This window comes from Olea europaea, chromosome 20 (assembly GCF_002742605.1).
Source record: "Olea europaea var. sylvestris chromosome 20, O_europaea_v1, whole genome shotgun sequence".
Classification (NCBI taxonomy): Eukaryota; Viridiplantae; Streptophyta; class Magnoliopsida; order Lamiales; family Oleaceae; genus Olea; species Olea europaea.
In genome coordinates, this window is record NC_036256.1 from 18,020,429 (window position 1) to 18,092,517 (window position 72,089).

Below are 72,089 nucleotides of genomic sequence, written 5' to 3' on the forward strand. Positions count from 1 at the left end.
GGTGATCCTCCCAGAATACCTTATACAAGCTATAGTGATAAAGAAAAAATATATATAGCTAGAGGAAAAGTTAGACCTTTAGAACCTAAAATAGAATTTCAGACACCGCATAAACCACAATTATTAAATATTACAGCACATGATCCCCAGACTTGGAATAATACAATAGAAGTTTGGAAGAATACAATATTAGGTCATTATATTAGATTAGCAGATAACATGGAATCATTAGAAATGTACAGATACTTAGAAACTTTTTTAGGAGAAAGTACTAAAGCTACATGGGAAGCTTATAAAAGAGATAAACAATCAGAATTTGAAGCATTAGTATTATTAGGAAATAATCCTTATAACTTTTTTAGTAAAATACATGAATTATTAACAGGAGCAGACCCTAATACAGGACAATTAATAATTCAAAATAAAGCTATTAGAAATTTAGAACAACTTAGCTTAAATAGATGGACTAATGGTAAAGAAGTTAAACAATTCTTAAATGAATATTATTATTTAGTTTCTATTTCAGGAAATACTTTTAATCAAGAATTAGGGAAAAAATTATTTCATAAATTACCAGGCCCTTTAGGATTAGAAATAACAAAGAAATGGAATGAAAACAAAAGTGTTAAAGAAAGACCAGATTAATTATGGAGTATAGGAATCAGAACACAATTTATAATGCAACGTTTAGAAGAAAAATGTATTGAATTACAAATACAGAACCAACTTAAAAAGACAGATTATAAATTCTGTAAAGATATTTATACACCTCAGACTTATGAAAATAAGTTTAAAGAAAAGAATAAAAGAAAATATGATAATAAGAAAAATTACCAACCTTATAAGAAAAGATATTACCTTAGAAAATCTAATAGAAGAAAACCTTACTTAGATGAAAATAGACATGTTAGGAAATTTAAACCAGAAAGAAATTATCCTAATAAATTAAATTGCTATGTTTGTGGAGAAACAGATCATTTAGCTAAGATATGTCCAAAAAAGATAAATAATAATGATAAAAGAAGTACTTTAGTAGAATGTACTAATGAAGATCTGTTAGAAATAGATGAATATATTTCAGATAAAGAGTCAGTATATAGTATAATATCAATAGAAGACTATAATAATAATTGTAATTTAGAAGAACAATCAGATTATGAAAATTTTATACAAGAATTTTCAAATATTAAAAACTTATCAGATTCAGATGAAGAATTAGAATTTATGGATATAGAATTAGATTGTAAACATAAATGGGTAAAAGAAACAGGTTCAGATAGTATACCATGTTTCATATGTAGATGGTACCCCAGTAAAAAATTAAGAGTTAAATGTAAAAATTGTTTTTTAGAAGCTTGTAAAAAATGTTTAATGCAGAAAGAGTTAATAGAATCTGAAGAAGAGCAGAATGATATAATTCAAATAGAATTATCAGAAATAAAAATATTAAGAAAAAGGATAGAAAATTTAGAAGATATGCAAAGATATATTTTACAGAAATTAGAACTTTTTGAAATAAGTAAAAAAGGAAAAAACCCAGAAATAATTCCTGAACAATCAGAATTAGTTCGAGGTTTTTGTAATTCAGAAAAATTAAAAAGTATTAAAGTAAAATGTTATGTTAGAATAGAAAATTTTGAAATAATTTGTTTAGGATTAATAGATTCAGGATGTAGTCATTGTGTAATTAATAAAAGAATAATACCAGAAAAATATATAATAAAATCAAAGGAACCTATAGAAGCCAAACAAATGGATGGAAATTTTTATAGTTATCAAGATATTCTTAAACCAGCAAGAATCAGTTTTGAGACTAATTGTGGAAGAAGTACAGAATATAGTTTACCCAAAGACTCAGTATGGGTAAGAGAATTATCTTTAAATACAGACTTAATTTTAGGATTAAGTTTCTTGTTAAAAGATAATGGTAGTATAATAATTAGTAAAGATTATATGCAATTACAAAAATTTACACTTTGTGCACCTACTTATACTAAGCTTATTCCATCAGAGTTTGCTGAGAAGCGTGGTGGGATAATAGAAAAAGAAAAAGAATGTGAGTGTAGTAAAGAAAGAGAGTGTCAATTAATTGAAAAAGAAGAATTTGAGGATTTAATAAAAGAATATCAAGAATATGATGAATATAATGAAGAATTAGGATTAGAAGTTGTAGAAATTGAAAAAATTTATAATTTGTTAGTAACAGAACAAGATATTGAAAATATGATTAGTAAACTTGAAAAATTAGAAATATTAGGAGAAAATATTCTTAAATATTGGGATAAAGATAAAGTATTTTGTGAAATAAAAATAAAGAATCCAGAATATATTATTAAAACTAAAATATTGAAGCAACAAATCAAGATCAGGAAGATTTTAGAATGCATATAAATGATTTATTAAAATTAGGAGTTATTAGAAAATCAGAAAGTCCTCATAGATCAGCAGCCTTTATAGTTAGAAAACATTCAGAAATTATTAAAGGTAAAAGTAGAATGGTAATTAATTATAAAAGATTAAATGATAATACAATAGATGATGCTTATAATATCCCAGATAAAACAGTATTAATCAATAAGATTCAAAACTGTAATATATTTAGTAAATTTGATTTAAAATCAGGTTTTTGGCAAGTTAAGATGCATCCAGATTCAATAGAATTGACAGCCTTTACTAGTCCAGAAGGACATTTTGAATGGCTTGTAATGCCATTTGGTTTAAAAAATGCCCCTAGCATATTTCAGAGAAAGATGGATAGTATTTTTAGTAAACATAATAAATTCATTATAGTTTATATAGATGATATCTTAGTATTTAGTAAAAATAGGCGAGAACATAGAGGTCATTTACAAATCCTTTTTTCAGAATTTATTAGACATGGTTTAATTATAAATAAAAAGAAAATGTTCTTATTTAAAGAATATATAGAATTTTTAGGAGTAAATATAGGAAGAGGAAAAATAGAATTACAACCTCATATAGCTCAGAAAGCTTTAGAATTCCCAGATAAACTTGAAGATATTAAACAATTACAAAAGTTTTTAGGATTAGTTAATTATGCTAGACTTTTTATTAAGAATTTAGGAAAAATTGCAGGACCTTTATATGGGAAAACCTCACCAAAAGGTCAAAGATACTTTAATATAGAAGATGTTAAATTAGTCCAAAAAATAAAAGAAAAATTAAAAGATTTACCTAAATTATCTATGCCATTAGAAACAGATTATTTAATTATTGAGACAGATGGTAGTATAATAGGATGGGGAGCAATACTTATTGCAAAACCCAACAAATATTCAGAAAAAAATACTGAAAAAATTGTAAGATATAATAATGGAAATTATAAAGAAAAAGGTAATATAAGTAGCATAGATTTAGAATTACTTGCAGTAAATTATGCATTAGATTCATTTGAATTGTTTATTATTTCTAAAAAAGAAATTACTTTAAGAACAGATTGTGAAGCAATTGTTAGTTTTGTTAATAAAATGAAATTAGAAAATAAAAGAAGTAATAGAAGAAGATGGTTAAATTTTATTGATAGAATTACTAATACTGGAATAGTAATTAATTTTGAGCATATTAAAGGAAGTGATAATCAGATTGCAGATATTTTAAGTAGAATAATTAAAAATAAAGATTATGATTAACTACTTATTGCAGATGCAAAGACCAAGAGGTCCCAGACCAGGATTGCCAATTGTTGGTAGTTCAAGTTCTCAGATAAATATACTACAGACTCATGATAAGTTAAGATTTGGTAATATAGAATTACTTTGTTTTCCTAATAGCAATATTAGCTTCAAGACACTTTCTCATATTTCAGTTACAAAGGCAGAAAAATGTATTTTAGATAATTTATGGATTTCTTACAATAAGAATCCAAAAGATCAAAAATATTTTTTAGCATGTTTAAATGCTCTTTCAGAACATTTTAGTCAAGATCATAAACAATTTAAATGCTATGTTGTTTTAAATAGAAGACTCCCAGGAATATACCATACCTGGTTAGAAGTTTCAGATTGTATTAAGAATTTTCCAAATCCTCTTTACAAAGGATTTTATTCAATTTCAGAAGCATTAGAAGAATTTAGAAAATTTATAGGTGCAAATTATTTTATTGCTCCTTCTTTAAAAAATGTTTCAGATCAACCTTTAGACTATTCTTCAAGATTTTGTGATCATTGTGAATGTATGACAAAGAATTTTAAGATTTTAAATGAATCAAATCAGACTTTACAACAAGAAAAATTAGTTTTACAAAAGAAAATCTCTGATTTAGAGCAAGAGATTATCAATTTAAAAATTTCAAATCTTATTTCTCAGACAGAAGCAGGTACTATAGAGCCCAAGAATTCTATAGCTAGTCCAGCTCAAACGAAAGCTGGTAAAGACTTATCAAATCCGTTTATGGTTCTGGGCTTATCAAAAGCTCAACAGACTCAGAGGACTGTTGATTCCTCTACTTCTCAGACTCAACAGGCTGAAAATCCTGTTACAATTAATTCAGAAGAACAGACACAGCAGACTGATAATTCTGCTACTAGACTTATTAGTCCAATAGATCTTAAACAGAAAAACCCAATTAATTTTCAAAGCTCATTCCAATCAGCTCAGGATCCAGAACAGATTTCTCAGTCAGACATTAGAAAGATCAAAGAAATGCTTGATAAGATTGAGGAGATTCAGCAACAAGTTAAACAAAGTATTACGAAGAAAAAGAAATTACAAATTAAAAAGAAAAATAAAGGTAAAAAGAAGATTGAACAAGAAAGAGATTTGGATGATTCCAAAGACAATAATTCAGAAGATAATCCAGAAGATTTTACTGATGGAGGAGACTCATTAGACAGTATTGGCAGACATAATTATGCAACAAGATAAAGACTCTTCAGACAGGTGTAAAGAATTGATACAGACATCTCAGACAGCTGGAGAAAAAACAAGAGTTTCTAGAAAAAGAATCAAAGATTTTTTAGAAATCAAGAATTATTGTACGAAAAGATCGAATCTTTACTGTTTTCTTTTAGAAAAATTTGATAAAGTAAGATTTGATAGTATAGCTTTTACTTTTTTCTTTTTGACGTTTTGAAAAAAGTAAGGATTCCTTGCTTTTGAAAAACGCTTTCTTTATCTTTCTTCTCCTATATAAGGAGACCATTATTTCATTTGTAAACACACAAGAAAATTTATATAATACAAGTTTTGAATTCTCTTAGGCCCCGTTTGATTGCACGAAATTTTCCATGGAACTTGGAATTCGAATTCCAACTTCCACTTTTGGCCTGTTTGATTGACAAAATTTTCCAGGGAATTGATTTTCCATGAATTTCTAGGTACAACACCTTAAAGCGTGATTTTCCACCTTTTTTTTTCATAGGGGATAAGTGGTTTTTGGTTTTCCACCTTTTTTTTTTATTTTTTTTTTTGCTTTTTTTATTTTTTTTTAATTGTTGGCAATGGGAACAAATTTTAGGAATAATTGTAAAAGAGGATATCCCTGAAATTGACAATTTCCACGTAAAACAAAGTCAAACGAACATCAAAAAATACTTTTACTTCAACATTTTTCACGTGAAAAATTTATACAATCAAACACAATAATTTACAATTTCCATGAAAACAATTTCTAGGTAATTCAATTCCTTGGAATTCATTTTCTTTCCATGTAATTTTCCTACTTGTAATCAAACGCACCCTTAAATATGTTCTAATTTTCTTTCTCTCCCGAAAGGGAAATTCTTAATTTTTCTTATTCTTAGATAAAATAATATCCCACAAAAATATTTTATTTTATAAACTACCGATGGATCATTCCGGTAGGTATGTTTTATAGTTCTAAGATATGGTGCTAATAGTTAATATTAGTTCCAGATCTTGTAAGAACAATTACTGTTCATAAAATTTTTATGATTTTATAAAGATTTTTATGCTTCATGCTGAGTATATGATAAGAGCATGTCTTAACTCCAAGTTTAAAGTTTAAAACTGTTTTTAAAATAAGTCCTGAGTGACCTCTCAAAGCGTAAAGGCCCAGTGGAGAGGCTAGTAGACGCATAGAAGAGGGAAAGGGATCACTGTTTTAAGAATTCTTGTTAAGGGAGTGCCAGTGGTGTCCTTGCAAGAATGGAGTTAGGCTCAAGTTCATATATCTCAGATGGCATTTTTTCTTTAAAAAAAAAAAAAAAAGGGATATTATTATAATCAAAAGAATAAGAAAACTTCAATTAAGAAGAGTACTGAGTAGGATTTTTAATTTGATTTTAACAACTTCCCTCAACAGCCTTCCAATCTCTGAAATAACCCTATATATATATACACACACACACACACACACACACACACACACATACATACATACATAATCGTTGGAGGTAAATTGTCTATATCAACAACGATATGTAATGGAAAATAAAACGATCAAATATTTTTATTTCACTGATGTTTCGGAATGAGCCTTCCTTAGGCTTATTTATACTATTCTCAAACAACATAAAATAAGGGAAAAAGAGATTTGGGAGTACAGTCCACGGTCATGGACAGTAAACAAATGTAGGTCGAACTGGAAAATTCTTTCTCAATCATCATTTTTTGACATGCAAATCACTTGAGTTTAGAATTTTTCCTTTACAATTGATTCTTATTTAGACTAACAAAAAGTTTTCTTTGGTTGCAATTGGAAATAACTATAAAATATCTTTTCGTAGACTTGTAAAATGGATCATTAGTGAGTAATAAATTTATGAAAAGGATAATGATTTTTAAAAGTGGGAGATTAACTAGGTATTCAACTTTATTTGGAATAGTCAATTTAGCCTTAGAATACAACTTCTCTTTCTTAATTGTTTTACAATTCATTTTTCCCCTTTCCCATGGAACAGCCATTGGCGGGTTCTATCTATCTCTAGATATATAAGAAGGGTTGAACTGTCTGGACAAGGCACGCCTGCAACATTTGACACTGGACATGATTTTTAAATTCTCTAATTTAATTTTTTAAAACATCAAAATGTTAGAAAGATCCCGAGCGGACAGCATGACTGTTGAGCACGGCCTGGCCAAGTCGCTCGGACTTGAGCAGCCCTATATCGTGCACCTTTTCAACTCTAGTTTTATAGAACTAACCAATCCAAAGAAAAGTGTTTAATCCTCATAGAGAATTGAGAACAAGATGGAAATTATGAAACATTTTTATGTCACAAGATTCAACCAAGATCAAATTACTCGGCAGAAATATTTAAATAAATAAAATAATTTGTTAAATCCAGATTGATAAATAATATAATTTTGTAGAAATTGAGACTTCCCCAATTCTTAAGAAAAATATTACATATAGGAATCCTCTTGTTTCCTGGTCCTTCACAAAACAAGTAAAGGATGAAACTCAAAATAACTTGGTTATATTGAGAAAATTGTTACAACACATTAGACTTTTGGTCATGTTTGTTACCCACATATGAGTGTTCCACATAATTGACATCTGGGGGTTTGTGGTTGATCCACATTTCTACAACAAAAGTGGTTTCTGCCACCAGAACTTCTTCCTCTCTGATTAGGAGAAGGTTGTGTCAAAGTGAACCTATTTTGATTCCAATCTTATGTTTCTCTTTGATTGACCACTTTGAAACAATAGTTGAGCAGGCAATACATGATAAAAAGACCAAGAGAAGCCAAACGAATTATCTATGTGCAGAGCATATGAGAAAATTAGATTATAATTTTTATTAAAAAGATCTTCATAAAGAAAAACGGTACACTATTGAAAATATAATTCAATTTGGAGATCGCAATTCAGAGTTGTGGATTAAAAGTTATTTGCGTTTGAAGTGAGACCACTGAATCCGGGTAAATCTCAAGATTAGTCGTTTGCAAACCACGATCTAGACTGGTTCCGACTCAGTTCACGACTTTGGTTATTTGAGTTAAAAGTACAAACGAATTTGGTACTTTCAAGGCATGACTTCCAAGGCCAATAGAAGAGTATAGATAGAGGTAACCTAGGTCAAACAAATGCGGATTTTATACTGTTGTACATCAATTTTTGGGGGAAAAATTACAAGAAATTCATTGTCTTGGGTAATTTTTAGAGGAAGAAGGGGTCGTCTACGATTATTGAATAAAATTCAAGATTAAGGGTTATACACATATTCTCTTCCAAATTATCGAGGTTAAATATTCATTATTTATCTTGTATTTTTTGTGATCAAAACATGATATGATATTTTTTTTTGTTATTAACGTTTTGATGAAACCTTGTTAATTCTTTAATTCAATAATTGCTCCTTTTTAATTAATTTAGGGAGTTGCTATATATATTCAGTGTTTATATATATATAACTAAGTAAAAATTGTCAAGCCAAAAAAAAATTTAAAAAAATAAATGAAAACAAACAACAAAAAAATGGAAAGGCAGGCGACAGAGTTGCCAACTCATATCAATTTACTTATCATACTTATATAACCAGATCTATTTTACCCAAGTCGTAACATATACGTACAAACACAGAGAAAGCCTATAGCAGAGAGAAGGGAAGGAAAGGAAGAAGAGAAGGAGAAAAAAAAAAAAAAAAAAAAAGGAAAAAAAAAAAAAAAAAAAAAAAAAAAAAAAAAAAAAAAAAAAAAAGGGAGAAGAAGAAGAAGAAGAAAAGAAAAAGAAAAAAAAATAGGAAACTTCGATGACACAGTGGAAAAATAAGTAGTTTATGTTATTAAGCTCGAATTCCTCAATTTCGAAAAGTAAGTAAAATGTTAATTATTGAAAAGTTATGTTTAATTTTAGAGTTGTTAGATTTTTAGTTTAAATTCAATTTTATTGAAGAGGAACTATTGAATTAAGTGTAATAAGTTATAAAATTAAGTTAAATAAAAGAAAAATTAGCTTAAATGATTAACGGAACTTGAGAAATTGCTTAATTATGAAAAAAAAATTAAGTTTTGGTATCACCTATCTAATTATTAAAATTACTTAAGATAGTTAATTATTAATCTAATTATTATATCATATTTCAGGAGACGATACAAATACCAAGACAGCCTACCAACTGAGTTAATTTTACGTACATAGTTTTGTGAGTGAAAAAACTTAAATATTTTTAGATATTGATAGATTAATTATCCTATTACATTATGTGCATTTATATGAATTAAAAATTTTCAATTACATGATTATTATGAAATGTTCGTTCATTGTGATATATGTAGAGTTCAAAGGTTGTATGTGTGTTACTTATGAAATGGGAATGCGAGACATGTGATGTAACACTGTTGTCAATTTTATTTTCGCAAGTGTACGGATCGTAATAAGTAGTAAAGTGAACCTAAGAGTCTGGATATCGTTCACATAAGGACTACTATTTAATAACTGTTTCAATTATTCCTAACTTTAATTTGATCGAAAATAAACAAAGAATTCGATGTTATGATTTTTATACTACTATTTGAAAATATGGGGATACACACAAAGAGTGATTTAGAACTTAAATAAGACGTTCACCTATTGATCATCTTTACATTTTAAATTATCATTCACATCTTATATAGTGTTAGGTCGAATTCTCCTATTGTATTTAGTTTACCTCTCTCGAGTTCTCATTGAGCCTATTTAACTATTTAAACTCCATATCTCTATGCAAATCTAACATAGTTAAACGAATTCTTTATCCTAAGAATTCAATTATGACTGCAATAATTAGTATAAGTATATCTACTCGTTATACCAATTTATCAGATTTTACTATATGGCTTAAATCCTAATCTTATATCTATATTCGTAAAGGATTCACAAAATCATGAAATTAGTGATCAAGTAATTTAATGCATTAAATTCATAGTAAAATCAAGACATGGATCAATAAAGACCAAGAATCTTAAATAAAATATGTAAAGGGTCCCAAATTAGTTACATATTCGCCCTAACAAGAATTTCAGCTATTCATAATCGAGGAAGAAAAAAAAAATATAGTGGAGTCCATCATTGGGTTTTGAATGTAGATATGGGGGAGTGGATGAATCTTGCACCAAGTTCTTCTTCTCGTTTCAAATCTTGATTTCCAACCCCTGAATTGTTGTTTTTCTCCTCTTGAGCTTGTTCTCTAATTCTCAAATTGTGTTTTTGCCTCTCAATGACACTACCCGTCCCGAATTACCCTAGTGGACTCGAAACGTAACGTACGCCGATGATAGATGGTGACTAGATGTCAAATCTATCACTAAGGTTGACTATGAATTACTTCAAAAAATAAATCAAAATCAAATGCTTTTGTAAAACATTATGCGATGGGCCCAAATTAATTACTTCATGCTTCATCAAAACGAGTTATAATATTCAACATGTCATGTGGCTCTTAATTCTAAATCATTAGGCTCTTCTAGCTAAAAAGAATCAATTGCTACCTGTAAGAAAAAATTACAAAAAAATATATGATTTGATAGTTTAGTGAGTGGAGAAATTCAAAATGATTATACTTTTTCAATTTTACATCTTTATCGAAAATCGAGTTCATAGCATTGAATAACTCGCAAGATAACATCATATAATTATAGCCAAAACGTGAGACATTCACAAAACGTGGTAAAATATAATCTCAAGTCATGACAAAAACATAAGCTAGTAATCATGCTCTAATCTCATCACATCAAATCTACTGGAAAATCCACCGAAAATGTGCTGTCTGACTAAAATTTATAATCCACCTCTCGGGTTAAGAACTTTCGCCACGGGCCTTTGGCTCCCTCGGTGAACGAAAGTCGATCTCAAGACCTCTGGTAATCAATTCTAGAACGCGGTCAAAGCCACTCTGTGAACTATATGTACACGGTCAAGACCAATATCCGGTCAAGACCCCTCCCCGTAGGATAGAACACGACCAATGCTCATATAATCATGTGGACTTTTTTGGTCGATCTCAACATCACATATATCTCACATATCAAGTCATAAATGTACCATAAGAAATCTTTGAAATTCCACATGAATCATAATGAAATAGATTTCTGTAGTAATAATAAAATCTAACACATAATTGCACATACTTTGATAATATACTTAATTTATAAATACCTTAAAAATATTTATATTTTTCAACTCACATAATTACGCAAAATCAACTCGGTTGGTAAGCTGTTCCGATATCTGTATCGCCGCTTGAAATATGATATAATTTTTAAATCAATTATTAATTATTTTAAGTAATTTCAATTATTAAATAGGTGATACCCAAACTTAATCAATTCACATTTAAGCGATTTCTACAGTCTCTTTAATCACTAAAACTAGTTTTTCTTTCACTTTACTCAATTTCATAGTTTATTATACTTAACACCTTCAATAAAATTGAATTTAATCTAACAATTGTAAAATTAAACATAACTTGCCAATAAGTAACTTTTTACTTATCTTTTAAAATTGAGGAATTCAAGCCTAATAGTATAACTTACTTATTCCTAACACGTTGGCGAATTTTCCTCTCTTTTTTTTTCCCTTCTTATTATTTTTTTCTTTTTTCATTTTCTCTCTCTTTGCTCTCGACTTCCTTGATATGTGTTAGTGTGTGTTTTTGTTTAGGTTGTATATATTTATATATATAATAATATAAATGGATTTGGATGGCTTTATCCATCGCCTGCCTTTTTGTTTTTCTTATTATTATTATTATTATTTTCATTCTTGGCATTTTGACCAATCTTTGGTTGACTTGTTTTAATTACTTACTAAGGTATTACAAGCTCACCCCCTTAAAAGAACTTCATCCTTGAAATTCAATTGACTAAGTGCAAAAAATCTGGGGATATTAAGAACGCATCTGCTCTTCACATTCCCATGTCGCTTATTCTATAACATGATTCATCCATAAGATTTTAACCGAAGAAATAGTCTTACTTCGCAAGACCTGTTTCTTTTTGTCCAATATCTGAACTGGTTCTTCCTCATATGTGAGATATCTTGCTCTTTCAGCTCCATTGATAATCTTATAGCATAAGTTAAATATAACGTCTATTTACTAAGCCTCGAACATATGGAATATAGGTTAAACCGATACCTTAAATATCATCCAAATGATCAATATGTGATATTCTCATCTTTTCTTTTCCTTTTTTTTTCCCTCAAACCTTAGGAAAACTCAATTATTATTCCAATTTGAAGTTTAAGATACTACTTTTCATGTTCTCCAAATCTTCACCTTACGCCATAATTTAAACTATTCTCTAATCATATTCTTCTTCTATAACAATGGTTACATATTAAGATCTAACAACATTCTTTCGCACATTTCGTCATAAGTCCTTGGAATATTTCAATATTATATATAACCTCAATTATCGTCACTTGTGTCTGGGTTTTATATGTCAATTCCATGAAAATAAATAATTATCCAAGTCTCCTTTAATTAAACAATCACAGTTGATAGCATCTCTTTTGAACTTGTCTTCATAGTGTCTGCCATTCAATCAAAAGAAGATGCACAATGTAATTTAATTATATAACTTCTTACAACTAACCAAAGATAAATACTCAAATTTCACCATGTAATTAACAATATTGTCCATATATAATTTTATAAATTTATCCTATGAAATGACTATATCTTTTAAAAAGAATCTTGTAACGTTTATCAATCTATCCACAATGATTTAAATACTATTTTGTCTCCATTCCATGTATTCGGAATCCCCAAACAAAAAATATTTGAGGGTAACTACCTCCATTCTAAATTGACAATATCTCCAAAAATTCAATAGTTCATGATTTTCTAAAATTCTAGTTATCCCCATCAAAACAATTGAGATAGCTCAATATGATGTTCTTTTCCTTTAATTATATATCACCCACTAAAAATATATACACAATTTCCATTTCCAACATTTCGAATAGAATCTTCCTTGAAGTCTGATAATTTATAACTATTGATATTTCTGGCAATGTGATGACAAAATCCCAATATAACCAACTCCAAATCATGTTTTAATCATGCCTCTTCAACAATCTACATCATATCCATAATTTATAAGTTTACTTTAGAATACTTTCTAAACCTTAACATAAATCATCATCGTGAATCAATCACTTATCATCTTTAGATATAAGAGCAAATATTTTCTTAGAATTTCCTGATAGCAAAACTTTTGACATTTCTATACCCATATAAATTTTGTTATTTCTTTCTATGAAGAGACAAATAATAACATTTAATCATGAAAATTTATAGTCTCATTACATAAATGGGTAGTTGATCTATCATCAATGCATAATTCCTCTTGTATATTGCATAAAGTCTTTTAATTGGGATAATGTAACCTAAAGATACTGTTCCACAATTGAATAAAATTACATTTAATGATCACCCTAAACTTCGAACTATTCGACATATCATCCATATATTCCATCGCAAACAGATCTCAATAAACATAGAATACTTTATACGTGAAATCCAAAAATATAATCGAAAATCACCCAAAAATTGCATCACTAAAAATTCATTAAATTCATTTTAACTTCAAAATTTAACTCAACACTTTCAAATTGTATGGAATATAACACAATAATCCAACGAATGGCCTTAACAAAATTAATTAACTTAATAACCCAAATCTATCATCACATTATTTTGCTATATGACAACCATTATATTCATTTACATGTTATTCATCATATCATGTTATGATCATGTAATGTTGGCATTTATTGTCATATCGTATGACCTAAAACATTTAATTATATCAATTTTCCTTAATACCGCAAGATAATAACCTTCATATTTATCACATGAACATTTCACACATCAAAATACCACATGTTAATTTCTCAATCTCAATAAATTTCGATTATACCATTCTCTAATTTTTTTTCTCACATAAACATACCTAAATGCACATATTCATTTAATTCCATTTCTAAAGCAACAAATCACCCCCTAATAGGTAATTATTATGAAGTTCATCCCTATTATTCTAAAATTCCTTGTAATCAAACCACTCATAAATAATCAAAATAATTGGAATTACCGTTAATTTCCTCGATGCCTAAAGTACACAATAACACATTGTTATCTATCAATCAACAAATCAACATTTTGTGTTCCACAATTTCTTATCATATAGCATAAATGTACACCATCATGATTTCTATTATCATCACATAAAAGTGGCCATAGATCATCATAAAAGTTTAATAATACTAATAACCATTTGGCTCCCAAAATAATTAAAATTCCTTACTGATTGTCACCAATCACACATTATATCACTTCCCTGTATTTGTTGTATGAGCTATAACTACAGATTTTCCTACATATATATAAAACAAATCATGCAATTCAACATGTAAAGTGATACTTAAGTCATTGTAACATCTATAACTTTGAATGTCTATGCATAAACAACCTGCAAAATCATTAAAATCTGTTCAAATCTTCGTAGGTTAAATAAACCACAATTTCAATCCAACAACTAATAACACTTTCTACCATCATATCATTGCAACTGACATACTTATATACTATTCATTTCTGGATATATTAAAAATATTTTTTAATCATTTTTGGTTCAATACATTCGAGCTTGAGAGCCTGTGATTTCTGCCACCACGACATGTGACCATACGCACTGAATATGCATGATATATCAATGCATGAGTTACAAAGACTTTCAAAACTTTATAAACCATGCTCTGATACCACTTTGACACTACCAGTCCCGAATCACCATAGTGGACTCGAAACGTAATGTGCGCTGATGACAGATGATGACTAGGTGTCAAATCTATCACTAAGACTGACTATGAGTTACTTCAAAAAAATATCAAAACCAAATGCTTGTGTAAAACATAATGCGATGGCCCCAAACTATTTACTTCACGCTTCATCAAAACGAGTTATAATATTCAACATATCATGTGGCTCTTAATTCGAAATCATTAGGCTCTTCCAGCTAAAAAGGTCAATTGCTACCTAAAGGAAAAATTACGGGAAAATATATGAGTTGATACCTCAGTGAGTGGAGAGTTCAAAAAAATTATACTTTTTCAATTTTACATCTTTATCGAAAATTGAGTTCATATCATTGAATAACTCGCAAGATAACATCATATAATTATAGTCAAAATATGAGACATTCACATAACGTGGTAAAATATCATCTCAAGTCATGATATAAACATAAGCTGTTAATCATGCTATAATCTCATCATATCAAATGCACTGGAAAATTCACCGAAAAATGCACGCTCTGACTAAAATCTGTAATCCTTCCCTCGGGCTAAGAACTTTCGTCACAGGCCTTTGGTCCCCTCAGTGAACGAAAGTCGGTCTCAAGATATTTGGTAATCAATTTTAGAATACAGCAAAGGCCCCTCTGTAAACTATATGTACACGGTCGAGACCAATAACCAGTCAAGACCTCTCCGTGTAAGATAGAATACGGCCAAGGACCCTCTGTAAACTAGAAGAAGTATATAATCACGGGCAGTTTTCTGGTCAATCTCAACATCACATATGTCTCACATATCAAGTCATAAATGTACCATAAGAAATCTATGAAATTCCACATGAGTCAAAATGAAAGAGATTTCTATAGTAATCATAAAATCGAACACATAATTGCACATACTTTGATAATATACTTAATTTATAAATACTTTAAAAATATTTATATTTTTCCACTCACATAACTATGCAAAATCAACTCGGTTGGTAAGCTGTCCCGATATCTGCATCGCCGTCTGAAATATGATATAATTTTTAAATCAATTATTAATTATTTTAAGTAATTTCAATAATTAAATAGGCGATTCCCAAACTTAACCAATTCACGTTTAAGCAATTTCTACAATCTCTTTAATCATGAAAACTAATTTTTCTTTCACTCTACTCAATTTCATAGTCTATTATACTAACCTCTTCAATAAAATTGCATTTGATCTAACAATCTAACAACCATAAAATTAAACATAACTCGACAATAAGTAACTTTTTACTTACCTTTCAAAATTGAGGAATTCAAGCCTAATAGTATAATTCACTTAACTCCTCACACGTTGGCGAATTTTTTTTTTTCCTTCTTTTTCTTTTTTTCTTTTTCCTTTTTCCTTTCTCTTTCCCTTTGCTCTTGGCTTCCTTGGTATGTGTTAGTGTGTGTTTTTGTTTAGGTTGTATATATTTATATATATAATAATATAAATGGATTTGGATGGCCTTATCCACCGCCTGCCTTTTTGCTTTTATTATTATTATTATTATTATTATTATTATTATTATTATTATTATTATATTATATATTTTTTTTAATTCTTGGCATTTTGACCAACCTTTGGTTGACTTGTTTTAATTACTTACTAAGGTATTACACTCAATGTGTGGAATCCCCCTCTCCAAGTGTGAAAATTATATTTATAGGTGCCTCCTTGTTTGTGTAGAAAGTAGGATTTTTATGGACTTTAAAGCAGGCAAAAATACGCCCTAGACACACGTAGTCGCACCACTGTACCTTGAAGGGACACCACAGCACCTCGACTCTGTTTTGCTGGCACCTTGAAGTGGCACCATGGTGCCACCTTTGGGTGAAAATTCCTGACTGCGCTTCTTTTAGTATTTTTATCATAACGTTTTCTCTCAATATCCGATTGAGATGATTCAAGATGTATTCGAAAGCTAATTGAAAGGGCTACAACTTTGATTCAGACATCATTTTCAAATTAGATCATTTTCTATGCCAGAAACAGGTCTCAATATGAGGCTGAAACCAATGCATAACTTTTTTTGGGTTGGAACTTGATGTGTGATCATACTTTGATTATATTTCATCCCTTTGATGTCTTTCTTTATCTAATTAACTCTGAGTACTCTTGAATCTTCATCACGAGGTCCGATTCAACTTTTGAGAATTTGTACTTTAGTCCTTAAAACTTTGGATCTCTTACAACTTAGCTCTTTTCTCCAATTTTGCCCACTTTTGCTTTTTCCAATTTCTTGTACCATTATTGAATTTTACCTATTCAACACCAAATGCAACAATTTAGTACATAATTCATCTGAGAAGCAACTAAATATTATCATATTAAAGCGTTGAATAAGTGTATAAAATACACTTATCAAATACCCTGAACTTCACGTTATACATTTGGCAAATATGATTCATGCATTTCATGCTAATTACATTGTCATTTGTATCAATTTCCTAATTGCTTTATCTTAAAATGGTGCATTCAATTATCGAGGCTTTAGGATCTTTATATGGTGATAGTCTTCGACTCCTCGACCTAGGTGGTGAATTTTACGTTGAGCTATGATGGAAAATTGGGTTAACTAAATGTTGCAGATTGGCTTGGTAAGTAATAGGAATATCAAAAAGGTCGGAGTTAAGTATCGACAAAGGTTCAAGCTTTCAATTCGATTAATCAAGGTCCCCTTTAAACCCTAGATAGATAATTGACATATTTGGGATGTGAAGCATAAAGTGGCATGATCACAATGTAATAATATATGTCTCATATTACGTTATAAATATTGAGATGCGAATTATGGAAATAGATAGTGAATCGGGTGTCAATCGGGTAAGTGATTAAATGAACGGTTGAGGAATTAGGTCTATAAAATATTTTGGAAACTTAGGAAAAGTGAAATGGATTGTAAACATATCAAAATAAGCCAAGGATACTTGATTTGTACCTGCAAGGATAGATATAAAATCATATTTATACAAGTGGCCATCTCATGCTTGGATACCTCATGCTTGGGGTGTTCGTCACTTTAATACCCAATTTTTTAGAAAAGTTAAGTATTGTTGTAAAGAAGCCACAACCTGCTCGGACAGCTCATGCTTGAGGATACTTGTCCTTCAACCACATTTTTCTTCACCCTTAAGTATCACTCACGACCCCAATCTTTAAGACTACTTATATTTCTCTTAAATAGGACATTTAACCCTCCAAAATTATCTCAAAGTGACCCCAAGTGCAAGAGAGATCAAGGGAAGCAAAGAGATAGAAAGAAACAAGAAGCTGGAATTCTGGACAGCTGAATTACTTCACTATTTTGAGGTTGGTATCCATTATTTTTGAGGGGTTTATAATCTCTTGAACATCTGAACTTGATTCTAATTAGATGGTACGGTTGTTGATGATTTTATGATGGCAAAATAAGAGCAATTATTTACAAGAAATTGAAAGAAAACGAAAATTGTCACAAGGAAAACTGCCTAATTTGATGTTGTGGAAAAAGGACGGTTTTGGAGGATGAAAACACTTCACTTATCAAAAATTTATGACATGATTACCTTCATATACATGTTATAGAAATATGGTAAAAATTTGGGAGTCATTGCATATGGTTAAGGGGGTGAAAAATGATTGGAAAAATAGTTGGATGGTGATGGAAAACAGAAAAACGGATTCTGTCCATTTCGTGTTTGATGTAGTTTCAACCTTTACATGTCCATTAATCATCTCTTGGGCCTAGAAAATAGATTCTAAAGAGTACTAGGTTGTTGACAATAATTTCATGATGTTGACGTTCATAATTGGATTTGAGAAATAGTGAGATTTATGGGGCTAGTTTGTAATGACTTCAGTAACTTAAAATTATAATATCGTCTAAATTGTTTTGGCATGAATGGATATATTTTGGGATTGTGTGTGTGTTAAGGTTATTAAATAGAGGATTGTCTTTAATATTAGATGGTAATACAGGTGATTTTTCGACGTTGAGTGAAAAAAAAAATGATATACACTTCATTGGAGTTTGCACACACAAAGGCGAAAGGTAAATAAAAATTCATTTCCAACTACGATGCAAGAACCTAGTATTTGTGATATGATAATATTGGAATATTTACATAACTTTGATAAGAGACTTATTGCACATCATATGATGGTTATGATTATTGAGTATGAGGTTGCGGAGCCTATTGATATCAATTTTTATTAAATATGTCATTCATAAGCATTTTCATCTGTATGCATGACATGTGATCATGGTTGAAAATCCTGCATGTGAAACATGATTTCAAATTGTGCTTTCCTTATAAATGTTTTATTGACCACTACTAGGGCACTGATGCATGTAAAGTATGTTTATATGATATGTTTTGGTATCGCGGTTGATATTTTCTGGATGATTACAAAGGTAGACAGGCGATGGGCCTTTGGTGATCACAGGAGGGTGGACCACTCTACTGTGCTATTGTGATATTATGATTATTGGTGCTGCTGGGTGGGATACTTCTTAGGGGATCATAGAGTTAGTTAGGGGATGGACCTCTAGTGGTTATGAGAGGATGGTCCACGCACCGGTGTCGATTTCATATCGACCATTTAATTATTGATTATTGATATTGATATTACGCAAAGCTCAATTCGATGCATAGTAGGTGGGTTAAGGGCCCAGTGAAATGAAAGATTTCAAATGAAATGATTTCGAGTTGACTTTGATGAATATTGAAATATGATGTATCTTTAGCTTGATGTTTAAAGTAAATGGCATGGCGTCATATATCATTGTTACTCATACTCATGACATGGATGATTTTTGCTTACTAAGCATTGGCTTATGTAGTTCTTGCATTGTAGGTAAGGATGGAACTACATAGAGAACACGGCTAGCTGTGGAGCTCTTATGGGATTCTAGAGTTCGATATACATGGATGATGACCAGTAGTGCTACTTTGTGGGCTGTTGTTTTGAGCTTGCAGTCTATTGTGTTATATTTTGGGGATCCCGTATTTTATACCCTTTTTGAAATTGCTTGTAGATATAACCTCAGAACATGTATGTTGGATTTTCGTTATATGATATTTGATTTCGCTGTACCATATGATCGTCACAGGTTAGTAGGAGTTAACAAATGGAGACATAATTGTGAAGATGTTTATTTCATTTTATTATATGAAAAAAATGGTATACGTGAAATTCTATATCTAGGTTGAGCCATCAATTTCATTTCCACACAGGTTAATGTATAGTTATCAATATGAGTGGGGGTTGTGACATGTGATAATGAATCGATCCAAAAGTACTCCAGATTATATACGTCTTCTAGTTCATAGGGAGAATTGGCCGTGTTCTATAGTAAACAGATGGGTCTTGACCGTGTACATATAGTTTATAGGGCAGCCTTGACCATGTTCTAGAATTGATTATCAGAGGTCTCTGAAACCCCGCTTTCTTTCATGGAGAGGCCAACGGCTTGTAGCGGAAGTGCTTAGTCCGAGGGGTGAATTACAGATTTCAGCTAGATGGTACATTTTTGGTAAATTACATTTCGTGTGATGTGATGATGGTATAAATTTGAGTTGATGATTACATCATGACTATGAGATAATACATTTCATCATTATGAGGAAGTCTCACATCTTGACGACGACGACGACGACGACGACGACGACGACGACGACGACGACGACGACGATGATTATTATTATTATTATTATTATTATTATTATTATTATTATTATTATTATTATTATTATTATTATTATTATTATTATTTATGCTGTTATAATGTGAATTGTTAAACGATGTAAACTCGATTTTGATGAAAATGTATAAATGAGAATGTATAATTATATTTGAAATCATCCACTCATTAATCTTTAATAAGTGTATTTTATACGTTTGTTTTGACCTAAAAATAAAGACATTTAATTTATTGTACATTTTGTTTATTAGTGAAATTCGATGAATGGAAGTGGAATTGAAAAAAAGAAACGAAAATTGACAAAAAGGGCAAGATTTAAAGTTTGGGGATTAAAGTATAATTATTCAAAGGTTGTGTCAAACTTGAGGATGAAGATACAAGAATTCTTGGGGATCAATTGAAAGCAATTAGAAGTCAAAATGAATGAAATATGATCAAAATATTATCACAAATCAATTTTCAACCTCACAAGGATGTTCTAGATTTTTAGCTTGAGATTGAGACATATTTTTAGCCTTATAAACATTTGGAAAAATATCTATGTCCGGTAAAATTTTAGTCCTTTAAGTAATCTTTAGTACCCATTTAAATCGTCCTAATCGGATATCAGAAGAGAAAGTTATGATAAAAATACTAAAGGAGGTACAGTGCTGAATTTTTCTCGAGAGGTGGCGTTTAATGTTGTGGCGCCACCTGATGCGTCTAGGGCGCAGATTTTTGGCCCATTTGAAGCCTACAAAAACTTCAAATTTGAGAAAATCGTTAAGGGAAGTATAAATACAAGAATGGAAGCAATTTTGAGGAGCTCTACACATTGAGATACAACACAACTTGAGATTGAGAGAGCAAAATCAAATAAGAAAAACAAGAAATCAAAAGCTAGGGTTTGGAATCAAGATTTGTGGCAAGAAGAGGAACTTGGTGCAAAAATCACCCACTTCTCCACTATCAATTCAAAACCTGGTAATGTACTTCAATATTGTTAATTGTTTTTCTTCTATTATGATGAATAACCAAGTTTTTCATTAATGCAAACATTGTAATCTTCGAGACCCTATATTTCTTTTATTCAAGATTTAAGTTCCATCATTTTATATGTTGATTTGAATTATATATTTAATACTTTGAATTAGTTGATCAATAATTCAATGATTTTGTGAATTTATTACAAATTGAGATATGAGTTTTAGATTTAGATCATATATTAAAATTTGGTAATTTAGTATAATGTGTAGAGATACCTATACTTATTATTACGGTCGTTATATGCATTATTATAAAAACATAGTGTGTTTAACCAAGATTAATTCACATATATATATGTGATTGAATTAATTAAATGCGGTCAATGAGAACTCGAAAGAGTAAATTGAATAAAATTGTAGAATTTGATCGAACATTAAAGTAGATTTATGAATCTTGAATTAAGATTTAAAGGTGATCAATAGATGATGTCCTAATATCTATTCCATATTTGTATTGTCAACCGATCTTTGTGTGCATGTTGCTATTTTCAAGTAGTTAAATGCAAATTCGCAACAAATCATAATTCTTTGTTTGTTTTCATCAAATATGAGTTATAAAAATTAAATTAAGTATTAAAGTATAGTCCTTGTGGGAACAATAATCCAAATTCAAAGGTCCACTATATTACTTGTTACGATATCACACACTTGAAATATAAAAAAATGCAACAAACTTTTGGTGTCATTGCCCTTGACTATTTTTATTTAATATTGGTTTAATTATTTCTTGCTTTTTTTTTATTTTATTCTTTTTCTTTTTCAATTGATCTATTTGTTTTCTGTATTTGCATTGCATATAGTCTATTAAGTTGCATTAATATTAGGCATGTTTCTGTTTCGATAAGAGGGCATCATATCTATATTAAGACTATTAAAGAAAATCATATATTTGAATGAAAAATGGTATGTAAAAAAATGGTTATCATACACAACACTTTATAACTTTATAACTTTTTTTTTTTACTCTTATATGTGTAACGCCCCGACCCGCATGGACGAAAACGTCACTCAACCATTGTACCTTAGTTATAAAGTTAGTTCAATATATTTTTAGTAGAAGGTATAAAGATTAAATTTTAGAATTTAATTAAAGCATTTTCTTTTTTTTATTTAAACAATAATCCAATTCTAAAAGAAAACAATTTCAAAAATGTTTTTAGAATGGGTTCTATGCATGTAACGACTATTGACGTGAAATTTTGGCAAAATTTAAAAAGTAATGTTGCTATTCCAGTTTTTGTCTCAAACAGTAATTATCAAAAATAAATTTGTTTTCATAGCTATTGACCTGGAAACTTCATCAAATTTTAACATAGGTAAACTCCTTATAATAGGACATATTCAAAAACTAACTTCCGTCGACATCATATGGGGTATTAAAATATTTTTCAAAACTCAGCAGCAACCCGGTTGAAAGGTAAATCGGTGCAGTTCACTTAAAATGGCATATAAAATTCCACTGACGTCAAAACCACATGATTTTAAATTTATTCAGTAGCTAATCCATGAGACTATCAAATTGGTTTCTTCCAAAAATTCAAAGTAACGAGTGAGTTATAAATTTTTGAAAACAAGGGTAGAAGCTGAAAAATAGAGACAGCACTCAGCACAGTTTACTTTATGTGACATATAACCTTTTACCGATATTGGATTGACATTATTCCAATTTTATTCAGTATCTAACTTACTAGGCTATCCAATCCAATTGGTTTCGTATAAAAATACCAAGTAATAAAAGAGTTATGATTTTTTTAAAGATGAGGCAGAAACTGAAATTTCTGAAGAGACATCAAAACTTTAGGTCAGTAACATTTTTTTATACGGTGATTTGTAAATTTATTCCTATAACGCATATCTACTTTCAAACGTAATTTATTCATAACGAGTGTTCGTAAAATAGATCCACACAATATTCATAGGAATTGAATTTAAAGAAGGTGTAAACATCTCAAAATCAACTAAAGATGTAACTCACCGGCTTCTCCATGACATGTTGCATCATCCTTTACCATCATCTATGCCCTAAGGAAAATCCATTCAACCTATAGGAAGGGAATTAACCCATGAGTTTGAAACTCAATAGCTATCATCGGTGCAATTCGTTATCAAATTAGAAATTTCGAACTATAGATTTATACCGTCGTACGTAGATGGATTTTTGGCAAAATCCAATTACTATAGCATTATCATAACACGTAGAGCCAAAGAATAATCATTCAAACTGTTGTAGTGCCGAAGCACCGTACCCGAAGGTACTATTTCATTTAAACATTTATCGAAAAATCAGATTAGAAAACGAATGAACACTTGCACCTCTACCTACCTTGAATTTTCTTGGATAAAAGAACAAAATGTATAGAAAGCCTTCCTTCTTCTCACCCTTGTTATTCCTTAAGCTTAACTTGATATGAAATATCTTTTTTTTATAGAGAAAATGAGATGAAATTTGGATTTGAAGAGGAGTATCGTGAAAAAGTGACATTCCACTTCTATAACCTTTCTTTTTAATGAAAAATTAAGTGGGGGAGTTGTATTATCATTAAATTTATTAAATTTAGCCTTTAACTAATAATTTGAAGAGTCTCTAAGCCATAAAAATAATTCATATGAAAGTTTTATAAAAAAACATCTACATGGTGATTCGAACCTGGGTTGCCTATATAAAATACCATGTAGATGACCATTGTGGCAACTTAGTTATTTATTAAATCTTTGTAATCAATTTTACTTAAATTTAATTTCTTAAATTGCTGGGCTTTTTATTAACTTATGACTTGGGCTTTCGTAATCTTACATGGGTTGAGCTTCCATAGGTCGTTTCTAAAATGGGTTAGGTTCGGGGTGCTAGATCATCGCAAAATATTAGCATAATTCCATTTTATTTTTCTCGGCTGCTACAATATGTCTTTTATCTTTCAAAGGTACATAGATATTAAGTAGGAGATAGCTTAACAAAGAATTGAATGAATTGATCCAACAAGTTACCTCAAATATGAGACATAAAATGTGGAGAGTGTCGTCTTTCTTTTTTATCTTTTATCTTTTTTTATTTATATTTGTCTTTTATCTTTCAAAGGTACATGGATATCAAGTATGAGGTAGCTTAGCAAAGAATGGAATGAACTAATTCAACAAGCTACCTTAAATATCATACAGAAAATCTAGATAGTGCCATCTTCCTTTCTTCTTTGCCCCTATATGTGCTATAATAGATTTTAAGACATTGAGGACAATGTCCACTTTAAGTTTAGTTGTGAGAAAAACATTGATTTTAATTTTATTATTTTTGTGTGATTGCGTATTTCTACTTCTTTATTATATTAGAAAAAATTGATAAATTGTTAAAAATTTTCAAAAAGATTTTATTGTTTATTGTGTACTTGTGTGGGTTAGGTAGCATTGCCGACATATATATTTGAAATTAATTGTCAGTTTATGAATTGTGGATATGTTACATTATTAGATTAATTAATTCTTATCCATGTAAAGCATGATACTATTTGCGTACATGAATTAAGTTCAGCATTATAAATCAATGTGTTGATTTATATGCTTGATAAGTTTAAATAGTAGATTCATAGATGCTAAACCCAAAATTACTACAACATACATTCTTCGACCAAATTTAAAATAGTTTGGGGGTGATTTTATTGCTGTAGGGATATATGGATATGAATAGACATTCCATGCACATAAATTCTTGTATGGATTGTCTAAGGCTAATATGATGAAAATTAGATGAAAATCTTAAGTTAGGGGTTGATCTTTTAGAATGAGCATTTAATGAGGGACATTACACTAATCATGGGGAGAAAAAAAAGGAAAAAAAAAAAAGGAAAGAAAAGAGAAAAAAGTTATCTTGTTTTGAAACGTCTCTTTATAATCTTTATGACTCGAGCGATTAAATCTGCAAAGATATCTAAAAACTTGGTATCTTATGATCATTTGATTTGGAAGTCATCGACCTAAAGCCTATTACATATGTCATTTAGAAAGCTTAATAGAGAGAAGTTTGCACATTAAGATATGAAAAAACGATTATATATTTACTTACCACATGTTTTGATTAAGTCTCAAACACTTATTTGGGAAAATTAGATTTTTGATAAGGGATTATTAGTTTAATTGAGTCTTCGAGGTCGAAGCAATCAAAATTTGGAAAATTCTTATTTGTTGAAATATTGACTTGCAATTAGTGAGATCCATATAAACTAGAGAGGGTGAGAAATTAGTATAAAGATTTAGCTTTAGATCACACACTGCAAAAGAGTAAAAAAAAGAATAATTTGGGATGTCTGAATTTTACGAATGATGGAAGTAAAAATTTGACTGACGAAGGTTAGGAATTGAAAGAACTTGTGAATTTATAGTGTTTTACTTAATTCTTCACACACACACACACACACATTAGTTTTACATTGAAAAAGTAGATATGATTTTGGTAATGCAACCTTAGACCTATTTATAGATTTAATACAATGATTTCAATCTTGAGACAAAAACGATAAGTTATCTAACCAAAACCTTTTGTATATTTGTGTGTTTGTCAAGTTAGTTTATGGTTTTGTTTGAGGACGAACATATGTTTAAGTTTGGGAGTGTTTGATAAGTATATTGTGCACTTATTTGAATCTAAAAATATAGATATTTAATAATTTTTTGAACAATTACAGCCTAATTTATTATATATTTCATTTATTAGGTGAAATTCAATGAATGGAAGTGAAATTGAAAGAAAGAAACAAAAATTTGTGACAAGGGCAAGATCTATAGTTTGGGGAATAAAGTGTAAAGATTCAAAAGTTGTGTTGGACTTTACGATGAATATTCGAGAATTTTAAGGTCAATTGGATGCAATTAGAAGTCAAAACGAGTCAAATATGACCAAAATATTTTTACAAATCAATTTCAACCGCACAAGGATGTTCCAAATTTTTAGCTGGAGATTGAGAGCCATTTTCGGCCTAGTAAAAGTTTGAATTGGAAAAGAGTTACCTCTAGCAAAATTGTAGTCCTTGAGTTAATTTTTAACTCAATTTGAATTGTCTCAATCAAATATCGGAAGAAAACATTACGATAAAAATACTGAAGGAGGTGCATTGTTGAATTTTTCTCTAGAGGTAGCGCCGAATGTCGTTGCACCGCGGCGCTATTGACGCGTCTAGGGAAAGAATTTTTGGCCCGTTTGAAGCCCATTAACACTCCAAATTCGGGAAAACATTAAGGGAAGCATGAATACATAAATGGAGGCACTTTTGAGGAGTTCAACATATTGAGACACGAAGAACACAACTTGAGATTGAGAGAATAAAATCAAAGGAGAAAAAACAAGAAATCAAGAATTAGGGTTTGGAATCCAGATTGAGGCAATAGGAACTTGGTACAAGATTCATCCACTTCTCCACATATCAATTCAAAATTCGATGATGTACTTCAATATTGTTAATTGTTTTTCTAGTATTCCCTCTTTTTTTTTTTATTCAAGATTCAAATTCTTCAATTATATATGTATTGATTTAATTATATATGTAATATTTTGAATTACTTGATCAGTAATTCAATGATTTTGTGAATTTATTACAAATCAAGATATAAGTTTTAGATTTAGACCACATATTAAAATTTGGTAATCTAAACGTGTAGAGATATCTATACCTAAGAAGAATTCGATCTAACACTACAATAGATATATGAATTTTGAATTAAGATTTAAAGGTGATCAATACATGAAATTTTTATGCCCTAATATATATTCCATATTCATATTGTCAAACGATCTTTTTGTGCGAATAGCTATATTCAAGTAGTTAAATAAAAAATCACAACAATCATAATTCTTTGTTTATTTTCATTAAATAGGAGTTTGAAAAATTAGATCAAGTATTAAAGTATAATCTTTGTGGGAACGATGATGGGCTCAAAGGTCCACCACATTACTTGTTACTATAACTACATTTGTGATATAAAAAAAGCAACGACTATCAACTCATATGTTTTTCAACGATTTTCTTATCAGGTAGCAATTGAGATTTTGGGCATATTTTGTAGTTGAGTATTTGATTTTGAAGTTAGAGCCACACGAAAGTGTTTGCAAATGTGACTTTTCATAAAGCATGTAGTCAGTATTTTGGGACCTATGTTTATTTTTGGATGTCACTTTGCATCATTTGTAGATAGCTATGGGGATTGCTATATATTTTGCATCCATATGTACATTTCTTGTTATTTTTGTAGTAAAAGTTTTAGAGTTCAACTATCTCTATTGTGATGTATTATTGTTGGAATTTGTGCATAGTGAATTATAGGTTAGTTAGTCATATTTACAGGATAGAATGCAGAAATTTTATTAACAATAATTCATAATAGATTGCAGTCGTAGTAGCCTTGATGGTGGGTTCGACTTTTAGTTGGTATCTATTATTGTCGCACATTATGTATTGGGTCCACTAACGTTATGCTGGGTGGGCGGGCAGGGTGTATATATACTGGGATAGATATAGATATTTAATCGATAAAGATAAGTAGCTTATAATGAATATAAATTGCCAATATATAACAGGAACTGGTATAGGGTAATTAAGGACTAGAGTAGGTTAGCAATGATAGATTCCAAATTCTAGTGTCTTCCATTTTTTGATGAAACTCCAGGATTTGCTTAATTTTTTATTGTTTATTTTCATATATAATTAGATATAATTAAAACCAAACTAGAAATTGATTGCGTCTTATTTCTTGATTCAAGCTAGTTTTAATTAAAATTATTAAGTAAATAATCAGTTATCATGGGTTCTACAATGTACTCTGAACCATTAGGATAAAGTAACCTTTTTATTCTCTTATGTGTAAGAAGAAGAGCAGTAACATCAGCTATTGTAAAATTCTTCAATCGTTGTAGGTTTCCTCTAGCTTATATTGAGAAACACAAACTTGGGTTTGAGAGGGGAAAAAAAAAATTCAATTTTGACCATAAATTTTAATGATAAACAAATAAAAAACTAATGACTTCAAGATGAAAATTACAGACCATGAATTTTAATAAAGAAAAAAAGAAGTGTAACGAACAAGCTAATTACTTAATAACTTAATCAGTTGAGGTGAAAGAAGATGGACAAGGGGGGATTTTAACTTCAAGAATTCCTTCAAGCATTTGGCAGGCCTTTCTCATGGTTGGCCTCAGAGATGAATCTTCTTGAATGCACCAAATGCCAACCATCACGAACCTTTCTAGTCTTTTCTTGTCATTTAAGGCTTCTGTATCATCTACAACCAAATTATCCAACCTTCCTTCCTGAAAGCAGTCCCAAACCCAATCTGCAAGAATTGGATTTTCTCCTTCTCCAAATTCCAAATCTACCAGGCTTCTTCTGCATGTAATGATCTCCAGTAGTAAAATGCCAAAGCTATAAACATCGACCTTCGCGGTGACTTTCGTGTTTCTAAACCATTCAGGTGCAACATAGCCTTTTGTACCTCTGATATTAGTAAGGGTACGACTCTGATTGACCATCAGAAGTTTTGCCAATCCGAAGTCTGAAATCCGAGCATTGTAATATTCATCAAGAAGTATATTCTGAGGCTTGATGTCACAGTGGATGATTTGGGTGCTGCATTCTTCGTGTAGATACGCTAGTCCCTTGGCTATCCCCATTGCAATTTGAGTTCTTTGATTCCAGTTTGGTTTCAAATCACCAAAAAGAAAGCTTGCTACAGTTCCATTGTTCATGTACTCATAAACCAACAACAATTGAGGCCCCTCATCACAAAATCCAAGCAGGCGGACCAAATTCTTATGATGAGTCTGACCTATCACATTCACTTCTGTTCTGAATTCTTTTTCAGTATCTTGAGCCACTCTATCCAGCTTCTTCACTGCAATGGTGGTTATGGAACCCATTGGCATTACTCCTTTGTAGACAATTCCAAAAGAACCTCTACCCAGTTCTTCCTTGAACCCATTTGTAGCTTGTGCAAGTTCTTTATAAGTAAAACACTGCAAATTCAGTCCTGCTGCATTGTGAACTCGTCGGAAATTTGTGATCTTATTGTTGTAAATAAGGATAAAACCAAAACAAGCTGCACCTACAAGCATGAAGTTTATGAACACGGAGCGGCCCAAGAGTACTGATCCCACGAGTATCAACGTTTCCCGGTCCTTTTTCCGTTTATCTGGAGATTCTGGACTTGGAAGATTAGGACGTTGTAAAGGAACATCAACCTTCCTCAACTTGAGAAAAGAATTTACATTGACACTAGTGTCAAGTCTCCCATTAGACAGTGGCAGCTTCTTCTTCCAGCATTGATCATCTTTATAAATTGAAGCGGCACAGAAACAATCATTCAGGCATTCATTTTTACAGCAATCTTCTGAACAAGGGCTTATTTCCTCAAAATCCGATGTTGGCCAATCAGTGTCAGAAACCTCCAACATTTCGTATAAATCTTCTGCAGAACCCTTCTGATCCTCTTCACCGCAGTTTGGCATAAACTTTGGGTAGCAGTGACCGTTAGCATCGTTCGGATCAGCCAATGAATAACCTTGAGGGCATCTGCAAATTGGTGTTCCATTCTGAAGTCTGCAGATACTGTTATACCCACAAGCCCCACTTCCATAATTTCCAGTAATGCTGACACATATATTTTCGGGCCAATATTCAGCAGCAGTCCACCCAGGATTGCCACTAAAACTCTTGGGATGATAATACTGTCTGAAAACTCCATCAAAATCAAGAGTTGCCCTGTGATAATAATCCGAAGTGGTTGGAATTGACCGCTCAGTAGTTAAGGCTTTTCGTTCGCCATTTCTCCTCAAAACTTGAATTGAGCCCCTTTCACTGAAGATCACTTGATAACCAGAATTCGATACATTTGCAAGATCAGAAGTTTGGCTGTTGTAATACTCATCATCAAAACCCAAATTCCTCGACACACTTCGAGTATTAAGCACTAAATTCCCATTGTTAAGCATGTCTAGATAAAATCTTCCTCGAGAGAAATTCGTTTCAGATTTTCGTGAAACAAGCTTACCATTAATCTCAATTATCTGCGTAGGCAGCATCGTATCACTTGGATTTTTAAAACTTTCCCATATCCCGGTTGAATCCCTCCGCGATATAACAAAATTTCCAGTATCATTCATAAAACCACCAGAAACACTATCAACAATATTTTCTGTACGCCATAGCCGGCTCCCTTGAGGATCACGAAGCACCAGCCCATTTTGTGTATCAATCTCCACAGTCGATCCACGTGATACTGGACTTGTATCCTTCGGATACCATACTATGGTTTTTGCTGGTATTTTATTGTACCTGTTGAAGACGATTTAATACATTAACTGGGCCGCTTTCAAACAGCTTAGACAAGATGGTTAACATAGTTCACTGTGAACTATTTATTAAAATTGTTCATGTGATAGGCAGAAAAATGAACCCCATCTATATGTGAGGGTCGAGGGGGCGTGCTACATACATGATTTAAAAGCAATAATCTTAAGCTTTTAAATGAGATAGTTAACCATACCATATAGAAAGTAGAAATTGATCATTGTCTTGAAGTTTCTGAAATCCAAATGCAAAATCTCCAGAAGGTGAAAGGCTGAAAGCCATGGATTGGACCTCTCTGTTGCAGCAAGTGAGGTCCCCACGTTTACAGTGCCATCGTTTTGAGAAGAAGTGCCGAGGGGGAGAAGAAATATTATGAAGAATATGAAGTTGAAGAGGGCCGACGACATTGTTAAAGCAAATATGACACATGAAAATATCATTATATATAGGAAAGATGATTGACAACTTACTAGGAACCAGTCAACTCATGATACTTTTCAAAGATTGAATATTATTGGAGAATAATATCTTTACCTTGTTTAATTGTGTCTTAATTTAGTATATGTATAATCATTGGTCTGTATTTATATAGAATTCCTAATGTACTATAATTGTTGTAATTTACTTTGATTAAAAGATCCCACAGGCTGTGGAAGCCTATGATTATTAGGAAACAATTATATTAGGACTGCCGTCCATATATGTATTTAAGGGCTGTCATCTTCTTCATTGTAATTAATGAAAATTTCCAACAGTTGTTAATACTTTATATGGTATCAGAGCTTTACGCTTAACAAGCTTCGATCATGGCCTCAATTGAATCATCCAACACTGAAACCACTGAGCAAACGCCCGCCAACACCACTCCACCGAATCCACCTTCTCCCACAGTACCCTATCCTCCCGTTATCATCAACGCTCAAGCCCAACTTCCCATTAAACTAACCCCCAACAAATTTTCCTGCCTGGCATATTCAATTTCACAGCCTTCTTAGTGGCTTTGATCTATTGGGTTTCGTCGACGGTACCTTCCCCCGACCACCACAAAACACAACCAAACATGCACGCTGGATCCGACAGGATCAACTACTCCTCAATGCCATCGTCAGCTCTCTCTCACCAAATCTGGTCTCGTTTATTGCCGCCGCAAGAACGTCACGTGAAGCATGGATTACCATACAAAACACCTATGCTAGATCCTCACGTGGCCGCATTATGCACCTAAAAAATGCTCTTGGCAATCTGCAAAAAGGTGATGCTTCTGTCATAGAATATATGCATGGAGTTAAAAGCATTGTTGACAACTTAACGCTCATGAACTCCCCTCCCGATCCAGATGAACTAGTTCTTCATATTCTTCGTGGCCTTGGCCCCGAATATAATGGTTTTGCAGAGGCTGTTCGTGCTCATGATACTTCAATCACATTTGATGAACTGCACGAAAAAACTGGCTACCAGGGAAACCCGACTTCAACCTCCTTCATTTGGCTCTCCCTCTTATTTTCAACCTATCACGGCCAATATTGCCTCTCGTAGTCCACCTGCCACACGGTCATACAACTTGTCTTCTGGTGGCTCACGGCCCCATTATACAACCCAGCAGCGTCCTCCATCAAAAACTCCCAGACCTCGAACCAACAATACCCTAGATTACTCTCCTCGACCATACCTTGGCAAGTGCCAACTCTGTGGGGAACAAGATCATTCGGCCAAACGCTGCACTACCTCTCGTTATTCACCAGTCATCTCCAACTCCACTCCTTAACATCAGCTACGGCAACACCAAGCAAATCTGGCCGCTCACTCCACTGATTCACCTACTCAAGACTAGCTTCTTCACTCCGGCTCATCGCACCATATAACCAATGATCTTGGCAACCTCTCCCTTCACTCCAATTATTTTGGGCAGGATGATGTTCAAATTGGTGACGGTAATGGATTACAAATCACACACACCGGTCACACTCGTTTTAAATCTCATAACTCTGATTTTTCCCTGTCTAACATTCTTTGTGTTCCTCGCATAGCTCGTAATTTGATCTCTGTCTCTCAATTTTGGTCACAAAATAATTTTAGCATTGAATTCTTGCCCACCTCCTTTATTGTGAAAAACTTGCAGACCGATGCTCCAATCCTACGCGGCCCAGTTAAGGATGGCGTGTACGCACTCCCTTTCACTCTGTCTGCACCAGTGATTGCTTTTTCCTCCATCTCCACCAACCTTAATACTTGGCATCTCCGCTTAGGACATCCCAACTCCAAAGTTTTACATCATTTAGTGTCTCGCAATTTTTTATCATTATCATCGTTTAAACACTCGTTGTCTAATTGTGATTCTTGTGATTGCAATAAAAGTCACAAATTGCCGTTTTCTAATTCTACGTTATCCAGTACTGCTGCACTACAAATTATTTTCTCTGATGTATGGACATCTCCGGTTATTTCTACCGAAGGGTACAAATACTGTGTTGTGTTCATTGATCACTTTACTAAATATGTTTGGCTATATCCCTTAAAGAAAAAATTGGAGGTTCGTGACACCTTTATTCGCTTTCGTGGCCTTGTCGAAAATTTTTTCAATGCCTCCATCACCACTTTATTTACGGACAATGGTGGTGAATTTATTGCTCTCACTTCGTACCTTTCGGAAAATGGCATCACTCATCTTACCACTCCTCACACCCCGGAACACAATGGTTATGCTGAACGGCGACATCGCCATATTGTTGAAACTGGTTTGGCCCTCCTTCAACACTCCTCCTCTCCCACGCATCTTTAGCCCTATGCATTCACCACGGCTGCATATTTAATTAATCGCCTTCCTAAAACCAACCTTCAATTCCTCACCTCATATGAAAAACTTTATCACTCTTTCCCGAATTTTTCCAAACTCCGCGTGTTTGGGTGCCTATGCTACCCTTGGCTACGCCCGTATAACACTCACAAGCTTGAGTCCCGCTCCAAACCGTGTGTTTTCCTTGGCTATAGTCTTTCCCAAAGTGCCTACTATTGTCTTAACATTCCTACTGGACGTGTGTATACAAGTCGTCACGTTAAATTTGTTGAAAATGTTTTCCCCTTCTCTACATCCTCCACTTTCCCTACGACCCCTGAAGCTGATTCCCAGTTTTCACCTCTTCCCCCTTGATCACTGGTTCTGATGGTCTTACTGATGGTGTGCGTACTCAGCCATCCGCCACTGCCCCAGCGGGATTGGAGTCCGTCCCTACCGTTCCTCCTATACCAACACCCGGTTTCGATCCTACTGGTCCGACTAATTCTGCCCCACCTTCCACTTCCCTACCTTCATCTCCTACTTCGTCGTCTTCATCTCCCAGCGTCCCACTTAACACCACTCCCGTCCCCAGCCCCTCCCCACCACCATCATCTCATTCCTCTTCTCATCTCACGCCTTCCCCTAACACACCTGAACACATGCGTCCCACTCAAAGTCTTGCAAAACTTCTCCACTCTCCTCTCCCGCCCAGTCCAGCTCCTATCTGTTGTCCTAGCTCTCCAGTTCCCGGCAGCTCTCGGTTACCCTCTTTCCCTTCTTCCTCCACGACCCCGCCACTTCCTTCCCCACGTCCCCACTCCTTATACCCAATGCAAACCAGGAGCAAATCTGCTCATCATACCACCTCTACACCCTTCCAACTCCCTCGCGAACCAACCACTGTCATTCAAGCCATGAAAGATCAGAACTGGCGTTCAGCCATGTGTGATGAGTATAATGCTCTTATTAAAAATAGCACCTGGACTTTTGCGCCCTGTGACCACTCTCAAAATGTTATTGGTTGCAAGTGGATCTTTCGCATTAAGCGAAAAGCTGATGGGTCACTTGATAAATACAAGGCGCGCCTTGTCGCCAAAGGGTTTCTTCAACGCCCCGGGCTAGATTATTGTGACAACTTCAGTCCGGTTATCAAACCCTCTACCATTCGTCTGATTCTTTCCCTTTCAGCTATGCATGACTGGCATCTCAAACAACTTGACGTCAATAATGCATTTTTACATGGTTCCTTATCTGAAAATGTATACATGCAACAACCTCCAGGCTTCATCAACCATCAATTCCCTGATCATGTGTGTCATCTCCAACGGTCTCTTTATGGACTCAAACAGGCTCCCCGTGATTGGTACTCTGAACTCAAGCAGTTCCTTGTGTCTATTGGGTTTCGCAATTCTAGAGCTGATGCCTCACTCTTTTTCCTCCGCCGACAGTCTACGGTTCTTTTTCTTCTTGTCTACGTCGATGACATTATCCTCACTGGTACCTCCTCCTCTGCTATTGCCTCCTGTATTCAGACACTTGCTAACAAATTTTCCATTAAGGACATGGGAGATCTCTCTTACTTTCTTGGCATGGAAGTCATCTCTAGCACACATGGCCTTTTTCTTTCACAGTGCAAGTATATCCTTGACATACTAGACCGAACAGGTTTATTGTCATCGAAACCTGCTGTCAGTCCCATGCCAACATCTCATGTCCCTGCTCTACATGAAGGTGAACCCATGACCCATCCCTTTGACTATCGTTCTGCTCTTGGTGCCCTACAATACTTGGCGTTGACACGTCCGGATATTGCTTTTCCTGTCAACAAACTCTCTCAATTCATGCACTCCCCAACTTCGGTCCATTGGTCTGCCCTTAAACGTCTACTACGATATTTACATGGGACTCTTGATCATGGTCTTTTACTCCAACGCAACTCTCCATTAACTCTTCATGCATTCTCTGATGCTGACTGGGGTTGCAACATCTCAGACCGAACATCCACTGGTGTTTATGTTGTGTTTCTTGGCTCCAATCCTATCTCCTGGAGCTCCAAAAAGCAAAGCACCATTGCTCGCTCTTCCATAGAAGCTGAGTATCGGTCCATTGCTGCCACGACTACGGAAATCCCCTGGCTCCAAGCTCTACTTCATGAAATTGGCTTCACATTGCCTTCCACTCCTGTGATCTACTCTGATAATGTTGGAGCCACCTATTTATGTGCTAATCCTGTGTTTCATTCTCGAATGAAACATATCGCACTTGACTTTCACTTCGTTCGCGAAAAGGTTCAATCAGGCAAGCTTCGTGTGTCTCATGTCTCTGGCTCTGATCAGTTAGCTGACAGCTTAACTAAACCGGTTTGGATGTTGGGTGTCAGTGGGTCATTCTTGATCTCAACTTCAGTTTGCCTCCATTCTTTACATGGTAGTCATTTGTTAATCCCTACACTTTGTTTAATCCTCCCCAGTTTTTACCTTTTGTTATATAGGCCCCTTTGATTCTTATTTTTATTAAAATACATTTTTCTCTTACTTCTTTTTAACCACGTATATTTCATTAAAATAATATTACACATAAACAAATTTTTTTCCTTATTTTCCATCCACACATTCTCCATCAATCCATTATTTTAAAATTCAAATTTCCATAAAAATGGGTGTCAAACACCCACATTATGATCTAATTATATTTCACGTCACTCATGAAAATCCAGTCTTTTGGATTTATAAAAACTTTGGACATCCTCAATTACAATTCAACTTTTAAGTGTACGTTCCATGGAATCACTCAACTAAAAAAATGGATCGTTGTAGACGTCGATTTTGAAGAGCAATGTAATATAATAATTTAAATGTCTCTCATATCACTCATGAAATACAAGTTGATTTTAAGGATGGGTTCTACCGATAGTGTGTGTATGTATATTTTTAAAATTTTTTTTGGGGGGGGGGGTGTGAGAGGAGGTGGCAGGGGATCTGTCGAGCAGATGGAGACACCATGCTTTCTTATTAGTATCTTTCGTTTTGTTTTGAGGGGTGATAGGGTGATACAAGCAGCGTCGGTCCTGTGGTTTTCGAGGCCTGAGACAAACTTGATATATTAGGCCTCCCAAAATCAGCGTAAATGTAAAATTTAACAGTGTATTATTATGCAACATACTGCTAACTAGGGACAGATCCAATATTGGATTCAAGACCGAGCTAAAAAATTTCAAATTGAATCAATATGCAAAAAAATAAATTTACACATAAAAAACTGTTTTTATAAAAAAAATAAAAAGATTTTTGGGCCTGGAGCCCCCTAAATCCATCCCTACTCCTAATTTAAAACTTAACAATAAAATAATAAACAAATATATTAGAATTCTACTTCTAATGAATTTTAGAAAATGTAAGAATTATGATGATTCATTTCTGAGCTATAAAATGTTTGATCACTGTGATTTGCATTTCCATGAGAGCTACTACCACTACGTAAATCCAAACGTTGAAGTAGAATTCTGTAAATTTTAAATTGAATAGAATAATCACTTTGCCAAATGATTACTCTAGGGCCAACACTAATCAATTTCATAAAAAGTTATAAATTATTAACAAACTAATAGAAAAACTACTGGAGTGAAACACACATGAATAGATAAACATCTCAATTCATTTAAAGAAAGAATAAACCCACGTCTTCATTGAATACTTTTCTAATTCTATAATCACTAATAATATATTTCATAAGAAATCCACAAATCAGTAAAGTAAAAAGTACCCGAACTGTACCATCATGGGTAGCAGAAATGAGACTATTCCCCTCCATATCACACAAGTAGCTGCCTAGGTATCAAAATCCGGTGGTATTGGTGGTTGGAAATTGCCGGAAAGTTGCCTCAAAAGTAGCCCAAAAAATCTGAAATTATTTCCCAGATTTTCGTCTTTTTTGGATGCCGACTTTGCGGGCTTATTTCGCCCGAATCCTTTGGAGTTTGGAGGAGATTTTAGATGGTAATTGAAGAGGACATTGTGGGCTTTCCAACGGTATCAAAATCTGATGGTTTTGATAGTCAAAAATCGCCCAAAAATCTAAAAATCTAGGTAGATTTCAATTTTTTGGGGTGACTCTTGCGGCGATTTTTCGGTCGAATCCCTTAGAGTTATGGAGAGATTTTAGATGGAAACTGAAGAAGACGTTGTGAGTTTTCCAAAGGTATCAAAATTCGATAGTATTGGTGGTTGGAAGTAGCCGAAAAATTGCCGCAAAAGTAACAAAAAAAACTAAAAAAGTATTTTTCAATTTCAGTGACCGTTTCTGAAACTTGTTAAACTTCAGTGACCGTTTTTGAAAGCGTTCCAATATTTAAGTGACCGTTACTGAAAGTTTCAAACTTCAGTGAACGTTTTGTAATTTTTCTGTAAGTTCAGTAACCGTTTGTGAAATTAACCCAAAAATCTTACATCAAAATTTATAGAAAATTTTTAAAAAAATTATTTAAATACACCGTGACTGTTAGAGAGTCTCAAATAATCTATATTGAATATTCTAAAACTCAATAAATCCGAAAAAAATCTTTAAAAGTTCCAATTAAATACATTATCATAAGGTGGACATTGTTAAAATCTTCGTTTGCAATGTCATCAAATTGGTTACTTAATGCTAATGAATGTGGATGTAGTGTGTAATTATTTAAGTATCTTAATTCTTTACTTTATGCTAAGGAAAGTTGATGTAGTGTCTAATGGTTTATGTATCATAATTCTTTGTTTTTTTGATCGGTAAACGTAAAAATTCATTGATCAAAACTCATGTACAAATACTCCGGGCATTCCCGGGTTTACATTATTCGGCAATGCATATTTCTAATAATCTAGATGCCCAACGCCAATGATTCATAATGATGCAACACATGAGGATACAAAGAAAACATTACTTTATATACCTGAGTTTTAATGCTTCTAATGATGCTATCAGGATGCTGCCTGAGATCTTCAAAGATTAGCTTGTTTCTAGCTGTCCAAATATAATAAACAGTGCTTGCGAGCGCTATTTTTTTGGCCTTAGATTGCCAAGAGGTACCTTTGCTCTCCTTCTTGATCCATTTCAAAGCACTTGATAGTGTAGCCATGGCTCTAGTAATTCCAAGCCATGCTCCTATCTGTCCCCAAATTTCTGCGCTCATGGGACATTCGAAGAAAAGATGCTGGACGGATTCTATTGCAGCTTGAAAAAATACGCATCTATTGTCGATCTCCATGTATTATAGTCGATCTTTGGTAAGGAGCTTGCTTTTCACACTGAGCCAAAGTATGAAGGAATGTTTTGGAGTGATGCATGAACTCCAAACAGCTTTTGCCCAAATAGTTGGTGTCCCTTTCGGTCGAAAGTAATCATAAGCTTTAGCAATACATATATTTTCTCCTTGGATCCAACTCGACATTTTTTGGCAAGCGGCATGATTTGATCCTTCATTTTCCTTCAAGCAATGCGCAATGGACAGTATCTTTTTGAACAGTGGTGAGTCATCCTTTTTGGGTGACCGTTCCCATATTGATGTCCCTCGTAGATACACATGATTAATCCATCGCACCCACAGTGTGTCCTTCTTAGCATGTATATTCCAAAGCGACTTGGCTAGTAGTGCATTGTTCCAACAGTTTATATCTCGAAATCCAAGTCCACCCTCACTTTTGGGGAGGCAAACTTCGGACCATGCAACCAGCGGTTTTTTGAAATTCCAAAGGAAATTCCTACAAAGCCGTGTGATCCTCATAGAAACTGCAGCGGGTATTGGGAATATAGATAACCAGAAGCACTCAACACCCTGCGAGACTGATCTTATTAGTTCACTCCTGCCCGCATAAGATAGTGATGAGCTCGTCCAAGCATGTATATATGCAGCTATCTTATCGAAGAAAGGGACGTAGTGGTTGACTTTCAATTTTCCTGCAACTAATGGAACCCCCAAATATCTGAACGGCATGGTTCCCCTTGGCATGTTTACCAATTCTTGGATGTCATCCAAGTCTTGGCCCTGAATTCCGGCTGTAAATATGTTGGATTTACTTGCATTCATCCTCATCCCCGAGCAATCTCCAAACTTGGACAAACAATTAATGAGTATGCGCACCGATGTAATGTCACCTCTAGCAAACAACATCAAGTCATTCGCGAATGCAAGATGTGTGATTTTCAATGGCCCACACTTTGGGTGATAATTAAAATCGGTGTTGTTGGTGGCTATTTTCAAAGCTCTCGAGAGATATTCAATACATATCACAAATAATAAAGGTGATAAGGGATCACCTTGCCGTAAGCCTCGTTTGCGTTTGAAAAATCCATGCAAGCTGCCATTTATTGCTATTGAGAATGAAGGAGTTGATATGCACACCATTATCCAGTGTATAAATTTGTTCGGAAACCCCAGTCTCTCCAAAACAGACTTTAGAAATTCCCAATGTATGGAGTCATATGCCTTTCGGAGATCGATCTTGAAAAGGCATCTTGGCGACACTCTCTTGCGATTGTATTGTTTCAATAATTCCTGTGCAAGCTGGACATTTTCAACCAGGCTCCTCCCCTTTACAAAAGCCGCCTGCTCATTATCAATGATGGATCCAAGGATAGGTGCCAATCTGTTAGATAGAATTTTGGTAATGGTCTTGTAGACCACATTGCAACACGAAATAGGTCTAAAATCCCCAATTGTGGAAGCATGACTTCCTTTCGGAATCAAGGCTATGACGGTATGGTTGATCTGTTTTAGGAGTAAACCAGTGTCAAAGAATTCGGTAACAACATCAACAAAATCACCCTCAATCATCTCCCAAGCTTTCTTAAAGAAGCACGAACTATATCCATCAGGCCCGGGAAATTTCTCATCTCCAATGTTAAATAAAGCATCCTTAATCTCTTGCGGAGAGATATCTCTAACAAGAGAGTCTGCTTGTTCTAAAGAAAGTGATGGCCCTTCACTTAAAAATGTTTTGATCAATGGGATCACATGCATGATTTGTCCCAAGTAGGTTTTGATAGTAGTCAAGAAACTCAGCCTCCACCTCTTCTAAGGAGCTCGTGGATGTCCCATCCTCTTTCATTACAACAGCAATGAAGTTTCTTTTCGCATTCCTTTTTACTAAGGAGTGGAAAAATTTTGTGCATTTGTCACTCTTGGTCAAATAAACACATTTGGCCTGTTGATAGTAAAAGCTTCTCTCTGCATCACATATACCCATGGCTTGCTTTCGCAAGAGTGCAACTTGACTTTGCAGCTCAATGTTCGTCGGTTGATCATGCAATTCCATTTGTGCTGCCTTTAGATCGTTTCTAGCTTTCTTAGCTCGGGCAGAAATGTGAGTAAAGTGCTTGTTATTTAACTGCTTTAGATTCTCCTTGAGTCTTTGTAACTTTTTGCAAAGAGTGAACTGTTTTGTTCCATAGATTGATTGATTCCAACTGGAAGAGACGACATTCTGAAATTCACAATGATTGTCCACATATTGAAAAATTTAAAGTGTTTGCCTCTCCCTCCTCCTTGTTGGAAAAGCGATACAATGCATGGCGAATGGTCCGAAAGGCAACCTGTTGGCTGGAAATTTGCTAAGGCATGTATCCCCTCTTGTTGCCACTGTTCATTAACCATAGCTCTATCGAGCTTACTCCAAACAGAAGGTATGTTGCCTTTTGAATTTTTCGACCAAGTGTAGTAGCATCCAATGGATCGCAAGTCTGTTAGACCTGCAGTTAAACAACAATCTGCAAAATCCCTAATCTCGTATGGAGTCACTTCAGCTCCATTGCATTTCTCCTCGGGTGAAAGTATATTATTAAAATCGCCCAAGACTATCCAAGGTATTGAACATGTGGCTCCAAAATCAATTAGATTATTCCATAGTGGCCTCCGAGTAACAGTAGAATGGAAACCATATACAAAACTGAAACGAAATACAGTAGAAGTTACCTTGCAGGTTACTTCACAGTGTATAACCTGTGGGGTAGCTTCCAAGACACACAGGTTGACTTTTGTTCGGTCCCATAGGACTAGTATTCTCCCTGCCGGATGTGAAGGGAAATTATCTGTATGACTCCACCCAAAAAATTTATTCCTTAGGATTCGAGCTAGCTTTTGTTGGTTAATTTTCATCTCCAGAATACCAACAATATCAATGCGTTCTTGGCTAATGAGGTGATGAACCCCATTTTATTTTAGGGGCATGTTGAAGCCCCTAATATTCCACGCAGCAATCTTCATGATGATATAAAGAGGGCATTCCCCCTCTTTTTATCCTTCGTCGATGGTTTAGGTGGTTGCTTGTCAAGCCTTCCCTTAAGCCTGTCATTACTTGCTGGCTTTGATGTCTGGACTACAGGATTTACATCTGTATTATTGAAGTTGGGCGATCCAATTCCTACTCCAGACTTCTGTACATGCACTCTATCACTTGTAATAGGTTGTGGTGTAATCCGTTTAGGCATCGATCCTTTGGTTGCATTCATCGGTTTATTCTTCCTGCCCACTTCAATAAAGGGGTTATCCTCCTCATTTTGATCAATTGAGGCACCTGGTTTTTCATTGGCATCAACTTGACCAGATGTATCTTCCTGTCCAGTTGGATCTGCCCCTGATGTGGTTGCTTCCAGCAAACAGGCCTGTTCTATTATGGCCTTATTCGAGTTCTCAGCAGTGTTCTGACCGTCTACAGCTGATTGACATGAGCCCCCAGCAATGTTCTGTCCCGCTGTTGCCTTATTCGAGTTTGTAGCAATGATTTGGCTATTTTTAGCCAATTGACTCGAACCCCCATCAATGTGCTGCCCATCTTTTGCCACAGACTTAGGGGGAACGATGTGCTTGTGGCCAGTAGTTCCAGCTTTCAGTTTGCATGCTTCTGTTTTGTGCCCAAATGTTTTACAAGTGCAACAGAATTTTGGTTCATGTTCGTAATAAACCACTTGCTCCCTCAATTTACCATTTGGGAGTTTCATCTTTACCGAACGGACCAGGCTCCTAGCTGCGTCCACCTCAACTAGAATCCGTGCAAATGATAATCGTCTCTTTGTAGTTGTGAGTAAATCAGTTGTGATTGGTTTTCCAATCTTTGTTGCAATCATACTCAGTGCATTGGGTGTCCAAAAATTTAGGGGCAGCCCCGGTAACGTCACCCACACCGGCATAATGCTAATATCGGTATCATCAAACTCGAAAAATGGTGGGACATGTTTTAACATCAGTGGTCGCCCATACACAAAATAAGGGCCTCCTTCTAGCACTTGTGTTCTATCCTCAGCATTCTCAAACTTGAACACGAGCCAACCACTTTGATGGACAAAGTACTGGTACTTTACCCCCCATTGATTACACATTTGCAAGAGGGCTGTTTTGCCTGGGAATCGTCGAGCAAAATACCCCACCAGGCAGTAACCCCAAGCTGTGTGATCATCTTCAATATCAGCTTCCTCAAAAACAAGTATATCTGGCAGGTTCTCGCAGGTTTTAAGCTTGAAACCATTCTCACGCTTACGGTTCTCCTTGAATAAACTAGTCCACTGTGTCTTAGTGGAATCTGATTCCTTTTCTTGGCCTGAAATGTTGGTTTGCTTAACTGCAGTAGATTCATCCTCTGAAGCTGTATCTTCATCACCAAGTGTTTGAGATAAGCTTGGGGAATTTGAATTTGCATGGTCAAATTCCTGCTAGAATGTCTTGGCAGAATTCGTGGGATTGGTTGAGGATCCACCAACGTCCATTCCTTCATTTCCTTGTGTAGATTCTGCCACATTTGGTAATTTCCCAGAATTTTTGGGAAGTGCTGGAAATTCAGCCTGACTTGAGGTATTACTTGGTAAGTTACCAACCTGATTGGGCGTCTGATTTGGTAACTTGCGAGCACCGTTTGGTAACCTCCCACCATTATTGTTATTAGCCTTTTTTCCCATATGGAAAGGCTGAAAACGTGCAATGACCCAGTCTACAATCTCTCTCCTTCCAAATTAAGCTTTCCAGCGCCACCGTAGATCCGGCAACCCAATATGGTGGCCGGAATCTGTAAAGACAGCACTAATTCAACTAATCCAAGAAAAGGGTAAAATCAAACATGAACCAGAAGATTTGAGGCTCTATTGAACGAAATCCAAAAGAATATTCAAAACTTCGAAGAACACCTCAATGAATCTGGATGAAACTTGAAAAAAAAATGGATGAAAAACCAGAAATCCAAGCTGTAAATCTGATTCTCACGTAAAAGACTTATGGAAAAATCAAGGGAGGAACTAAAAATCTCTCAAGGCAAGTGTGCACAAAGTGGGATTTTCTCTCACTAGGTTGAGAGCATCTCTCTCTAACACACTTTTGAAGTCATCATAATTCTTTATGCTAACGGAAGTGGATGTAGTGATTAATGGTTTGAGTATCATAATTCATTACTTTATGCTAATGGAAGTGGATATAATTTTTTTTTTTTTTTACAAGGTGTCCGGGCTTGCGTCCGACTAGATCCTTGTCCCTGAACCTCCGGCCCCTCAGCAGCTCAGGGAGGTAAATCGCAGGATGTGCCCTTGTTGGCTCCCAGGTTCCCACAACTCATTTGGACTCCTTCCGCAAAGAGAGCTCTCCTCGCTGGGCGTTTGTTCAACCAAATGGCTTCCCCTCCATTTTAGCACCCAGTGTTAACTCCAGGAATCGAACTCTCCACCCTTGCTTCCAGCGTCCCAGCGAAGTGATTGTTCCACCAACTCGGATGTGCCCTGAGGGGCTCATAATTCTTTACTTTATGTTAACGGAAGAGGATGTCGTGACTAATGGTTCAAGATCCTGTTTGAAAGGGATTAATTTCACAAACGATCACTGAACTTATAAAAAAAATACAAAACGGTCACTGAAATTTAAAACTTTCAGTAACAGTCACTTAAATATTGAGATGCTTTCAAAAATGGTCACTGAAGTTTAAAAACTTTCAGAAACGGTCACCTAAGTTTAAAAATTTTTGAGCTACTTTTGCGGCAATTTTTCGATCACTTTCGACCATCGATACCACCGGATTTTGATATTGTTGGAAAGCCTACAATGTCCTCTTCAATTCTAACGAAAAATCTCCCCCAAACTCCAAAGGATTCGGCCGAAATAAACCCACAAAGTTTGCTATCCGAAAAGGCGAAAATCTGTCCAGATTTTAAGATTTTTGGGGGATTTTTGCAACGATTTTTGACAACTTCCGCCCACCAAAATAGCCAAATTTTGATACCGTTAAAAAGCCTACAATGTCCTCTTTAATTAGCATCCAAAATATCCTCCAAACTCCAAAGGATTCGGTTGGAATAAACTCACAAATTCGACATCCCAAAAAAGGTAAAAATCTGGGCAGATTCAGGATGCCAAATTTTGTGGGTTTATTCTGGCCAAATTCTTTGGATTCATTGGGAGATATTGAGTGGAAATTGAAGATGAGATTGTGGGCTTTCCAATGGTACCAAAATCTTACGGTCTTGGTGGTCGGAAGTTGCCGCAAAAGTCGCCAAAAAAACTAAAAACTCTGGGCAGATTTTCGCCTTTTCGGGTAGCCAATTTTGTGGGTTTATTCCGGCCGAAACCTTTGGAGTTTGAGGAAGATTTTTCCTGGTAATTGAAGAGGACATTGTAATCTTTCCAACGGTATCAAAATCAGGTGGTATTGGTGGTCGAAAGTTGCCTCAAAAGTAGCCCAAAAAATTTGAAAAATCTTGCCAGATTTTCGCCTTTTTGGGATGCCAACTTTGCGGGTTTATTTCAGCTGAATCCTTTGGAGTTTGGGGGGAGATTTTAGATGGTAATTGAAGATGACATTGTGGGATTTTCAACGGTATCAAAATCCGGCTGTCTTGATAGCCAAAAGTCACCGAAAAATCACCATAAAAGTCGCCCAAAAATCTGAAAATCTGGGCAGATTTTCAGATTTTTTGGGGTGACTTTTGTGGCGATTTTCCATTCGAAGAGTTACAGAGAGATTTTGTGTGGTAATTGAAGAGGATATCGTGGGCTTTCCAATGGTATCGAAATTCGATGGTATCGGTGGTTGAAAGTAGTCGAAAAATTACCGCAAAAGTAAACAAAAAAACTAAATTTTTTTTTCAACTTCAGTGACTTCTTTGAAACTTTTTAAATTTCAGTGACCGTTTTGTAGTTTTTCTATAAGTTCAGTGACCGTTTGTGAAATTAACCCTATTTGAAACTATTAAAATAAGTTTATTTATTTATTATTATTTTTTTGTTTTGGGAAAATGAGAATAGTGATTTAATTTTTTCTAGAATACATAGTTAAAAACTAAAAAAAAAAAAAAAAAAAAAAATTTAAAAAAAAAATTTTTTTTTTAAATTTTTTTTTTTTTTTTTTTGGGAAAAAGAGAAAAGTGATTTTATTTTTTTTAAAAAAAAAAATTAAAAAAAAAAAAAAAAAAAAAAAAAAGAATTTACATACAAAATATTTTATTGTGAGTATGTGAAATTTAAAAAAAAAAAAAGGATTTTGTTTTAATGGTTGTCAAAAGCGTAATAATTCTTTACTTTATGCTAACGAAAGTGAATGTAGTGACTAATGGTTTAAATATCATTATTCTTTACTTTATGCGAACGAAGTGAATGTAGTGATTATGGTTAGTATCATAAGTCGTTTCTTTAAAGTTGCGTAAAGAATTTGTGTACCCTTTTTAAACAGAGAAAAAAATCATCTACACCACAAACAATTCCACTGTGCAATTTGTATCTACCCTTTTCTCTTTCTCTACCTACCGAAATCAATCAATCACTCACACCAAATTTCCGAAGCAAGAAAAAATGGAAGCTGTGGCTACTGAAGGTGTAAAATTTATTCTGGAGAAATTGTTTGAGGTAGCCTCTGAAGAATTCAAACTTGTGCGGGGTTTCAAGAAGGAATTTGCGAATCTAAAAAAATACTTGAAAATGATCAACGAAGTCTTGAAAGATGCTGAGAGGCGCGAAATCACCGACAGTGCTGTTAAAAGCTGGCTCAAGGACCTCGAAGATGCTGTATATGATGCCGACAATGTTTTGGACGAGATCAAATATGAAGATTTGAGTCGTACGATCCAAACCCAGCACAAGATTAAGCCAAAGGGGTGCTTAAACATCCCTTGCCATACTACTACCACTTTGGCATTTCAATGGAAGATGGCTCACAAAATCAACGACATAAATGCCGACTTCAAAAGGATAAACAACGAAGCTGATAGTCTTGGCCTCAACAGAGTTAAAGATTATCCTCTTGCAAAGCCTCTGGCCATTGACACTACTAGCTTCACTGTTGATCCAATTGTCATTGGAAGAGAAACTGATGAATCAGAAATTCTGGAGACGCTAACCAGCTCGATCCATAATGTCCTCTCAGTCCTTCCCATAGTCGGAATGGGAGGGATTGGAAAGACGACTTTAGCACGCAAGATCTACAATCACCATCGTACAAAAACCCATTTCGACAAAAGGATTTGGGTTTGTGTATCAGAAAATTTTGATCAGATGACGCTTTATAAAAGGATCCTGGAATCATTATTGAACAAAGATTTTGGTGGAGGTAGCAAGCAAGTTGTTGTTCAAAAGATTGCAGAGGAATTAAAACACAAAAGGTACTTGATTGTTCTCGATGATTTATGGAACAAAGAAACAATAGTTTGGGATGATTTCAAAAGTACTTTGGTGGGAGTTAGCTCCAACAAAGGAAATTTCATTATCGTCACCACACGTGAAGAAGAGGTGGCATTGATTGTGAACACTTGGAGTAGTCCTCGTAGGTTGAAGCAATTAACAAATAGTGAATGTTGGTCCATTATCAAAGCAAGGGCATTTCAAGATAAAGAAGTACCAGAACAATTTGAGATTACTGGGAAAGAGATAGCTAGCAAATGTAGAGGTGTACCTCTAGCAGCAAATATGGTGGGAAGAGTTTTGCAAGGAAAGGAGATAGAAGAGTGGGATTCAGTTCTACAGTTCGGGCTTTCAAATCTTAAAGAGGGTGAGAAGGGTGTGTTGCAAGTCTTAAAGGTAAGCTATGATCGCTTACCTTCTTCATCACTGAAAAAATGTTTTGCCTATTGTTCAATATTTATCAAGGATTCGGTCATAGATAGAAAAGACTTAATCCAGCTCTGGATGGCGGAAGGATTTCTTCCCAATAATCTAAAAAGTGAGATGGAGACTACAGGCAATAAATTTTTTAATATTTTGTTGCAAAACTTCTTCTTCCAAGAGCCTGAAAAGGACAAGTACGACAATATCATAAGCTGCAAGATGCACGATCTTGTCCACGATCTTGCATGTTTAGTTTCAGAATCAAAAAGTTTCATGAATATGGAGAGTCGCACTGTTGATGACATTCCTCAAGTTAGACACCTTGCAATAGAATCAATTGGAGAGGACATAAAAGAGAAAGCCAGTTATCTTAGCACATTGTTCTTGAGAAGCAGCATACCACATGAAATTTTGTCGTACTTCAAGCATTTGCATTCTCTAAAGCTATGTGATGCAGATATTAAAGAATTGCCAACATCAATTGGCACGTTGAAACATTTGAGATATCTTGATGTGTCCTACAATGATGATCTCACTACTCTGCCAGAAACTGTTTGCAAGCTCTACAATTTGCAAACCTTGAGGATTCTATACAACTACGTATTTCCTGGGCTTCAACGGCTTCCTAGAGATTTGCAATTCTTGATTTGTTTAAGGCATCTCTGTATTAATGATATTAGCGATAATTTCGAGATGCCACCTAAAATCGGAAGTTTTTCTTGCCTTCAAACATTGCCATTATTTTGTGTGGGTGACAAGGTAGATTGTCGAATCGATGAGCTAGGAAAGTTGAAGAATTTAAAGGACAAACTACAGATACGGAATCTAGAATTGTTGAGCTGCAAAACAGAAGCTGAGCATGCAGATATGGCTGGAAAGCGAAACATCTATAAGCTACACTTTCATTGGAAAGAGTCAACGGATTCCACAGAACGCAACATCAATGACGAGAGTGTACTTGAAGGGCTGCAACCTCATGAAAAGCTAAAAAGACTAACAATTGAAGGATTCCGAGGTAAAAACTTCCCATTGTGGACTACAAATATGAAAATTAATAAAGGCAATAGCGGCTCTTGGGTGAAATTTGATAAACTAATCAAGATCGAATTTCGAAATTGCCACAAATGTGAAGAAATCCCAATGCTCGGCCACCTACCACTCCTCAAGTATCTAAAGTTGTATGGTCTGACTAGTGTAAGATCGATACGATCATCATTCTATGGAGAGAGTGATTGCAGCTCAACTAGCAGCAGCGATGGCCAAGAGACGAGAGTATCATTCCCATCACTTAAAAGTCTTAGAATACAGGAAATGCCGAATCTAACAAAGTGGGAAGAAGCACAAATGAGCAGAATGCAAGTGTTTCCTTGCCTTGAATATTTGATGTTATCTAATTGTGAAAAGTTGACTCATGTTCCCCACTTGCGGGGTTGCGGAGCTTCTCTTAAAGAGATGATAATTTGGTCTTGTCCTGAATTGAGGGAATTACCCTGTGACCTAGACAGCCTCCAGTCTCTTGAGAAATTGACAGTATTAGAATGTAAAAATCTGCAATCAGTTTCGTATAAAAAATGACAAGAAGGTCTCCGTTCCCTTCAGAGCTGGAAATTCGTAATTGCCATGAGCTACCTGCCAAATGAAATGCCAGAGTAATGTATGTCTCTACCTGCCAAATGGGTGGAGGAATGCCCTAATCTTACATCACTTCCTGAATTGAGTGGGAAGGGATCTCTGCAGCATCTATGGGTGTATAGATGCTGTAATCTCACTTCACTTCCTGAAATGAGTTGGATGGGAACTCTACAGGTACTAATTGTAATTATGTAACGTCTTGAACTCTTTTTCATTATTATTGTTATTTTTAAATAAAAATTAAGCTCGATGTGCTATCAAAACTTTTCTCTATCGAATTTAAGCGGAACTATATCGAAAATACTCGATTTCAAATTATTAAACAACATAATAAATATCGTGCATAAAAATTAACACAAAGACATTCTTCATATAAAATTGTCAATTATCCTTTCTACTTTCTAGAAAATTTAGTCGACGATCCCATTAACATCGCTCCGTCAATCTTCCATGCACCTACACGACCCGTTCTCATCTAAAAATATTGTAAGAGTAAGTATTTTGAAAACACTAAGTAAGAATACGTGTACATCCTTATTCACATAATATAAATATAAAAATAGCATAACATACCAACATTTCTTAAGAATCCCCATATCCCGTAGGATTTAACATCTTTGATCAAACGGTCCATCCCGAAGGATTTAACATATTCTCTTTGACCTCACGGTCCATCCCGAAAGATTTAACTTCTTTTATTTGACCTCACGGTCCATCCCGAAGGATTTAACATAGAATTCGACTCGAAGGCCTTAAAGTATTTCATCCCAAAATTTACGTAAATGTCAAGAAATAAGAATTTACCACTTGCACATGTATTCTTACCTTAATTTGATATCTAAGAATTTGTATGAAAATGACTCGGAGATAACATAAAATAAAGCCTTTTCAACAATGAAATTCACGGGTATGAATTTGTATAGAAATGAAGTTGTGAATTTGTTTTAAAAGTAAAGCGCTCACTGAGAATATATATACACGCATAAAAGTCATTTAACACGTAACATGAACCAACGAAACGCCTGTGGTTAAATGTATACTTGATGATGTTAATAAATTAATATATTATTAATAGACACGTCTTATCACGTCAAATGGTTAGAATTCTAGAAACGGATCAATTACACTGTAAATTTAATGAGTGATGATAAAACCATTTCAAATTCGAAAGTGCAAAGTGAGGATATACATGTTTCCTTTACAATCATAAATCACATATTTCTAGGAAAAATCATTTTATATTGTTTACACGTAAAGATAACACATTTCGTTTTATTAGAATAACTCGGGCAGACTAGCTCAAAATTACTTTTTCTTGATTCCGAATTATACAATTTAACAAGAGCTATAAAACGAATATAATATTGATATATTTTATCAACTTCTAAAAATACATAAATATTCGACCCATATAATATTTCAAAAAATGCACGTAAGCAAATAAGTTATTTGTACAAATAAGCGAGTCAAGTCTACCACTTCAACTTTGGACTTTTAATATAACGACAAATCTTCATTTGCTAAATGATAAGTTTAGGTCCATATAGTAAAAAAATGCGGGGTGTTACATCCCTTTCCCCTTAAATTAATTTCGTCCTCGAAATTATCTTATTTAGTCAAAAAGCTCTAAAGATGTGACTTTTATTTTCTCCTCTTTCTAGTGACTTGATAAGTTTTATCCATGTATATCACATAAATATTCAATTATGTTCTATCTTTGTCAATCATCTTATACATTCTGCTCTTGGACCTTTAATTAGATGACCAATCACCATATCTTTATGTACAAAAATAAAAACTTGCTTAACACATTTCATTCTAACATTATAAGCATTTCATGGAATCAAGCTTAAATGATTAATAAATCATGCTTGAAAGTAAGCTTAAACATAGCATTTCTTCCATACCTTGGGTTCATCAGACGGTAGTTGATTGACGGGTGCTAATGCCACTGGTCTTATTTTAACACTCGTTTAATAAAATCTCATAATGTATAGAACAAAATAAAATAGCAAATAGACACTTACAGGCAGGTAACTAACAAAATATTAATAATCAATTCCTTTAAAACTATGAAACAGTAACCCATCATGTAACAAAGTTCAACGGTGTTCATGCTCATACCATCATTTTTTTTAGCAAGAATTTACTCAATATGAAAGTCTTTCGATGGCCCGACATATCGTCAGTATATTTCATTTAAACGTGATGGCCAAGGACGGAGCCAGAAAGATATGTTAGAATGGGCTGAAAATTAAATTTTTTCATAAATGCTCTTTGCTATTCAGGGCCCCATGGGATTAGTCGAGGGGCGCGTAAGCTGGCTCGGACACCCATGGTTATCAAAAAAAAATAAAAAAATAAATGCTCTTTGCTATTCGAGATTTAGTTTAAAAGGTTACACTCTTTACGCTACTGACAAAATGGATCAAGATATATTTTTAAACATCTATGACAAAATTCTAACAAATATATTTTTAAATGATAAAAGTAAATATAAAGCATATTTCCATTTCGTGTTTGAAATAAATAAATTTTTAAATCACAAGTATAAATAAACAATATATGAAAAAATACGTTAGAAAAAATTAATTACTTTTAAACTTAGTCAAACATGTGACATGCTACAATAAGTTATTTATCTTTACTTTAATCAATAAAAATTATTTCTAATATAATAAATTAATTTGATTATAAATGAACTATTTAAATTTAGGGCATGTTTGAGCCACAATATTCTAAAAAATGTATTTTTAAACAGTGATTTGATATCATTTCAATCACACATTCTTCAATAAAATAATATTACACACAAATCAAAATATTTTCCTTATTTTTTAACTACACATTTCCCATCAATACACTATTCAAGAATACATTATTACCAAAATAATGTGGCTCAAACACCCCCTTAAATAATTGAACATTAGATTTGGGTTGGGAATGAAGTTAATTGTGCTAAAAATTAATTTATAGACTAGGCTAAATTTTTATTCTTCTTTATTTCACCAATAAATTGGACTGAATTTTCCATTTTTTACAAGTCAATTAGCTATTGGGCTGAGGCTGGGCTACAGCCCACCCCAGCCCCCCTCTCCCTCCGTCTCTGGTGATGGCTGTCATATTAACTATTTTAAGTTGGCAACTGAGGTATTCAGCAAGTATTTTATCTTCCATGGAACCAGGCATACTGATGAATACAAACATAGAAAGAGTACTTACAAAAGATGTAACATGACAGGATAGAAATTGAATGAATGATGGCTTTAACATATAAATCACTGCAACATTGGTTACACAGGCCATTAATTAATTAATGCATGTAAATTTGGTAAATTGTTCAATAATGCTGCAGAGTCTTTTATCTTCATAGGTCTTATTATCGAATTTTATATCGACGGCAAAATAGCATAAAAACTCTAGACCAAACCAATAGCCAAAATATTGAGCCAGAGCCGGCCTTGAGAATTAGGAGGCCCTAAGCAACAAAATATTTTGAGGCCCACGTACTTTTTTCTTTTACACGTGTAACAATATTAAATTAAATAAAAAAATATATCTATATTTAAATGAAAAATTTGTACAATCTAAAAGATAAAATTGCAAAATTAAAAATCACTTACAATCCGAGATATTAGGCTAGCATCATCTCTTGTGACATGGTTGATCGAAGATAAGATTTAATCAATTTCAACTTTGAAAAACTTCTTTCAACGGATGCAACGACAACGGTACAGGAGAGAAGCATACCTTCAATGACAAAGAAACTGCACGTGCAAGCTCAGTATCTTCTAGATGGGACTGCCTAGGCTGATGAGTGGGATTCCTAAGATCCTGTATCAGATCAACATATTTCGATAATTACAACTCACATTACAGGGAAAAAATGACTCATACATTCAAACTGAATCACATACAACGTGATCATCAAATTGTTGATTTGACATTGCAGCATCCCATTTGGAAGCCTCAATGTGCAGTTTAAGAAACATCTTCAATTATAGGAGTAGTATCAGACAACCAGAAGCTCCACTACCATCCTTAACCTCAATTGGGATCTCCCTCACCTCTCTTGGATGTGAAACAAATGATGAACCACTACCAAAACCAGTACCACTATCAAATATAGTTCTGGTGAAGTTTGGATCAAGTAAAGAAAATGGATTCAAATCCCTAGCAGAGGGTAATAGCGAAAAAGGTCTAAGGGTTCAGCTAGAATCGGGTCATCTATATCCATAACATCATTCCAAGGAGCAGTGAAAGATGCCTCTTGCGTTCTAAACACAGAGAAACAATAATGTAATAGAAGATGTTTTGATTTAAAAGTACATAGGTATTTGAAGGGAAAGAAGAAGGAAAAAAAGAAAGATTCAAAAGGACTGGAAAAATGCCTACATGTTTCTATACCTCACTGAAATGTGAATTGACAGCTTCATTCAGGTTGCCATGATGCTCCTTCTCAACACAGCACATATAATATACTTGGGCAATAAAATCAAACACAACATTCAAAACCTCCTTTCAAATAAATTATTTTGCAGGTTAGTTTGCATACCAAAAAAAAAAAAAAATAGAGGGCAACAGCACATAAAGGTTTCACATATCATAAAATTCTAAGATAACCAATGATTAATGAATTTCAATATTCTTCCAGTTAATCAAAGATTCTGGCTCTGCAAACTTAGTGGTTTAATCATCACACCATCCAAATTCAGTATAATTTCTTCCTCGTCTACCAATAATCATCATTCTAAATTCCAAAAATCCAAAGACAGAAAGAGCTTTGCTATTAATTATTATATGATAAACCAATTACAATTTACCTGAATAGATGAGCAGGGTCGGGAAAAAACAGCAAACTTTTGGAAGGAGATGTCTTCTGCCGACTGCCGAGATGGGCGCTAGAAAGCCAGGAGACTGAGGAGAGGAGGATACTGATTACTGAAGAATTATGATTTTTGAATTGGAAAAAGTAAAATGTAATCAAGCGGTGGAAGATTGGAAATCCAACCCTTAACCCTTTTCTATTTCGAATTGGAGCTCGTATGAATTTGGAATTTGCAGAGGAGATTTGGGAATTCTGAATGGAAGAAGAAGACTTTCCCTTCGGCTGAATGGGTGATAGGTCCCTTCAATTTCATTTTCCTTCCTGCACCAGCGTTTGGCGTCCCTTTCCTTCTTTAACCCTTTCAATTTGATGCCCAGGTGCTGGACTGCCGGTATGAAATCTAAGGCCCTGGGCCCAATCCACATTTTTGAGGCCCTAGGCCTTTGCCTAGGTGGCTTAGCCTCAGGATCGGCCCTGAATACAAGGAACAAATGGAACAATAAGAACACAATCCCATGTCCTTCATGCACAAAACCAATAATAAAAGCCAAAAAAGAAGCTTAGAGAAGAAAAGGATATGCTCCCCTTCCCCATAAAGAATACAATCACTCATACAAGATGAGTAAATTAATCATTTTCGCTGATTGGATGATATAATAATGAAAACCTTTCACCTAAAATACCAGAAAACATAAGCTGTCAGCTCATATCCATCTCTGATCCTCGATCAAACAAAAGCAGCCGTCTGGAGCAAATAGCAACAAATAGAGATAAAGAGAGTAAAGACGTGCTACATATTTTGAGTTCGATCTCTGTATACATTTTCAGCCATTACGTATCAAGGAAGAAGTAGAGAAAAAATGAATGGAAAGAAAAGAAAGAACCGATTTATTACATAATATATGATTATGCACTTATATATTTGAGAGAGATCTTCAACCACAAAAAATGCTAGTTGATAAGGTTTAACTGTGTCAAAATCATGCATCCGAATAAGAGTGAGTGTTTTTCTTTCGAAGGACAGGAGAAGAAATTTGGGTGCAGCCGATGCAGAAATTAGGACGCTTTCTTCAAAAGGACGAACGAAAATAAGAGCAAAATTGTGGTACTTCTCAAACTATGTGAATTGCACTAAGTAAAACTTTTATCAAGATTTTTACTGTAATAAACAGAATCCTAACCTGCTATAGATAAAGATGTAGGGATTGGCAAATAATAGCATCTGCAGATTACAAAGATATAGTTAGTAGTTATACTGAAGAATCCTAAACTTGCAGATTCTAGATGCATCTTTAGTTATCAGCAAGAAAAATATCGCATTTACGATAATCCAAAAGAGATCGTTCCAGTTGTGCTGTAGGGAGATGCGACAAATTTTCTCGAAAGCTATACTTGAAAGAAGATGAGCAATCAAGATCAATGACAAGAATCCAACCCAAGCACCATTCATTTGACCCCCTTTCCAAATAGCCCATCATATTCAGTGACACTGCACCATTCCGATTACTAGAGCAGTGAAGAAACAAGAACCCACAATAACTAAGAGATCCAGGAATTATGTGATATAATAGAATAGCCAAAAATGTTAGAACAGACTGTCATATGAACATCAAAAACATCACTTTTGCCATAGGTTACCAATATCTCACATATTATGGCGACACTGAAGATCAAGTTTGATCTGATTGAAACTTCCAACAATAAAAACAAGTTTAAGTTAAGATCCCCAGAAACGGGAATGACTAGATTTCACTTCCGCTATCAATTGCTGTTATAGGTATAAGTTATATCGCAGAGGCCAATCACCCGTTCAGTTGCAATCGACACCTGCTTCAGGAGCTCGACAAGGTTTGTTTTTCCTTCTATTCCCTTCACGACGAAATCCATTCAATTTGTTTGACTCCTCAGTGCTCGATGTGGTTCCATTTCCATTCTTCTCTTTCACGGAATCAATTTTCTCCTTCACCTGAGAATTTCGTTTTCTTTTCTTCCCGTTCTGTGATGCAGTCGAACATTTTGTTTCATTGCCCAATACACCATCTGTTGTGTCTTCACTCTCTCCATTTTGTATTTTCTCAGCCTCTTCTTCGTCTATGTCATCATTAAGTGATTTCTGAGGCCTACCCCTTCTCTTCTGTGCACGTGTTATTTCTTCCTCAGCACTTCCTGGATCATCTTGGTTCATGACATCCAGCTTCTTTCCTTTGCTTTAATCCTACCCATAATCTTCAACTCCACAGATATCACCCAAGTAATTTTTATTTCTGGCAAACAAAATAGCCACTAATCAAATGTAGCTTGGGTTGATAAAAATTTATAGAAGATTAAAATACAAGTACAATATTTCATGAAATCAGAACAAACACATTACAAGGTAAAGTAAGGCCCAAGAACTTCATATACCTAAGCAATTGCAGCCTTTGTACAGTGAATCAATATGAAACAACAATTTACACAATTGCAACATTAAATATAAATCTTGTGATCGTGTGTAACATATAAACAATGTGAAGCTGAGGAGCAAATATCATCATATTGATAAACTTAACTTACAAAATGACACTTCAAATATTAACATCTTGTGGAGAAAAATTCTAACTATGAAAATTGAATAATGGTAAGAAACACTAATCAAAATTTAGTAAATCGATAGCTAGAAAGAAATTTTCTGGGACAGAAACCAAGAGAATTTTAAACATCATATATTTGTCTATCCATTTTCAACAACTATAATTTTCAAGCAGGAGGGTTGCAATTTGTGATTATTCTTTCAAACTAAAACTCTTGTTCAGTTCAACTTGTCAATCAAAGGCACACGAGTCCAATATACCAAACATTTTCCCCAACGCAATTTGTAATATGATACATGATGAAATAATGGCTGCTTAAATCGATAAAATGGTGGTTAATATTTACATAAAATCAGCTTTAAATATGCTAAAAAGTTGCACTTGAGAATTTATGTTAAGGCATCCTCATTTAGCACAAACAAGCAACTAAAACCGCTTTAGTCGAGAGCACTTCCAACGATTTTTGTCTCTTCCACAAAACAAAAAAGGGTAAAAAAAAAAAAAAAAAACTCTATAAATATCCGATCAAGGAGCAGTGCTCTCACTCTATTCTAATTAGAATTCTTTGAATAAATTCCATTTATAAACTTAGAAGGCATGTTTGGTGCATAGCATTATAAATTGCAGAACCCTATAATCACAATTTAACCTTTTGTTCTCTCTAATGCAGTTCAATCCAACTTGCCAAACATACCAAGAGTGTTTAACTGTTATATACAATTCACTATACACAGAGAAACACAAGCTCACGAGGATCCCGGGGAACTCACATACACTGCGAAGAGAGAGAGATGTAAAATAAAAAATGAAGAAACTAAAGGCAAGCTCAGCTTTTTCAGAACCAATTATAAAACAGGCAGAAGAATGCTTACTAGTCATAACCATCTAACAACTAATTAAACAAATCAAATAAAAAATTAGATCTGTAGATTAATAAAACTACATATAGCCATACAATTTCAGATATTGAAATCTTCCACTTTACAGAACCCAAAAACATTACAAAACACAGATCAATTGGGCGGGGAGAAATGAATTGCACTCACCAAGAGAGAGCCATTTGAGGACTCATTGCAGTTAATATGTTAAACATGTGATGAATAGAATCCCAAAAAACCTCCAAGGCCCAGAAGAAATTTTCAATATAAGATTAATTTAAGAAGCTAAGGAAGTAAATTTTTGAACAAAATGTGGTCTTTGAATAACTGCAAAGAGACCTGATCAAGAAAGTTGAGAACTTGAACAGTGATTCAAGAAGATCAAGGATTGACCATTTCCTGATAGAACGAGCGGCCCATCAGCGCACCATAAATGGGCAAAACACACAGATGTTTGTGATTGGGTTTTGTAAATTGTAAGTGCAGTCTCTCAAGTGTGTATGATCTATGTTTGGCTAGTTTGTGAGTGTGTATGCGAGAGAGAAAAGTCGAGGTGAGCTGTAAGGGTAATTTTGAACAGACAAAATACGAGATCAAAAATTAAATTTCTCTTTTAAATGGAAATCTTAATTTTCATTGTACAAGACTATGTTGCAAAGCAATGATCTCCTATCATGGTAGGTAGGATAAAACATGATCATCACGATCAATTCTTTAAATTTTGACAATTAAGATGAAGTGGCAACTCCATGTTAGCAATCAAGAATTTTGTTAGCGGTCAAATATACAATTTTTGACAATTTAACTGATTTGGCGACGCTACGTTAGCGATCAAGAATTTTTACTACATTGAATTGTCAAATTTTTTTTGGCTTGAGCTAAGTCAGCAATGGCAAGATAACTCCTACCTACCTATTATCCACTTAATCTAGCAACTCCATTTGATCAATTGCAGAATTTATAGCAAAATATCAATTGAGTCACTAAAGTTCATATTAGCTTTAAATTGAGTTATTAAACTTCAATTTTATTTTTAATTTCACCACCCCTCGCCTACCATCTTCCAAATGAATGAAAATTTCTAGTGACAGTGATAAGATATAAAATGTCATGTTTTACATCCATTAATACATTTATTTTTGTGATTAATTAACGCCTAAATGTATTGAGTACCCTTATATTTTGATTTAGGTCGCAATTGGATGATTATGGCATAAATTAGAGGAACGGAGTGAAGAAGGACCAAAGTGAAAGAAATCAAAAGATCAAGGACTGAATTGCAAATATCCAAAAGTTGAACCGGGAGACGAACGATGGAATGAAGATTCAAGAGGTTTAGAGGTCAAGTGGATGAAGAAAGAAGTCAAAGAGGTGAAATCTAGTCGAAGTATAATCACACATCAATTTTCGATCGAAAAAGTAATGCACCGATTTTTAGCATTATATTGGGACCCATTTTCTACATGGTAAACGATCGAATTGGAAGATAACTTCTGAAGAAAAGTTGTATATCTTTGAGTTATCTTTTCAACGCAACTTGAATCACTTCAATCGGATATCGGGAGAGAAAGTTATGACTAAAATACTGAAAGCTATCCGGTGGAGAAAACTGTATAACCATGCGGTTGCACGAACTGGTTCAACAATTTCTGGAGCCTTTTTTATTGTTCTATGCAGTAGCATAGAAATATACCATGCGGCCGCATGGAAGGAATTTGAGGCGTGATTTTTTATTTCCTTTTTCCTTCCAACCATGTATGGAAACAAATCTTTTCACCACATAAATATCCTAATTCACCCTAGAACGTGAAAGAACGGCCCCAAATCACTTTTCTCTCTTTTGTGCTCTAAAATTGAAGATGTCTAGCTAATTTCTCATACTTGGTCGAGGATCTTGAAGCCCCGAAATCTATACAATTGTGAGATCGAATTGTTTTATTAGTTTAATTCATGTTTTTAGGTATTGAACATTCTTTTGCACTTATTTTCAATGATTGTTGTGTTTAATTGCTAGGATGTATACTAGTTTGTTATTCATTACAATCTGCTGCTAAATTAAACATAAAATCCGTAATTGTTTGGTTGATTTAACTTGTGAAGCAACTAGAATTAGTAATTTGCTAGTTTGGAAATTATTAAATCTCAGGAAGAATGTTTGAATAGGTTGAATGCAAACGTTTGGCTTGTGTTATCTAGTTCATCGATTTCTCTAATACGTAAAGCTGTTATTGAATTAAATCTTAGCGCTTGTCTATGGTTGTTTGATAATTAGGATTAGTTAGAAGGTTGTTGCCCTAACTAATTACACTTAGGGAGGAATAGAAAATTAATTTGAATGGTAATTATTTTTCCAACGGTGAATATTCAAAATATGAATTGATTCATACTTGCATCTATGATCAGTTGTAAAATTTCGAAGGTGGATATTGACTCAGGCCAATGTTAGTTTTTTTCATTGCTTTAATCCAATTTATTAATTTGCATTGTTTTTAATTAGAATTGATTTCAACACATTCAAAACCCAATTTTAGTTAATTTAGCATAGAAATACACTAATCACTCTTTGTGGGATCGACCATTACTTTCATTACTACATTTGTTTTAAGGAGAATATGTTTTAATTTGGAGTGCCTAGGACAGCACGCACCAGACAGCCATGGGTGAATTACACAGGGTCATGGGGTCAAATGACCCCACAAATTTTTGCACTTTTTTTTGGTTTATTTATTTTTTTATATTTTAAAGAAAATTGTTGTTTGATCTTTTATGACCTACTTTGATGCACTCATTATAGGATGTCAGATGAAGTTAAAATATTGCATTCTTAATACTATTTTGAAGTGCTCATGACCTAGTTTTTCGCTTATTAATGGCGTGTGAAATGGTCAATCATAGCAAAAGTTACAAAGGGTCAAAGTAGACCGTTTTAAACTAGTATTTCGATAATTTCGATAATATGCTAACTTTCAAAATCCATCGGCAATCGTATGCTACCCGAATCCACAAATCGTTTATGTCATGTAAAAGCTCGTTTCGAAAACTATATCGTTGTCATATCGAATGGTCCAAACGAATATAGAAAGTAATTAAATATGCGTCAAACGTATATGTCAAAAAAAGTCGTCTAACTCGTCTTTTCTTTTAAAAAAATTCAATTATTTCATTAGCGTTTATTATTTTTGCACGATAAATTTTTTAATATAATTTATATAATTTTATTAGAAAATTTTACATGGAATATGACGTTAAAAATTTTAGGATTGTTACGGATTAAATGTAATTTGAATTACTTTTGAATTACATTTGCTTTAAATTTGACTTTCACTTACTTTCTGGATTAAACTTGGATTTTATTTTATTTTATTTACCTTCTACATTCAATTTGATTTATTCACTGTCAGTTCAACATTTGTCAAACTATACAAGTAGCAAAATATATTTAATAATTTGACAATGATGTAATTATATGATGTTATCAACGTATCAAAATATGTATTAATTTATTTTTGTTAATATTATGTTGTTTTTTTTTTAAATTATAATTTATTTTTTAACTCTACAGTACTAAAAGTCTGTGTCCGCCCTTACTCACAGCCATACCACAACTGGTATCAAATGACAATGAGAATTGAATTAGGATCCAAGCCCACGTTTAAGCGTGGTGTTTCTAAATGCTAAAGTATGGATGATTTGCATAAACGTGGTAAAATAACCACAAGCATAATTAGCTTCGCTATCAATTTATATAAATTCTCTCTGTAAGGCAAGGAGAAGAATGAAAAGAAAAAAAAGGGTTTTACTGTATAATTGTCTTTGCAAAATAGACAGTTGAACGTGTACAACATAAAAAGGAGGAGTAAGGTGCATTGATACAACAGTAATGCCATATATCGTCGTTTTTACATGATTAAAAACAAATGATGTGATCACAGACATTAATAGGAAGATCACCAAAAAAAGTGCATCTAAATTGAACAGATAAAGGAGGCTGGAACAGATCCTTCCATAAGTTGCAGTACTCTCTTCACGGTAGGCCTTAATTCTGGATCATCTTGAATGCACCAAATTGCTATCACCACAAACTTGTCAAATTGCTTATCTTTTAACGCTTCCTCGTCGTTTGCTACTAATAGATGCATTTTTCCTTCCTTGTAACATCATAAGCAAAATCAGCAAGTATGTGTTAGGAATATGACTCAAATTAGGAGTCTAATATTTAAGACTCTTTTAGGGCCTATAAATTAATGGCTCCTCTGTTAGTTTTATTTGAAGCAATGAAATATTATTGCTGTCCAGTTGTAAACTCTCTCCTTTCATTGATGGAATAAAATAACATCGTTCCTCTGCCAATTTATTTTATCTTTTACTTTAATCTTGTTCGTGGAATTTGGCGATCTTGTGTTTTACTTCAAATTGGCGTGCCATTAAATCTCAATTCTTGCGTTTCGTTTCAACCCGGTCCCAACAAGTGGTATCAGAGCAGGTTGTTGGTGGATTTCTGGCCTAAAACTATTGGAAAATCAATCTGGAAGATAGACAGAAAGCTGGACGAGTTCTGGACAGATTTTTCATAAACGTGCAGGTCAGTTTTTTGCGTTTTTTGGACAAACCAAAAAGCTTTTGGAGAAACGAACACCACCAGTGGACTCAGCAGGCTGAAACGGTTCAGAAAGGGTCACAGGTCACCGGCGCGTTTTCCGGCCGTCGCCGGCGGTGGAACTCCGGCGAGCGAGTGGGAGGCGCGTGAGACTTTTTCCGGCGAAGGTGTCTTCAGGCAGTTTTCTCCGGACGGCGAGATGGACCTTGTGGTATTGTCCAATTTCAGTTTTGAGCAAAATTGTGATTCTGAACTATTTCGCCCCTTGCACGTTCGGTCGTTTTCAGTTTTGGGTGTTGCAGGTTGCAAGTTCTTTGTGATTTGATTGAGATTTTTCAGAGATGGCTTCAGTGAAGTATGATATTCCGCTATTAGATCGCAATACAAGGTTTTTGCTATGGCAAGTAAAGATGAGGGCTGTGTTGACGCAGATGGATCTTGATGATGCTTTGCTGGGTATTGAGAGGATGCCAGCAAATTTATCTATGGAGGAGAGACAACGGAGGGATCGGAAGGCCGTTTCATTGATTCATCTTCATTTATCCAAAAATTTGTTGCAAGATGTTTTGAAAGAGAAGATAGCGGCAGCTTTGTGGCTCAAGCTGGAGCAGTTGTGCATGACGAAGAGTCTGATGAGCAAACTGACTCTAAAGCAGAAACTGTATTCCCATCGCATGGCAAAAGGAGAGTCACTGCAGGACCATCTGGCCGTGTTCAAGGAAATCATTGCAGATTTGGAGATGTTGGAGGTAAAGTATGATGAAGAGGATCTGGCCTTGATCCTGTTGTGTTCGCTACCCAGTTCTTTTTCGTCATTTCGTGATACTATTTTATATAGTCGAGACACGTTGCCCATTGAGGAGGTATACGACGCTCTGTTCTCAAAGGAGAAGATGGAGTTGTTGGTTGGAGATCCAACATCTAGGAGTGGGGATGCTCTGGTTACTCATGGTGAACGACGGAGGGGTAGGTCGAAGATGAGGTACAGTAATGTGTATTACTTCTACTGCAAGAGGAAAGGACACTTGAAGAAAGATTGTGACAAGTTGCAGGGTAAAGGTAATTTACATGCAAATCATTCGGGGCAATCTTGTACTTCGAACGAGACTAATGTAATTGAGGATTTTTCGGATAGCGGAGAGGTCTTGTTGGCTATATCTGACGTGGAATCTAAATCGGAGGAGTGGATTCTTGATTCAGCGTGTTCGCATCATATGTGTTCCGACAGGAATTTATTTCAGACATATGAGGCTGTTCAGCAAGGTGGAGTTGTCATGGGAAACAACCAGTCTTGCCATGTTGCCGGGATCGGTCGAGTCAGATTGAAGCTGGAGGATGGAACTGTTAGAACACTTGGCCAAGTTCGACATGTTCCAGACCTGAAAAGAAATCTTATCTCGCTAAGTGCCCTGGATGAAAAAGGGTATAAATTCTCTGGTGCAAGTGGAGTCTTGAAGGTTCGAAGGGGTGTTTGGGTTGTACTGGAAGGACAGAGGAAGTCCAAGTTGTACATCTTGCAGGGGAGCGCAGAACTAGTTAAGAAGAGACATTTGGACAAGTTCAGTACCATGGTGGACATTCAGTTTGGTACAGTACCTCTTGTGTTGGGCTCTGGATCAGTTCAGAACATTGTTAGGGAAAGCGTTGGTGATTCTGCTTTGCCCAAATTCAGCAATTGCACTGTGTTCAAATGCCAGGGGGAGATCCATGGAGCGTAGGTACAGTATTGTCAATAATGTCTGGGATGCTTTGGAGATCGTTGAAGGTGATAGTTCTGGCAAGGGACCTTCTGATCAAGCACTGTGTTTGGTTTCTGCTACAGGGTGTGCTTCGATCCTGTTTGGTAAACAGTAATTTCTTGGAGGAATTTTGGGAACCCGGGTTTTGGGTTCGGGTGTCGCTTGTGGACGCCGAGCGGGGGAACGTGTTATCGTAGAGAGTTTTGGTTATTGCGTTGAGGAGATTGGTCAGTTCATTCTGATGCAGACGGATTATTTCTCAAGGTGGAGAAATTTTGGAGTTTTGTTCGTTACACCGGAATTTGAGTCAAGGTGGAGATTGTTAGGAATATGACTCAAATTAGGAGTCTAATATTTAAGACTCTTTTAGGGCCTATAAATTAATGGCTCCTCTGTCAGTTTTATTTGAAGCAATGAAATATTATTGCTGTCCAGTTGTAAACTCTCTCCTTTCATTGATGGAATAAAATAACATCGTTCCTCTGCCAGTTTATTTTATCTTTTACTTTAATCTTGTTCGTGAAATTTGGCGATCTTGTGTTTTACTTCAATTTGGCGTGCCATTAAATCTCCATTCTTGCGTTTCGTTTCCACCCGGTCCCAACAGTATGGTTCACTCTCGACCAATGTTTGGTTCATAATTTCCTCAATAGATAAGCTCAAGCAACAAGACGCCAAAGTTGTAAACGTCAACCTTGATGGTAATCAGCATGTTTCTGAACCATTCTGAAGTGACATAACCTTTGGTATCCTTTATTCTGGTGGTGGTTTTTGATTTATCTGGTTTCAAAAGCTTCGCTAATCCAAAAGTCCGATATTTTTCCAGTGAAGGATTCGTCTAAAAGTACGTTTTGAGGCTTGATGTCACGGTGTATGATTTTGCTGTCTCATTGTTCATGCAAATAGCAAATACCTCTAGGCTCTAGCTGTTGCAAATGCAATCTGCATTCTTTTGTGCCAGTTGGGCCTGGAATTTTAAATCAATAAGTTTGCTAGAGAGCCATCGCTAATGTATTAAGATCCCAAAAGTCAATTTTGCCTCCCTCGTCACAATATCCCAGAAATTGAACTAGATTTTTGTGAGCAGTCCTGCTAATTGAACTTACTTTTGCTTTAAATTCTTGGTCATCTTCTATAGCCATCTTATGCAGATTTTTCACAGCAACTATGGTTTCAATAATGTTGTTCTTGAGAATCCCTTTGTAACCTGTTGAACGAGGCCCCCTGCCCATTAATTTCTCCTTGCAGCTCTTTGAAACTAAATCTTCTAATGTTCAGGCCTGGAAGAACTTGATATATGGTTGAAGCCACTTTACATTTGTCGATTGAAACAGAAAACATACGACAAGAGGGACAACAGTAGAATTAAGTTAAGAAACACGGAACTGCATAAGAAAACTAATCCGAAGATGATTAGAGAGGATCGACTACTCTTCTTAGAGCCAAAGGATTTCCCCATTGCATTGGTATTCCTTGTTTTTATCGAAGCTTTCTCCCTATACCAGTATTGACCCTCCCGTGGGAGAGAGGATAGCTCATCTTTCAATAATTACCACCTCTATAAATCTCAACAGCACAAAAACAATTGAGACAAATATGTCGACACCAATCCTCTGTTGCTCAAAATCGGTATAATCAAAGGCAGGTGGGGTGGCAAACGAGTTGCTGGCTCGTCGGATCGTCAAAACTCGGCTCGTGTGCTACTCAGGCTTGTACTTGGATGACCTCAAGCATGAGCCCAGCGGGTGGGCTCGTGGCTCCCTACTACAGTGATCGTTTGCGACAGTCACTGAACTTAAAAAAAAAAAGATCGTTTTGGCCATTTTTTCCTTATTTTTTCCACTCTATAAATACCCCACCCATTTCAAAATTTTTCATACACCACCAACAATTCTTACTGTCTTCCATATTCTACAATCTACTACATTCTACCTTCAATTTCAATTATTCAATATCAATTATCACACTACAAATTTACAATCTTATACTTTCTTTCCATACTCTTTATTTACTTACTTTATTATACAAATTACAATAATTATTCTCTACATTATTTTTATACACCAGTTTATTATGATTTACGTTTGTGCAATTATCAAATTTCTACATATTCATTCGTTATTTCATTTTCATTTGAGGAATCAAATTCTTATATTATCAATTCATCATAAATGGATCCACAATCATTTGTCGATGGCTTGTTAGGTATCGAAGGAGAATTATTTATGACGCCACAAAGTCAATTTTTCAATGAATTTGCTGGTCTCATCGAAGTACCCATTTTCAAAAATATTCCAGATTTGGATGCTTATGAAAGTAGTAATCCAATTAATTTGGACGACGTTAATGCTCCTGAAATGGAACAAGAGGGACTAGCTATTCTCGATGCAAAAGGGAAACGAAAGGAAAAAACTGGCAAAATATTGGGAGCACTTTCAATTGGTTTCAACGGGTTGTATGGTCAACAGAATCACAGAGTGTAAAGTAGTATGTAAATACTATTAGAAACGATTAGCATGGCAAAAGGATATCGATACTACCCACCTCAATCGGCACTATAATATATGTGCAGTTGAACATGAGCTTGTTGGTAGCACTCAAACGTAATTGCTATTTGGGAGTCCAATCGTCAATCCACTTCTATGACATTTAGCACGTGGATGTATTCAGAGGAGAAAACTCGAAAGGGAATGGTGAGTTTCGTTGTTGGTGTTGAGTTGCCTCTAGCAATAGCGGACAACCAATATTTCGTGATGTGATCCAGGAGTCGAGCCCGACGAAGATGAGTGCGAGACGAGATCCGTTAATAGTCGATGGTGGACCAATGACGCGATTAAGGGCAAAGCAAGTGAAACAAGCGATGTGATTGCTCGTTCAAGAAACCATTGATGGAACCATGTTCAGGACTCAAAATGGAGCAACTTTCATGTTCAGGTTGAAGGCCGAATCAACTTGGATCAATTTGTTATCAAGAGACGAAATCGGAGGCTGGAAACAAGCCCATGCGACCGCATAGGCTAAAATACCATGCGACTGCATAGGTGCTTATCGAAACTCAAAGGAGCCAACTAGACTGAACCATGCGACCGTATGGAAATACACTATACGGTCGCATAGGCCAAAAAAATTGGTGAATTTTCTAATTTTTGCATTTTTTCATATTTTGTTAGATTTTGATTCTTTTCCATATTTTGGGGATTATGATCGACTTTTGCACGATTTTTGCCTAATTTTTAGGTTTAGTATAAATAGGAGTTTCCATGCAATTGTTAAAAACTTTTGACATTATTGATATTGAATTAAAGTGAGGCGTATTGTCTTCTCTTCATCGTTCTTCATTGAACAACTTCGAACTAATCAAGTGTTAACTTGTGGCGTTCAAACAACCAGATTTAATTCTTGGATTGCGTGATCAAGGGGTCTTTCAAGCGTCGTTCTTGTTGGATTTTTTGTTCGACTTTCTTTTGGGTTAATCCTAAACTTTTGGATTAATTTGGCTTTCTTGAGTTTGTCAATCTCGTTGTGGGTTTCGTAGTTAACGTTGTTACGGGGTTCGCATCATTTCCTCTCTTACGTGAAAGAATATCTTCATCTGAGGTATGTTGGGGGTAAGTAGAAACACCATTCATTCCGATACAATATAATATTTCCTTAATACAAAGAAAATTAATTATTAACTTGCAAAAATATCTTTAACTTCAGATTTATGAAAATGAATTTATGAAAGAGGTTAATAGCTGCCACTGCACATTACATAGACTCATTTTGTTGTATGCACGAAAAATTATTGCTTTTAAAATAATTGAGTTTCCACACATTGATAACAATATATTTAACACTATCATGTGCATTATTAGAGAATTTCATTACAAGAGTAAAATTCTTTCATTTACATCTGAAAATGCTAGTGTTAATAAACTAGTTGTCGATAAGTTGTGTAGGGCATTGCAGTCTAATTTTGATGGTCATTTATTTCATGTTCATTGTATGTGTCATATTTCTAATTTAATTGTGCAAGATGATTTGAAACATACAAAGAATGAAATTCAAAGATTAGGGATGCATTAATAAATATCACAATTTTCCCTAATAGAAAACAAGCTTTAGAGGAATTTTGTGCTACATTTGGTATGACGGATACGAAAACATTTGCTAGTGATGGAGAACATAGATGAAACTCGCCTTACTTATTCTTGAAATAATAAGAAGGTTATGAACATTTAATAACTGGATTTTATAACAATAGGCATATTAAAAACGATGATAACACTATTTTGAATGAATCTGATTGGATATTAGCATTTAAAATTAAAAAATTTTGAGAACTTTTTATATATGACTCTACAAATATTTTACTTGGAGCGTACTATGCCACTAGCTGTATGGTAATTGAACGTCTTTATAACATTACAAAGACCTTCGATAAGTACAAGAATGACTCGAATATTAGTGAAATTATAATTTCTATGGAAGTAAAGTTTACGAAATATTGAGAAGATTTACCTATATTATTTCCTTTGGCATGTATCATGACCCTGATACAATTTATCAGGTACTAAGTATGTAATCAATCAAATTTCAAAAACTTTAACTTTTTAACACACTATCACTTATAGAAATTTAAAACAAACTTTATGCGAAATGTATGAATTATATGCACAACGAATGGATGCAAATATTAGTCAGGCACCCTATTCACCTTCTCTTCCCACTAATCTTGAAGAAGACGAAGCTAAAATAAGTAATTTATTTGATGGTATTAACACGTATAGATATGATAAAGTGGGTTCTTCTAGCATATTTACTGCATATAATCAGACATCGAACAAGTCAAAATTCAATGCCTGTTGAATTAATTGATTACTTTAATCATCTATGCCTAGTAACGCATCAATTAGAAAAAGTTCAGAATTCTGGCGAAAGGACGAATGACGATTGCCAGTATTATCTGTGATTGCAAAAGACCTACTAACACCTCTGATTAGCACTGTAGTTTTGAAGTTTGCTTTTAGTGTGTGTAAGAGGGTTCTATCGAAGGTTAGGATCCGACTTAAAGAAAGTGTTTTGGAAGCATTAATGTACGTGAAAGATTAACAAGACGGTAATTTTAACTGCAAGATAAGTATGTCGAAAATGCTTGTCGTCAAGTAAATGATATTTAATTTAACAATATCAATAAAATTTGTTATTTCATAATATGTTTTTATAAATTTTTTGAAAAAAATTGTACACGTTACAAGTTGTTAATATACAATTTTTAACTCCGCTTATTCGAAATTTAAGTAGTTGGTTCCAAGTCTGGATAAAGGAGGAATTATTTATTTTATTTTTTAATAAGAAAATTCACAAGCTCAGCTTGTTGTGATCACAAGTCAAGCTCATGGCCAATAGGGCCGAGCCGAGCTGAGCCATTGCCATCCCTAGCAGGCCAATCAGTGTTGGGAATGTCAACGAACCTAAAAGGATTACCTTCACATGCTTCTTCATCACAATTTTGTACATCGAAATTTGGTTTCCATCCACTCATCTTATCATTTGGATTTATGATAGAGTAACTAGTAGGGCAGTCGCATACCCAAATAGCAGAAACTGTTAAAATCAAAAGCACCAAATCCTTTAGTCCCCCTGATAGTGTGCATTTTTTAGTTAGATGCATGAAATTGGCTAAGCATTTTATTTGAACAAATATAGAACCAGAATGGATGGTTTTTGATTATAGCCTTCTGTGCGATGGCCCGGGACGAGGGTTACTTGTGATATTTGAAGGTATGAAGGCCATAGTAGATCATGCTGTTGAGAATTATAAACCATATTTCTATATCACCGAGAGTAATCAATTAGCAGAAAAAAAAAAGACATATAAAATTGATAGAAATTTGCCTTAATGTGGGGTTACGCCATCTTCCACTTGCTGAATTAGCAGACTTAAGGTAGACATAATGCCTGAGAACACCGTCATATTCTAGTATTGGTCTATGGTAAAACTGACTTGTCAATGCCGCAATTGAAGACACAAAATTGAGTATACTTCCATTTTCTGCTACCTGAAAGATGTAGCCAAACTGGTTGAAGATTACCTTGAAGCCAATTTGCATATTTTGTGTTGATCAATAGGCAAAATGGTTGTTATCCACAGGGAAATTTTTGGTGTAAGACATAAGATCTCTATGAGTTTGTAATATGAAAGGAATCTTCCTCTCGAATAATTTTCTTAAGAGAAGCTGGAATAAGCATGCCACCAATTTTCAGCATCTGTGATGGTAATAATGTATCAGTTGGCTCACAAAACTCTGCCACAAAATAATTGAATTGTTGTTTGCTAATACAAAATTACCAGTGTCAAACATGGCTCCATATGCTACTCCACCATGAGATAAAGCAGCACACATATGCGTTGGCCTCTAGGATCACTCAGTTCAAACCTTCCATCTTCAAACATATGAACTTTTGATCCCTCTTGGACAAGATTATCACGATTAGCAGACCAAACAATGGTTTTTCGTGTATTTGTCGAACCAGACGGCCAGTAAGTAACCTCTCGGAATGATCTCGTTAAGTTCGATGCACGTGTGTAGTATGTTAATCCCAAAATTGGTCCAAAAATGTGTTTGTGAAATGCGATTGTATTAGTGGATGCTTTTATCCTGATGACATATGATAACGCTGGATTGGACTTTTAAATTCTTCTGTGGCTTAAGACTCTTTATTTGGATCCATTCATCATTATTCCTGCTTTTAATTTTGAGAGAAAATGCTTTGTAGTTCTTCATTCTCTCTCGAAAATATCTTTCTAGATATACTTTTTCTATTTTTGGTTTGATTCTTAGTGACATCAATGGAGGAAATGTTGTTCCTCATACTGTGATGTTCAGATTAGGATTTGAGTGTGGTTTGGTGAGTTCTTGGTTAACATTAACTTGAAAAGTCAGATTATTGAAAAGATAAGTCTGTTGTGGCTTGATCTTTTGCAATATTTCCTGAACATTTTTTAACTATGCTTACATTTTGACTATTATAGTGCAAACGAGCATTATCCACTTTTGTGGATGCTCAATAGGGAATTAGGTATTAAAAGTGTTCATTGAATCTCTGAGGCTTAGGCTGAAAAATTCTCATGCTTTTGTTTTGGCTTTCTACAATTTTAGGTTTATGCACTTCAAGGTTCTCGAGATTAATCACATGTTCATTTATATTTGGGCATTTTAGTGGTACAGAGTTTGGAATGTGTAATGTGATATTACATCTTAAAGGAAACTGAGGATCTAAGACATATATTGAAATTTACTGGTTAATCTTCGAGAAAATTCAAAAGTGTTACGATAAGTTCAAGGTTTTAGGCAAATCGATCACACCAAAAATGCAGAAACTTAAACAAAACTGAAAAAATAGTAAAGAACACAAGAAATTTTTTGCCCTAAGGCAAAAGGTTAAAAGCAGGCTCTTAATCCTCTTTTGTGGTGAAATCGGAAGAAATCACTACATTAACTGGAACCATAAGCCATCCAAATATTACAGATTTGAGACACAAGCTAGAAACACACAAGATTACAAAAAACCCTCACAAAATAGCCTCAACAGTTCACTCAAGAGCGTAGTCTTGAAATCGACCAGTATACAAACACTTAAGACAAATGAAACACGATTTCAACTTGAAGATTTAAGATCTATACAAAACTATGAGGGAAGGGTTAATGACACTCGGATATCATTGAAGAAGATGAAGAATCTCTATACAGGAAGAGAGAAAACCAAGAGATGAATAATAGTGACTGTCTCTAACCCTAGAAAGCCAGAAGACGCGTATATATGAGAAGTCTCTAGAAAATTACCATCCAACGGCAGTGAAGGTGACATTTGGCGTCATCCAGTTAATCCAACCCATTAAAGAAAATGCATTTCAGCAAATATGCTTTTAGTTCACAAAACTATCCATTCATTCAGCCAACCTGATTTTTATCATTTAATAAAAAAACCAGTCAAAGTCAATAAGTCAGCCGGTCCAGTCTGCAGAGTCAGCCCTTCACATCAATGTGCCACATTTCCTCACAAAAAGGAATCGAGTTTTATAGGTTTGCTGAGATCTTTCAATTATTGTAATTTTACTTTGTGTAGTTAGGGTTTCTTGAGTTATTTCCCTTGATTTCTATACACTAATATCTTCTGTAGACTAATTTTTGTCCAAAGATTCTTTCGAGGCCTTATGAATAAATCGACAATGGGTATGTATTTGAGAATCTTGAAGAAGAAGACTACAGAACATTATTACTAATCTCTGTTT

At 34.3% G+C, this 72,089-nt stretch overlaps 3 protein-coding genes across 3 annotated transcripts; 1 reads left to right on the top strand and 2 right to left on the bottom strand.

Moving 5' to 3' along the window:
- Window positions 1–28,439: 28,439 nt before the first annotated feature.
- On the bottom strand, window positions 28,440–31,182 carry LOC111369889 (G-type lectin S-receptor-like serine/threonine-protein kinase LECRK3). The gene is made up of 2 exons (XM_022991604.1): window positions 30,950–31,182; window positions 28,440–30,738 (listed from the first exon to the last, which is right to left on the bottom strand). Exons 1-2 carry the CDS (start codon window positions 31,180–31,182, stop codon window positions 28,512–28,514), a joined length of 2,460 nt encoding a protein of 819 aa, XP_022847372.1. The 3' UTR covers window positions 28,440–28,511.
- Window positions 31,183–46,319: 15,137 nt separating this feature from the next.
- LOC111369146 (disease resistance protein RGA2-like) lies at window positions 46,320–49,142 on the top strand. Its single transcript, XM_022990627.1, has one exon. It carries the CDS (start codon window positions 46,320–46,322, stop codon window positions 49,140–49,142), a length of 2,823 nt encoding a protein of 940 aa, XP_022846395.1.
- Window positions 49,143–55,567: 6,425 nt separating this feature from the next.
- LOC111369890 lies at window positions 55,568–57,996 on the bottom strand. Its single transcript, XM_022991605.1, has 2 exons — window positions 57,644–57,996; window positions 55,568–56,291 (listed from the first exon to the last, which is right to left on the bottom strand). The coding sequence occupies exon 2, from the start codon at window positions 56,210–56,212 to the stop codon at window positions 55,838–55,840; it is 375 nt and encodes a 124-aa protein (XP_022847373.1). The 5' UTR covers window positions 56,213–56,291; window positions 57,644–57,996; the 3' UTR covers window positions 55,568–55,837.
- Window positions 57,997–72,089: the final 14,093 nt, after the last annotated feature.

Coding starts and splice junctions, on each gene's coding strand:
- LOC111369889 (XM_022991604.1), bottom strand. CDS start 31,182: ATGTGTCATATTTGCTTTAACAATGTCGTCGGCCCTCTTCAACTTCAT. Junction 30,739..30,949: donor CAATTTCTACTTTCTATATG/GTATGGTTAACT, acceptor CGTCTTCAACAG/GTACAATAAAATACCAGCAA.
- LOC111369146 (XM_022990627.1), top strand. CDS start 46,320: ATGGAAGCTGTGGCTACTGAAGGTGTAAAATTTATTCTGGAGAAATTG.
- LOC111369890 (XM_022991605.1), bottom strand. CDS start 56,212: ATGAACCAAGATGATCCAGGAAGTGCTGAGGAAGAAATAACACGTGCA.